This window comes from Prinia subflava, chromosome 2 (genome assembly GCF_021018805.1).
Source record: "Prinia subflava isolate CZ2003 ecotype Zambia chromosome 2, Cam_Psub_1.2, whole genome shotgun sequence".
NCBI lineage: Eukaryota > Metazoa > Chordata > Aves > Passeriformes > Cisticolidae > Prinia > Prinia subflava.
The window spans coordinates 16,984,971-17,057,059 of record NC_086248.1 but is presented as its reverse complement, the minus strand read 5'-3'; the positions used below and the strand labels follow the sequence as shown (position 1 = coordinate 17,057,059).

Genomic DNA, 72,089 nt, shown 5'->3' with positions numbered 1-72,089 from the left:
GCTTCTCCAGGAGCGCTGTGGGATATGGTGTCAAACGCTTAATTGAAGTCTAGACAGACAACAGCCACGACCTTTCCCTCACCAACAAAGTTGGTCACTTTGTCGTAGAATAAGATCATGTTGGTCAAGCAGCACCTGCCTTTTGTAAACATATGTTGGCTTGGCTTGATCCCTGCATGTGCTGTATGGTGGTCCTCAGAAAGATCTGCTCCATGACCCTCCTGGTATTGAGATCAGGCTTGTTATTCCCCAGGACATCCTTTCAACCCTTCTCATAGACGAGTATTACATTTGTTAATTTTCAGTCAAGTAGGATTTCTTCTGTTAACCAGGACTGCTGGTAAATGAGTAAAAGTGGCTTGGTGAGCTCTATTGCCAGCTCCCTCACTACTCTTGGGTGCATCCCATCTGGAAAAAAATTATTAAATTTATTGAATTTAATAAAGAGCAAAGGCCACTTCGGCTGTCTTGTGGAATCCTATAGTATTGGTTTAGGTAACAGGGACTTGTGAACCTAATAACAGTAGAGGTTTCAAGCCTGAACTCTTCACTGGATATGGACATACAGCTTCCCTGTAGGGATTCTGTGCTATTCACAGCCACCTCTGCAACAGAGCATACCTGGAATTCCCCACCACTGAGACAGAGGCAACACACAACGGTGGAAGACAGAGTGATGCTTTTTTTCCCAAACACATACAGTCAGCTTAGAGGTAATAAAATATGGAACTCTGAAATCTTATAAATTAATCTGAAAAACAAGAACATTCAAATGTGAGAAAAAAGTAAATGAAAGCTGATCTGCATACAGCCAGTGTTAAGTAACATTGATGCTAAATCCAGTTTGGGGGACTTACTGTGTTTGCTTGCATTATATATTTCACATCTGGTAATCATATCCTTATGTCTGCAGAGGTGGAATGTCTGATAATTAGTGGAAAATATAACAGTTTTATATAAAACAGGCTTAAAATGAAGTGTTTTGACACTTCCACACAGGTGATAATCCTGATAACTTTATATGAATATAATCCAAGCCTGACAATGAAACAAAAATCCACCAACCAAAAAGAAAAAAAAAAGAAAAAAAAAAAAAAAAAAAAAAAAAAAACCAAAAAAAACCAAAACCAACAACAACCCAAGGAAGGAAAGAAAAAAAGGAAAAAAAAACCCAAAAAGACCCACAAAACTGTTGGAGTTTTCCTTTCTTAGTATTTAGATTATTTTCTATGGCTTTATAAGAGATGTGATTTTATAGCCTTCTTCCAGCTGATTGTCCATGCACTTTTAAGTATTGGCAAACGTTGAACATATGTAGGTAAAAGGCACTCTTTTCAATCATATTTCATTTTTATGTGCAATGGCTGTATTTTAAAGTAGCAGAAAAGAAGCAGTTTCAGCCCATTGCAACAAGAGTGTTCTTGAAGGAGAGCCTTGTGTCCCTCAGCCTTACAGGAGATTGCTGTACCCTGTACAAACTGTGAGCCACTAGATTTAGCAAAGGTTTTTGTTAGGCAGATGTGTACAGAGGTGTGGGGTTTATACTTATATTCTTACGTACATCCAGTCCTGATTCTTGCAGGCCCTCAGTTTCCTATTTGCAAATGAGAAATATTGCAATTATTGAAGCATTTATAATTTGAATTTTAATTAATGTCAACTTTGAGAAAGCATTGTAAGGGGTATGTAACTGTTCATGAAGATAGTCCTGTAAATTACATGTATTCAATACCTTATAGGAATCATTCATTGCTTTCCAAAATCAGGGCATTGATGCCCATTTCATTCCCTACTTTTACCATGCACATATAAACTGCCAGTCTTCTTTTTTCCTTTGGGTTTTTGAGATCCATCCAGGAGCAGTGCTCATGCATGTGGCTAAAAGTGGAAAATTATTTCTGCCAGGAGAAGCCTATCCCAATGTGGGGAGGACATGCCTTGTCATCACATGGGTAGGAGAAAGAGCTACAATCCCCTTTGTACAGCAGAGATACCGAAACAGTGACTTACAACAGTCCTGCCCCAAGGGAACTGATGCAGAACTCACTCAAAACGACTGAGGTGCTCTATGTCTTACTCCATAACTCCAGGCACTTTGCCTCAGCCAAGTTATTGTCTTCTAGGCAGACAGAATTTCAGATGGTCTTCTAACAATGTGGACTTAGAGTCAATCAACAATTTATACATACCAATTTTCTCTTTTCCTTAGAAATGGTCTTTCAAAAGAAAATTATCCACTAAAGTTTCCACAATTCTTTTCTGCAGCATTTGCTTTCAAAATATTTTTTTTTTAAAAAATGGGTTTACCATAAAGAATGTTCAGGGTAACCAACAAATTTTGCAGAATAGTTACCTAAAACATCCAACTTAAAAAATCACAAAGCAAAATACACACACTCCCCTCTCCCCCCAACATGTATGAGCAGTAGGAAACCCTGCGCTTAAAAATATCCACCCTTTAAGATATGCAATGGTTGTCACCTGGTAGATAAATGTACTTGGCCTTTTTGCTATAAGGCTGTTTCTGCTTTCCATTAACCAAAATAGCTCTAATTATATTTTCTTGCTTTTCACAGTAACTAAACTCAATGAATAGGTGTATGAAAATAGACAGCTATAACAGACAAATGTAAAGTCACACTCAAAACCTCATTCACTTCACTAATTGCAGATGATTATTATAAAAATGTGTTAGCGCTTACTGTGACCTGCAAAGGGGAAAACAGTGAATCAATCAAGATTGCAATTATGTTCTGAATACCATTAATAACCAGACTAAGATGAGCATTCAGCAGATAATTAAGTTAAAACATACAAGTTTGTTATGTTGTTTTTAAGAGACCCCACAGCAATTTTCCATCCTGTAGCTCATCACCCTTGTGTGAGCTTCACCCAAGCATTTCTCCAGCAGTGCAATGCCACTCCAGAGAATGATGAAGCCAGTAAGGGGAACATTTTCCAGACACCTCTCCAAAGCAAAGAAGCTGGTAGTGATTTGTTTGTTTGATCATCTTCTCTCCAAATAGCCTTACAAAAAGTAACAACCTGTGAAGAGAACCTTGCCCCTTGCAACAGAGAACAGGTAGTTGTGCAAAATGGCCAGCAATGAGCTAGAAAATGCCCAGAAGCTTCAACCTCTTAATAATCCTTGTGAGGGCTCTAAAGCTAAATTTAAACCTGTCCTCATCAGTGATGCTCTGAACTGAGTGGTGTTTTGCCACAGTCAGCAAAACTGTGCTTGCATCAACATAATGGGCTCTTCTGAGTAGAGCACTGAATAACTGACCTCTGTGGAGCTGCACTTTCCTGATGAATTTGCTCCTTTTCACCACATTGATTTTGAGTTAGAAGAGATTTAAATTGTCATAAACATTTCCCCTTTTATATTTTCCTTAGGTTATTATTCAGAAACTGTATTCAACCCTGTTCTTGTTGAGGATAGATGTTCCTCTCTTGCATCTCATTTTTATTTCCTTTAACCACTCTCAGCTGCTCACAAGCTTTCTTTGCCTAAAAAAAGTTATGGAAAAGAAAAGAAACCCAAAAGCACAACAAAACAAAGCACTGCAAACTGGCCCATCTACCTTTCTGAAAGTTAACAAAAATATTGAAAATTTATTTTCAATTATTTTTATTTTGTTCTTCACTTTATACCCAGCTGCAAGAAAGCAAGAAAATGTAGAATAGATGTTTTAATCCAGAATAAAAATTCACTGTAAGAACAATAATTACTAGTCTGCAAATCTTTTCCCTCAAAAAATTTGTAATCACAGAAGTAAATAAAAAGAAGTGAGGTTGATAAATATCTGCTCTTTAGGTACAAATGAATTTTTCCACTTCTTGTCCAAAGTTCTAAAAGTGTTACTCCAAGGTAAATAGTTGCTACCAATTTAAAACAGACTTTTTTTTTTTTTTTTTCCCCTATGGAATATCTTACCTGGCCTGTGAGGAGTTTTAGATACACACATATCTTATAACCTCGACTGTGAAATTATGGCTATCTACTGCAAGAGCCACCCTTTGTGAGCAGCTCTGTCCTGCTGGCAACAGTGGACGGTGGCAGAGGCTGCTGAGAGCACTGGGTGTGCAGTGGCTGCAGGATGATAGATGCACGTGGAACTGTCAGCATTCAAAGTCACTTGGCTACACCCTACTTAAATCTCACTGCTGCTAAGACAGAAATGCTCTGCTGTCCTATTTTTAGTGCAGAATCACAACCCCTTTTTTGCTTACCCTCATAGTCACTGTAGATGTGTGCTGTGCTAGGGTGCTATTGCTTTACTCAGATATTATAGAAAACCATTGTTAGCATTTTCACTTTTGGACAAAAAGCTCTGGAGCCTCCAATAGTCACAAGTAACCAGTTTTACATCTCATGGAGGTGACAGTTCCAGCAGTACACTGCTATGGTGCTCCAAATTGACTCCATAAACCTTGTGTTCCTCAAGCTCTGACCTGTTCTTTTCACATTCTGAGGAAGTTTAACATAGTCATTATAGTGCGACTTGGAATTACACCAAAACAGAAAGGCTGACTGATTGCTTTCCTTTTTGTTGTTAAGTCTCTTGGTACATAAAGACCTGAATGCTCTAGGCAGCTTCAGGAAGAAAACTGTGCAAGCTACCCAAAGACAATGTTCACTGGAGTATGGGAAACAAGTGGTGAATACTTAGCCGAGATGGTTCAGGACAAATCTTAACATGATACCAGTTTGAATGTGAAATAGTCTCTTAATGGAATTGATTAAATTTCTATCATCACATTTATAATTAATCATCACAAAGCTTCTAGGAGTACATAATCAACAAAACTCCATTGGAAAATGATGAATTTGTTGAGGCAAGAAAATAATGTTTCAGGAGAAAGTGCTTGACTTCTGAAAATACCTTTCAATTATTTCAGAGATTCATAGTATAAATGTACCTATTTAAATAGGTACTGAGGGATTTTTAATAGTCAATAGAAAGAAGTAGATGATTCTAGAATATTATTCATCAAATACTAATGGTTTTGTGCTAAGGTAAACGTCTAAAAGATGTTGGAAGTTTTGTTTCCAATAAGTGACTCTGTCTCTTCTGTGATTACAAATTTTTTGAGGAAAAGATTTGCAGGCTAATTATTGTTCTTAAAATGAATTGTTATTCTGGATTCAAACATACTCTGAAGGACACTAAAGAACATGACAATTTTCATGACAAGTTAAACCCTTTTATATTTAACCCTCTAGTAATTTGCTGTAGCTGTCATGGTGTAAGACCAGTGGTCTTAAAAGAGCTGTATATAGGTGAGATATTTTGCCTTAGATCAGATAAAACACTAAAACTGGCTTTCTGGTACAGGATCTCAGAAAACTGAAGCTGATGAGAGCATTTATTTAAATCCTGAGAGTCAATATAATTTACACAGCTACACTAGATGCAGAATCTATATTGTCTGTTCTGCAACATATTTTTGAGTCTTCTTTCCAATAACAGCACTGGTCAGAATAGCTCTTGTGCAATACTTTGTGCTACAATATCTGTTTGGAATAGTTTTTTGCAGTTTCATCTGTTAACAATCTATTTTGTGTTTGTTGTTTGGTTTGGTTTGGTTTTTTTTTTTTTTTAAATCACTTGGTAAATGCTCTAAATGTTACAAATTTGCCAGAATAAAATAATCTGTATTTTAAAATACACTGCTTATGAAATGAGTTATTCCAATTTAACAACTGTTAACTCATTTATTCCACTCGAGCTATCCCAGTCCACTTCCTTGCAGAGACAAATTCAGTGACAGCAGGAATGAGTTCCAAATACTGTACACAAATGTGTTAAATGTATTTTATAGCTTTAATCAAAATCTCACTTCTGCAATTACATTTTTACAACTTTTTAAATGAAACATAAGACTAGATATTTGTCCTGGGATTGTTTCTTTTGGGATAGCAACTTGTTCTTAAATATTTCATGACATTTCACAAGAACTGGAGTTGATGCCAATTTTTCAGCAAGACTCTAGCTCGTGTAATTACATGCTGCTTTTGTAAACTACTCCTGAAGTTTCAATTTTATGTTATCCATTTCTCTTCCTTATTTTAAGATACTGAGCTTTGTTTCTATATACTGTTATACAGCTGAACTTACCTGTTTCGGATTCTACTAGTGAGTGATTTGGTTTTAATCAGCACAACATGTTCTGAAAAAGCAATATAGACATTAGTTCTTCAATTTTCACTGTAAATTTATCAGATGAAAGATGCAATCATAGTATAATCTATTGTTATGCTGTTCTCCATCACAGCTTTTCTGTTTAAGAAGAGCCTATAAGATTTACTTCTTTCTTGAGAAAAAGTTTTTCTGTCCCAAATATTTCCCAAAATGTTACAGAAATAAGGTTTAGAGAGAAAAGGCCAAATGTAGATTGAAATTTGGCTCTTTTTTTTCTTGCAGAAACATTTTTAATGCAGAATTAGAGATGCCGTAAGTTATGCTGATGGCTGTAGATTGCATTGTGGTTGACTCTTTTTAATTTTTTTAGGTAGTCTTGGACTAATATCTACAGAAAAAGAGAATCTTCCTTATGAATACTAAGAATCTTCTGATCTAAAAGTTAGATTTTTAATTGGAAACTGAGATGTATTTACCTGAAATGCATTCACCTGAGAAAGAAAAAATGGATTGCCTTGATCCTTTTCAAATCAGTTTTTTCCTTATGTGCTGGACCACTGCTTTGTTAATAATTTCAATATTGTCTTCCAAATTCTTTTCATCATCCTTTTCATGACACTTTTGCATTTATATCAATACTGTATATATCAATACAGTAGCTGCAAAAGAAATTTGGAACTGTGTTTCTGATTTTAAAGCTACACCTGAAAAAAACTTGTGGTGGCACAATTCATCATCTCTGTTGTTTGCCTCAATGGAATAAAAATAAAAGAACCTGATGTGACATTTATCCTTCCTAGAAGACTGTATATTTAATTATCATTGAATTCTGGTTTTGATAAGTGGGCCCTCTTTGCACAACAGTGAGTTTTACCTTTAACCAAGACTACATGGTTCCTTAGAGATCCTTTGCAGAGTAGAGTCGGTACCAGAAAGGGATGAAATGTGCACTCTTGTGACCAGCACTGGATCTATTTGGGAAAGATGTCAGCCACCAAATCTTTCAAGATGCCACCTTGCTCAAACACAAAATCAATCAATGAAAATAAGTTCCAGCAATAAATAATGTCTTCTGTGCATGAAGGAGTCAAGGGAATTACAACTGTAACTTGTGTTTCCTCTTGTTTTTAATCTCATATCTGTGCCATCCAAGGGCAAGTAAACAGTCTCCCCAGAGCGGGATCTGTTGCTAAAGAGCCTTGCTCTAGCAAGGTGGGACCAAGTGAATTAACTCTCTGATATTTTCCATTCCAACAACAGCAGGACAGAGATCCTGAAATCATTCCCACTCTTTAAGGTCCCACTGGTTACTCTGTGAACAAAACAGTGATGAGGAGAAGATTTTAATTCAAGATTATGAATTTCATGTATTAACAGACTGGTTCTTCCATTTGCTGTTTAAAACATGTAAATGGAGAACTGAGGGAAAACCAGACCTTTAAATTAGGTCTCAAGGGAAACAAAATTTTAATCCCTGCACATTGTAAATAAAGCAGTCTATTCCAGCCATTATATTTGCTAAACCATGGGAATTATAGCAAACACTTCAAACACAATCAACTCAGACGTTACAAATGATTCTTCAGAGCAAACAGTGATGGTCTGTGCACAGACATTTGATGACTGATAAGGTTTTCTCCTTAGCTATGATACTGGTGAGCTTCACGAACATGAATGAACTTGGAAACAGAATCCCTCAGGTTTGTTTGGGGCTAGACACAACTGCATGCCCCCTTACAGAAAGAATTTTGTATTGTTTGTGCAGTTATCAGCTATAGGATGTCTGCACTGTCATGGTTCATTTTCTAATTACAGTTCAAGATTCATGCATTCAAGAGAATTCAAGAGAATTTGAATTGTACTTCAGAGAAGAGGTATGAAAGGTTCTGATTTTACTCTAAATTTTCTCCAAGTAAAATGATGAGAAAATTACAAAAATTCCAAGCAGTTTGCTTGGTGTGGTTCAAATTATAGTATCTATGCATATCTACACTACAATCCTTTTTGGGATTCTCTCTTTTTTTGCTTTCTGTTCATCTTTTTTCCTCTCAGATTTTCATAATTTTCTGTCATTTTCTGGCTTCATCATGTCATCTTTCTGACAAACCTTCTGTTGTTGCAAGGTGCACAAAACATGCATATGCAAGGACTGAACAGAAAAGGGGCAAATTTGTTCAGAAGTATGATAATTGCCCTACATAATGTATGCATATATGCTTTCACATTAAAAGCATGGTGCCAATCATTTAAATTCAGGTAATCAGTAGAATCGAGTAAAAAAAACCCAAAAAAACCCCAAAACAAACAAACAAACAAACAAAAAACCACCTGGCAAGGTAGTCCATGAACTTTTACATTTTCTATTTTAATATTGTTTTCCAAATCAAGAAGATGAAGGGGAGGAACCCCTTCAAGGACACTAGCTTAGGATAAGCTTATACAATTTGATGACAAAATCCACAAGGAGAAAAGATTAAACACTTAAATACACTAATTCTGTTTCCAGCTTGAAACCTTTTCCCTTTCTTTTGGCTGTTGGTCTCCCTCAGCCAAAACAACTATGTCAAACCTCAGTGTTGACACTGGTACTCCAGAGGTTGGGTTTTCTTTCCACAATGCCATGACAGAATGAATGGCAACTATTCTGTGACTTCTCCTGTGAGAAAATTGAGCTGCTGGCTCACCACATTGTGAATCAACAGTGAACTTCTTACGGTAGCTCTGTTAATTATGCTGAACACCTTTATGGACTGCACAAATAGGAAAAACAAATTTTCTTGGCATGTCTGAATGGGATCAGTTACTGATGCTGTCTCCCCGTTTCTTTCTCTCTCCCTCTGTATGTATATATGTATACATACATGCATGTATATACAATTGCATGCTCTGAAGAGGGCTTCTCAAATTCACAGTTAAAAACTTGAAAGACACAAATGAAATTTTTTCATTGCAAATTTAACTTTGATAGGAAGCTTGACAGGTACTTTCAAAAAACAAATTTTTAAAAGGATTACTAAAGCAAAAAGGTATCTTCCTTTTAGGAAAGGCAGCACAAACAGTTAAGTATTTCCTTCAAGGTTCTGTTATGCATACTTTAATTATAACCTATTTTAATTTGTGTCTACTGAATTTCTTTCTTAAACTCTGCTTTCTTACATGCAGATTTAGTATTCTTAGTTATAGCAGGATTACATCTCTCTAGAACCGGAGTTGTGCAGAAGAACAGGAGAGGGAAATGTATGGAGGAAGAAATACTAAAATGGGATCCTTAAAATCAAATACTAAATATGATTGCATCTTGACAGACTTATCATCCTTAGAATTCACTTACTTCCATCCTTCCAAGATAATCACACAGTAATTTCTTTTTGTCCCCACTGTAGAACAAGTGACATAACAAACCATAGTAGGAAATGATAAAAATAGATACTGACCAAAAATGTGACTTGGTGTGCTTTTTTCGTTTTTCTTGCTTGTCTTTCACAAACACTTTCCTTTCAATTTCTTATTTTTGCATTTTGTTTTTAAGCAACACTGACATCAAAATGTTTTCCTTTACATATATACACGTATACAAACATATATGTCTATATTGTAAATAAATCAATGTTAATATTGCATTACCCTCATCATAGCCTCACAAGAATACATATTCATTCTTTGGGAGGATGATGCTTAGACAAAATAAGAAGACTCTCTAATATTCAACCTGAAGGGCTCAGTTGCTTATTAAAAAGAAAGGCAAGATTAAAACAAACATTACCATTGCAATGGCCTCTTTATATCTACAAATGTCAGCTTGGTCTCTAAAGGATATTTCAGGATCTTAACAGGTTTCACATAAAACTGATGTGCGGGAGTGGGTGTGCAATGGCATTTAACACAAAGAGCACCCTAAATATGCAGCTGCCTGCAGAATCAGGGAGGGGATTGACAGTCAGTATGTGTGAGAAAAATGTCATACATGGCAAAGCTATTATGCTTTTTGGCCACAGAATGAAAATGAGAGGGCTATTGTACTACAGCAAGGAGAAATGTGGCACTTCTTGTGGAGTAAGGGTGGCTCACTCCATTGCAATCATATGTGATTTTGGAATATCTGAAGAGAGTGTAAAGGTTTAGAGTGCTTGTTCTCATTATAGATCAAATTTATGCCAGGTACAGAGCCATGATTTTGGAAGAGCTGATAGGACACCACCATCCATAATGAATTGCTGTTTTCATACCATATAGAGAAACACATTTTAATCTATCTGCCCACAGAAATGACTTCAGGTTGAACCCAGCCCAGCCCTGAGGTGTTGGGCAGCTCCAGTGGGTCCCAGCATTTGCCCCTGCACCTCCCAGCTCTGCTGGCTCACAGCAATGCTGGGTGTCTGTCCCCACCACCACACACCCTGGGCAAGGAGCCACACTTGCACTGACCTCTGAGCAGTGGAGAAAGGCCCATTTCCAGACCAACACAGCTGGTAAGTGGTGAAGGTGACTAATTATCATGGCCAGTATGAGCACTGAAAAGTTTCTGTTGGGTTTTAGGATTGTTCAAGTGGCTTTCTTCAGATTTATGCAGTGTGCATCTTTAACTGCCCTTCCCTTGACAGATGAGTACTTTTAAAACTAAACAAACACACAGTGTGTCCAAGCATGTCATCAAATGACCTCCTGCTACCATTATTGATGAGTTACACCTGTTTGCCAACAAATACCCTCCTTATCACTGTCATGTGAGTAATCAGGTAAATGTTTGAGTAAATAACTCTGCCCAGCATGAGGCCCTGGCAGCTCTCTTCCCCGGGTGCAAAGGAAGACTCTCCAGAGCCAGTGAGGAGGTAAGGCTCCCCAGTGGCAGAGAAGTTCATTGCTGATTGTTTTACCATGTTTCCAAAGAGCCGCTGTGAGGACTAAACTAAATTTAGAAATTAAACTTTGCAGATTACAGTTTGCTCTAATTCAGGTTCTGGCATGGCACAGAAGAAAACACACACACACAGTGCTGGTATTCAGGGCCACCCCATCAAAGCAGCCTCTGATGACCTGAGTCAGGCTGTGAGCAGCTCAAACAGCAAGGTGGGATGCCCCCAAGCCCAGCTGTGAGCAGCAGCATGGATATTGTTATGGCAACAATAAATTAGCCTTCTGTCTGCACAGGAAAAAGGCTCTCATGTCTCATATTAACCCACCTGGGAGGGAACTTGAGACCTGGGGGCTTTCCGGCTGCTGGGGCATTCCCTGGAAAAACAGTGCCCAAGGACTGCAGTATTTGTTAACAGACTGTCTCAGGTAGTGTCAGAATTAACTAAATAATATTTGTGTTAAGATAGAATATGTTTGTCATAAATGGACAGATTAAAACAAGGATTTGAGAGCCCAGCTGAACAAAGCAAGCAGTCAGAATTTGGCAGCTCCAAGAAAACACACTCAGGAAGAAAAAAGGAGTAATGGGACCCCTTCCCCACCCATCCCAAAGCATGTCTAGAGCACACAAAGGAGCAATCTCTGTCATCACAGGCATTTTGTGGAGTCTTTTTTCAAATATCCCAGAGGAAGTGTGGCGCTGCCCTGCCCCTGCTTTAGCCCCTCTCTAAATATCACCACTTAACATAGCCTAAGTGGAGTCAAGGTTGCTCTTTTTTTTCTTTCTTTCTCTGAAAATTATTGCTTTGTTCACTACTGAAAATGATAGAGCCAAGTGTTTGTTTTGCTTACCTACTCAAAGAGTAGGTAAATTATTATCTGAAGTTCATGCCACAAATATATTTAGTTCTTATCTTTAGTAAACATTTAGTAACAGTGAAGCTCTCATTATCAACAAGAGCTGCGTACCTAAATCCCTTCCCTCCCTCCCTGATGTCTTTTACTCCAGAGCTGATAAAATGCTTTCAGTTACAGAGCTCTGCTCACACACAGACATGTGAAAAATGTGTGTGTCAATTGTGTGGCAGACACTGTACATTGCATTGCATTAGAGAGCTCACGATAAAAATTGGTATGAATGATTGGAATACCAGAATAAGAACAGCTTAGAGTATAGTGTTCAGTACTGCAGCATCTTCTAGTGCTGCTATAAATAAAGACTTATTGATATTATGAACTCTAATTTAATTCCATATTATGAACCCTATTTCAGGAAGTTATAACCTGGATGTTAAGAAAAACCGCTCCAGATAACATTTAGAAAAATACTAAGTTTAGATAAAAATTTTACTGAATAAGTGCTTAAATATATCTAAAAAATCTCTATTCGTCAATACATAATTTTCTCTCTCTCATTATTTATCTATCTAAGATATATCATACTGGCTTTAGGAACTTTTTCTAAAGACAGAGAGCATACACTCGAATTGTTAGCCAATGCTTTTAATGGGAAAATTCAGTGTTGGAGATTTGCTTTCTTTACATATTAAATCATGGTGCCATTTTTAAAATAATAAAATTTCTCACACCTGAAATGATGGAATTCCTTGGTATGTGCCTTGCAGGTCACCAGTGAAAATGAACCTGTCCACTGTCTCTGCATTAGCACTGGAAATGAGCTGCACAGCCTGTAACTCTCCTTGAAACAAAGGCTCAGGAGTGCAATTATTCTCTATACTTAGAGATCTGGTGCTAAAGGTATGAATATTAAAACCAAACCACTGGTTTTAAAATATTTGAGTCTCTGGGCTTGTGTATCTTTATGTGTTCTTCTAAATTAGTCAGAATATCAACTATCAGGGACGTGGCTTGTTACCTGTGCTCTGAGTGTGCAGAAGGCGCAGTCTGGCAGCCCGTGCAGAGCCCAGGACAAACCCTCCTCCACAGCCTGTGGCACAGGAGTACCAGCACCCGTGGCAGGTGGTGGAGGAACTGGGCATTCAACATCTGCTCATGTTTCAGAGCTGAAGAAGCCCTTAGTCATTGTGAGGATTGCAGTGAGGTCTCACGGCAGGAGCACACACCCACGGGGATCTCAGGGGATGGTAGCTACCATGCTTACGTATCCTCTGCTCCTGCTTCAGCTCCTGTTTGTGTAACTGAATATTTGCTACTCATTGCAGAGGGACTAGCACTTCATCCTCTCTTTCTACTGTCCTCTCAGCCTAGTAGCTGCACCTTGCTCCATAAATTCAATTTAAATCCAATGGAGAAAAAAGTGCATATTAAAAAGTCACAGAATGACATTTGGATTTGCTAGGTGCAACAAAGGGTGCAAATGATTATAGAATATAGTGGTGCAAAAGACAAATGGAGCTCTGCACTGTTCATTTCCCAAGTACAATGAGATTCTTCTCTGCATATGACTTGACACTTTACTCAAAAACCTGTAGATAAGCAGTAGTAGTAATCTGTAGTTGGGAAAACCTGACCATTGGGAAGAGAATATCAGCAGATGTAGCTAGGTATGAGAATAATTTCTAAAATCAGCAGAGGTGTTCAGACATGCTACATCAAAACAATGTTTTTTCAGACAAATGATATTCTTTGCTTGGAATTTTCTGAGTCTTTTAGGTGGCACGTTTTTAACACATCAATAATTCAGAGCCATTATTTAGTGTAATATACTTTGCTTCATGCAACCTTTTAATAAAGACTAAGCAAAACAGAGAAACATTTGCAGTAAAAAGTAAGAAAATAGGATAGGCTTATTAATTCTCTTTAGACTGTCAAACAGCGACAAATCAGTGGGGAATAAAAGAGTAGACTGATTTGAAAAACAAAAATAAAAATAATGTTGTATCAATACAACTTCACTGATGAAATTCACTGGGGAAGAAAATGTGATTTAGTTACTAGAAGTACCCTTCAGGTCCTGTGTGGACAGAAATAACTGTGACCCATCAGGATGTGGAGGGTCAGGCACTCCTATTGCAGGTAAGGTTGAATGAGCCAGCACTGGATGCACAGGGTGAAAAGAGAGAGGCACACTTAGCTCTGCACTCTGGCTTAAAGAGCTGCTTGTGAAGCTGGTGATGTAAATAGTCACTTGCTTTTCACACAGTCTTCATATCCTGCATCAGTGCTGGGAGTAGTACAATAAATGATTTTGCGAGAGGGTAAAAAATTTCAGATTACTGAAACTCTTTCTATTAAAGTCCATTAAACAGTGTAAAGATGTTTAGTAATAACAACAAAACCAGCAAACAAACCCCCAAAAAACCCCTGTGTATTGTATCCACAGATGTACAACTACAGCTTTAGTAACACAGTCAAGGAATATAAAAAATGAACAGTCACCTATCCCAGTGCCTCTGAACAGTATGAAAATCAGCCAGGAATGCCACAGAAGGAAAAAAAATGGAGATAAGTGAAATGTTTCCTGGCTCAAACACAAAGTCTTCAAAACATTTATCCAGTATTTGGTTCAGAATATACTATTGCTTGACAATTCCACTTTTCATGCTTAGTTTTTAGAATTTTAAAACACTGAAAGACACTTCCAAAAGACAGCTAGTTTCCAATGCCTCTAGCAGGGTCTATCCCTGTTTTGAGCATATGTTTTCCCAGATAACACACACAGAAATATCCTCAATACATTCAAATCACTGTATTATCCTGAGAAATGGTTTCAATTAGGAACATTTCTGCAGAAATTAACACAGCTCCAGAGACAGGTCACATCCTTGTATTCATCCTATATTGCTAATTGCATTAAACAGTTCTATCTTCTTCCACTTCCTACTAAGAGAAGGCTCAAACTGGACATAACTCTATGAATTTTATATGATAAAGGTGGAAAACTTAGGGGAACAGATCATAAACTGAAGAATTTTTTTAGTGGGGGTTTTGATAGCTTCAATTTCATAAGCAAAAAGGTACAGATCCTATCAAATATTTATTCCTGCTCCTTGTAAGTGCTCTTCATCTTCTAAGGAGACAACTTGCAAGAGCAGAGTATTTGGTCCAATGATCATGAATTTTGTATCAAAGTTATTAGTTCATAGCTTTAATGCTCACACAGTTGTTCTTAGTGCTCTCAGCTAACTGGAGAAATATTTTCCATTTAATTTACAAAACTTGTGATTTCTGTGACAGCATCAGAAATATTCTTTTGAGAAACAGGGCTCTTTCTTGGCATCAGAGGTACAGGAAACCCTATGGTCCAGCAGCTGCAGAAGCAATTTCAGCCTGGATAACATTCTCATTATTTGGCAGTTTTCTGTGTGCTTTGAAACAGGGAATCCCTAAAAAAACCCCACATGTGTACATTCAAAGAGGAGACAAGTTGAGGGAAAAAAAGAAGATAAGGAAATTCAGACTAATGGTGGTAACTCCCTCTCCATTAAGAGGAGCAAAGTTACTACAACCACAGAGGAACGTTACTGCGATACCGCAAAAGAGCTATTGCAGGAGTGCCAGACGATGCCGTCATGTGGTACCACCTTGTGACTCCAGCCAAATGGGAATGTGGATTACGAAGGCCTTGGCTTGAGATGGGGATAATGGGAGCTCAGTCTGAACCAAACACCTCATCCTCCTGCCATGGCTGGGTTGGTGTCTCTGGGGATGCTGGAGAGGCTGTGCCTGAGTGAGACCTGGAGCTGCAAGGGATTTGGCAATGTACGTGTACCCTGTGATAGCCTGAATTTGGTCACTTGGCTGGCAGGGTGATTGTTATTGCAAAAGAAGGCTGCGTTAGAAAAAGGGTGTGAAAATTGATGACTATTGGTTTGGTAAAGGCAAGTGAGAATATTGGTAAAATACATACTCCAGCATGCATACTTTTGTGATAACAGTCATATTTATCCCTCAGACATTTATGGTTTCTTTAGAAATTTTATGGTTGTATAAATTTGTACTTAGGCACCTTATAAAAGTAGAGTTGTGACAGCATATTAGTCCATAAAGAAAACACAGTTTCAAGAACTGGACTAGAGATTTTGTGGTTTACCATCTTAATGCAGTGCCACTCAAAAATACCAAAACCAGATTTTGAGACCTTGAACAGCTTTTCATGAGATGCAACCAGACCTTCTTCTGTTCTAAAAGCACTCAACAAAAGTGAATCATTAGTTTGATATCAGGTGAATCCAGCTGCTTCCTCTCCATACAGACATTCAGAGAATATGAAAGCCTTTCCAAAACATTACCAATAGAAAATGCACTGGGAAATTCTAAGGTCTCCAGCACACAGTTTTAGCTCTGTAATTTTTTTCGCTCAAAGTACTACAAGAGATAATGTATTAATTATTTGTCAAATTATTATTTTCAAATCCAAGCTGTTTATTATTTTTAGTCATTTAGTTGCATGAGGACAGAAAATATCTTTTATGACTCCCTAAAATATTTCCTACCTATTTCAGATAAAAAGTAGATCAGGCCAAATGTTTAGCAAGTTAGAGGAAAACCACTCACTTTCAAGTTGTTTGCAAGGTGAATTTCAAACATACAAAAATATTTTAGGGTAAAACTATTGTGATTCCTTTACATCTAGAGAACAGACCTGGCAGACTGCTATAACAGAATGGCTGCACATAATTTTCAATATTGTATTAATAAAGCAAATTATAAATTGGAATGGTGGCTGTGATGGATAATTATGAATATCAGGCACTAACACAAATAGTATTAAAAGGAGATGTGGCTTCAAAAATTTACTCCTGTAGTTCTAGTTTGTAGGTAGAATCTATAACGAAATAATAATAACCTGAACTGCAAATCCACAGAAGTCTTTGTACTTAATCAAATTATGCTCCACTAATTCTGTTTGCCACAAAAAGTAAATTCCTTAGGAAAGCCATACAATGTTTGTAGAAAAAGCATTATGAAGACAACTCCTTAAACTTATAGCGATGTAGTCACCACTAATTTTTGAATTGTGAATGAAACAAGTATTGGATATTTATCGGAATTCCTTTTGTCTTTTCCACAGTGCTGTAAAGTGAAATTGTTGCTGGATAAGTAAGTTCCTATTAAGTTTCTGAAATACAGTAATACAAGCAAAAAAAAAAAAAAGTTTCTAAGTTTTTAGGTATGTGTAGTTGTTGTGTTAGGATCATTAGAAGAATTCTTTTTTTTTTTTTCCGCTTATGCTCCATTTACAAAGGGGCAAATGATTGAATTTGCTTCACTGAATTGAACTTATCCAGCTTCCTGCTGGGTTCTGGGGAGCATTTATGGAACACCACCTGGAGGGCAGCTGCTCTTTTCTCCTAGGCCTGAATATCATTAAATTTCAGCAGCAACATGACACACTGTAGAAAATTTTGTTTTAAGACTGTACTCTTCTGTGCTGTTGTTGTCAAGAGCAAAGAGAAGTGGGGGCAGGGGGCATTTCTGGAAAGCAAGAGTGATAGATTTCATTGCCTTGTCAGCAAATGCCCACAACCAGGAAAAGCAGAAGGACTGGAATTATAAAAGGGAGATTTTTTTTTTTTGACAGGTGAAAAATAGCAACCTGGAAGAAATGTATTTCAAAACAGTGCATTGTCTTTTTGTAAATATAGGCAATTATTGCTTGTGTTGAAGCATTCACAATTTAACTTCACATTTGAGCAGCAGAATATCTTCACTTAAAAAAGAAGAGCAATTGCTAACCTTATATTGTACCTTTGGGTGACACTGGAGCTCATTTTCTATTTGCTTAAGCATTTCTCTACCATATTAAGCTGAAGACAAGATTGCAGTGAAATGCTGTGAAGCACTGCATAATGCCCATGACTTCCAAAGGGACCAAGTGACTGCAGCTGAGACCCTTTATGGGTTTTACAATTTTGAACAAGCTTTTTTCATTACTGTTGAGAAACCTTTTGTACAAGGAGGAGAGGTAAGATGGGATCAGCTTGCAGCAGCTCACATCTATTGCTGTGCCTCAGGCTTTTTCCCTCCTCTACTTTCCAGCCTTTAAGCATCGAAGCCAATGGGAAGAAAGGACTGCATTCCCCTGGGAATTACAATGCACGGTCCAGCTCTCTGTGCTTCGTACATTCCCTCGAGTCTACAGAGGTCATCTTGCCAGTGTTAGCAGGAAATCTGGCACAATGATCAGAGAGAACAATCTATATACAGCAAATGTTATCAACGTGATTTACCTGCTCAGTGCCTTGCTGTAAAGTTCTAGTATTTTTCAGTGGACTATGAGACTTAACTCCCATTTTTGCATGTTGTGACCTCTACATTTCCCTCCTTCTTTCCATGTTGCACCTTTTCTCCTCCTTCTTTGCCAATTGCATCAGCTCTCAATTCCCCTCGCATCCCTCCTTAGTTCACCACTAAAATGCCTAATAACAACACAAGATGGTCTCCAAAATGATCTGGAGTATTGTAGAATTGACCACCAAATAATAGTGCTGTGCCATATAAATGATTGACAATTTCTTCTCAAAGCAAAATTCAGAAATAGTGATTTGGCCAAAATCATATTGTTACTGAAAATGCATTACTTTCAACAGCAGTGAGAAATTACTGTTACAGATGAGAAAATCTCAATAAACTTGAAATTCACATTTCTTGTTCATGTAATTTGAAAGTTTGTTTCAAATAGAACAGTTGACAGAAAGTTATATTACTTTCTTTCAAATTGAAATATCTCCACTTTCATGCAACATTTCTAAATCAGAAGTTTTTATAGCATTCTTCATGAGCAGCATTTCAACCAGCAGTTCCAGTTTTGTCTGGGTAGTCTTTCAAAATTCATGGTGACTGCAAGAATTGGCACACACTGGGAACAACAAAGGACCCTGAATCTGGACTACAGAATCACTGTGCTAGGCAGAGTGCCAGATAGAGGCACCAGGTAAATAAATGGATAAATATTTTGGGTTCCTGAGAGAAACAGTGGAATGATGACTACTTGACTTGGACCTGATGGCTTAAGAGTGTAGTCAGAACTGGTTTTCCCACATGGCCACCAGAACTGACTAATGCTAAATATTTTGCAGGAAGAGAAACATTATTTGAAACAACTTTAACTCTTGAGTATTAGTTGAAGAAATCAAAATGTTGGTAAAGCTTCTCCTATCAGTGAGATTTCACTGAGTAGGAGCCTCAGGACCAGCACTTTCAGCTGATCCAGAATCCTAGATTTAAAGACAAAATTATTTTGTTTCTTGAGGGAAACAGTATTTGCTATTCTGAAAGCCAGAAGGGCCCAGGTGGGAGAGAGGCAGATTCCAAGTGGGAGGTGAGGATGTTAAATTGTCTTCCAAAAGGAAACAAGAATCAGGCCCACATTTTCCAAGCTCAGTGCCCAGGGAAATTAGAAAGGCTTTTTCTATACTGCAGGAAAACTTATACTTAGTAAAGTTTGACATTGAGTTTGTTTATATTTTTTCTGCCACAGCAATCTTGCTGGAAATAAAAACCTGCGTACAATGAACACCAAATAATGGATTTTCGAACCAGCATTGAAATGAAAAAGATCTCTCTGGGTAAGACTGGTGTCTAGATAAAATGTAAATTCAATCCCTCTGTGAAGCACTTGTGAATAATCAGAAATGCATATAGTCACTAAAATACATTACCAGAATAACACAGAAATGGAACAACATGACAATATTTTTTTTCCTGCTGGAGAATAGAATAGAATTTGGGTTCTCCCAAATAATTATCTATTTCAAGAGAAAACTGTTCACATACAAAAACCTCAAGTTTCCTTTTCACGTATCTCACTCCTTGGGCTGGCTCCAGCTTTGATCTCTACCCTGTCCCCAGATGGGAGCAATTGAATGGTACAAGCTGTCTTTCCAAACGTGACGCCTCAGCGTACTCATTCATTTAGTCTCAGGACAGTGGAGGAGAGTCCATAGGACTCTAATGGGGAGAATTCCAGGGCTGTTCCTGTCCTGCCAGGCTCATTGTGTAGCCTTAGATAAATCATCTTAGCACTAGTTCAGACCTTTCTTTCCTGCTTTGTGTTGTTTATCTGTAAATTGCCAAATGAAGAGCTTGGAGAGCTCTGAATTTGTGTGTAGCTACCCACTTGCTTCTCTTGAAGTTTGGGATGTGAAGGACAAAGATTCAAGGCATTCTCTCAAGAGATAGGATTCTTTACTGTGAATTTACCCTGCAAGGTGATGCATATACTGGACTGTTGCACCTGAATGAAGGGTTTGGGCATGTACTCAGTATTTGGGGCAAGTCTGTGCTTGATAAATGGTTTCCCTACAAACTACTTAGCTGGCAGCACAGATATTCCCCTGGGTCACATAGCCAGGCCCTTCCAGGCAAAGCAGAAAACAGAAATCAGGAAGAGGTTTCTGTTTCCCTGTACCATCTTTTTTCTGACCAGTACTGATGGTGCAGGGAGAACCCCAAAACTGCAGCTCCCTTCTATAAATCACTGATAATAATTTCTTACCTCAGACTTCACAGTGTCATGAAATATCAACTGCTGTGCAGATAGCGAGTACAATTAATTATTAATTTTTGGTTTATTATTGACTGACCACTTTATCAAACAAACTGTATGATAACCTGTAATAAACTCTTTCTATTTGCTTCTGTCTTAACAATTCCTAGTACAGCAAAACTAAAAAATAAGACCAAGTCTCATCTGACTTACAAAGATCATTAGTAACCATGTCTTGTATGCAAGAACTGGATCTGAGCCATGCTGACACGAGACAATCAGTTTTCTCTACTTGCAGGATGCTGTAATGAAATGCCTGGTTTGATGAAGTTAGAGGCGTTATGATATTTTCATCATTGTGTAATAAAGCACCAGGAAACCTTCAAGCCTGTAACGTTATTGAGTATCTTGGTGGTGCTCATATTAACAGCGCACAGTTTGCAATGGAAGGGAAGGAGGGAGGAGGACAGACAGTTTGGGTTTTTGGTTTAAGGTGAGCAATCTTCCCTAAATTATTTTATTCTCCGCCCTTAAGTGATTGGTACAGCCAGGGTTTTGCATCCACTTCAAATCTCCTAGCATACCCATAAATAAGGTATAGTGGATAGAATAAGTAAATGTTTCTCATTTTCACTATAAAGCAAAGGCTATCAGGGGGAGCAGTATGCTTGAATTTTTTCAGTTACTTGGTTCTGGTGAATATTTAGTAACATTCTTAGGAACTGAAAGAACACAAACTGATTTTCATAGTAATTTGTAATGTGCTTTAATACGCATATACATTTCTAATAGATTAATAACAAAACTCATAACAAATTAATAAAAATATAAAATTAACCCCAGTATTAACAGAAGTGCTACTTGCCTGGAGTCACATTCAGCATGTTTAATTAATTCCTGTGAATTCAGTTGGGCTTTGGGTAGAAATAAAATAAACAGCATTTCTATGAGCCTTCATTGTTTAGCTACTGTACAATTTCTTTTGACTGCTGATATTATTTATAACCAGGAGGTTTGTTTGTTTGTTTTCCATTTGGAAAAAAAAATAGGCAATGAAATTTTGTTAAATTTATTTCTTTTTAAAACAATGGCAATAGAAAGATTTACATGGACATAACAAAACAAGGATATAAAGAGCTTTATAAAGAACTTCATATAACCTTTTCTTTCTCTAAATTTATACAACCAATAGGAATATTATGTGGTTTGCTTCTTTCTGCAATAATGAACCTCGAATTTCCATTTCCCATGTACAGCTGTTGTACTTCTCTCACTTGGATTTAGCCTGCACAAGCCCAGGCTCAGGGTTACCAGCAGGGTATACTCAACTTTCTGATTAGGAAATGGCATGGGACTTAGGTGGCATTTAGGACAAGGCCCTTCCAAGCAAAACCCCTGCAGATTTTTGCAGAACCCTGCTCACTGTGTGAGTCCTGTAAAATAAAATCTCTCAGGCATATGGCTCAGAGTGGCTTTTCACTCACTCTGTAATGGTGTATCCAAAAGGCAGGGATGAGCGGATCCAAATCCAGTGAGCACATGGGGCAGGAGGCTTGCTAAGTGTCTTTCTTGCAGGAGGTCATGATGCTGCCTCCCTCACGATAGCAGACCCAAAGAAAACACCCTGTGTCCATTTTATAGATTCCAATGTTATCTGGCTGTCAGTGAGGGCTAGGCCAGCTGCAGCTCTCCACTGCTCCTTGGGAGGAAGGAAAAGCTAAATGATAAATCTCTGTGTCCGTGTGTATTCAACTGCGCACATGCTTTATATCTCTAATGGGTATATTGGTGTGATGCCTAATACATTGTTACACATTTTTGTCACATCCTTGCTAAATTTCCACATTCTAAAGAGTCTGAGGGACTAAAAAGGCTTCCTTCCCTTCTCCCACCCAAAAAAGTAAGCAAATCCATTACAATAACTATGATTATCATTTTAGATTTAGAAGAGAAGCTTTAAGCATATTGCATAAATTAAGTACATGATGTAATAAATCCTATACGAGTTGTAAATAGTCTGCAACTAAGCGGGTTAACTGGCACACAAGTGTGAAATATTACACAGTGAAACCTGTGTGCCCTAAGAAACTACCCTAGGGTACTGAAAAATACTTTACAACATCAAATTACCCATATTAAGCAAACTGGCTCTGCAATTTAGCCAGAAAGGGACTATAATTGGTTCAGGGTACAACACTTTCTCCTAAGAGACCTGTTAAAACACTGTGGATTTCAATGTCTATAGGCCAGCAATAGAAATGTATAGTATTATGAATAAACTCTGTCACTTTGAATTGTTCTGATTTTTGTGGAAGATTTCATATCAATCAAAATAAAAGACGTTAAAAATAAGTGTTTACCATTTAATTTTGTGTGACTGGTAGCTGAATAATTAATATTAAAATAAAATTGTTTTAAATTCACACATTGAACTTACATCAATTTTTTCAGCAGGAACAAGTAAACATTTCCATTTAAACAAGCCTAGGAACAGTAATTTCTGATATCAAATATCTGCAATATAATCTCTTATGGGATTCCCTCCATGTTTTTTCAAGTATGATTTTCAGACGCTTTTATTAAGAGACACTTCTCTTCTAAATTGTTCTTCTGCCCTAAAGTGATTTGGTAAAAATGGCATGGGGGGCTCTGGATTCATTATCACACTGATTTTTCTACCCAATGAGCTCAGTTTGCAAGTAAATTTCTAACTGCCAGCTGCACAAACTCAGCCTGAGTCCTGGACCCCTTCCATCTCATGCATCACCACCAGTAATAAACGTGCTGTATGCCAGAATATGCCCTCCATGGCATCTGTGCAATCCCAGTGCCATCCGTGAATTTGCACAGGTGTTGCTGGGGGCAGACGTTCAAATCAATAGGGTTACACACAAGTGGCTGAGGAAATCATCTCCCAAACAAAACTACCAGTACTACAGTGAGCTGTGGGATGGAAGGGACCCTGCCTGACTCACAGAGCCTGGCTTTAATCTCAGAACCAATAAGAAAAGTATTTATCTCAAAAACAAAAATCTGAGAGGGGGGCGATGTACACAGAACATCTCAACACTATTTTATGCTGCTCCTTAGAGCACAAAATGGTTTTGAATGTAAATGTTGCTCAAATAATATATTTGGAATAATTTTTAATATGAACTTTCCAATCAGGATATTATGAAAAATCAGTAAGTGATGTATCTTGGTGTCTTAAAACATCTTGTTGTGTAAGATCAGTATGTCAGGGCTGAGAGGAAGTCCGTGTTGTCCCAGTGAGAGAGCATTGTCATCCAGCAATGCCTTAGGGGAGGGTGTTGGAGCTATTACATGCTCCAGGATGCCAGACTTGGACTCACCACATGGCTGCAACAATAAAGTTACTTTCTGCTCCAGTTTGAAGTCCTGGGTTATTAAAACCCATGTACACAATCACTTTGTCTCTAGATGTCTTTGCTGATCATGTGTTTACAAACAGGAAGCACTGCTTCTAGGGCTACATACAGGCAGCAGGCAGTTCAAAATCAGTTCTTGTGTCACAGCTCTGTTGTGGGGCCAGGAGCAGAGCTGGGCACTGGATGATAAGTGGAATACTTAGGTCTGGCAGGAGGTGAGTTAGGAGGAGCTGCTCCTGCTCCCACTAAGCTTCTCTGGGTTCCAGCTGGACCCCTCCAGCAGCAGAGAGCCACGTTGCTTGGGAAGATGCCACACTTTGTGCTGAGAAGCCAGAAAACCACCATCAGATTGCTCTCACCAGAGTGGTATCTGATGCACACACTTTTTTTTTTGCAGCTTATTTTATTTTGACAAAATAAATTTTTTTGCAAACAAAATTAAGGTGAAATAAATTGGATACCCTTGTTTGTACATAGTTTCAAACTGGAGGTAATTTTTACTAGATTATGATTAAATTAGTTTATCCTCTCAAATGATTACTCTTTTTCACTTTACCTCGTCATCTGAAGTTCAGTTGTGTCAGCTCTGGGCACTTTCATTTTCAAAACGTAGATTTTGTGTAAACCAGTCTTACACAATCCAAGACCATGGGTACCATGCTGAAAAGAGAGGAGAGGATGTCATTTTCCTAGCGATGACAAGAAAATTGGCTTTTTCATGCCAATTAGCAAATTACAAAAAAACGCTAAGGCAGGGAAGATTTACCAAATCTTAAAAAGCACAGCCCATGTGCCTTTTCACTATTTTACCCTCTGTTAGCTAACATGAAGTAAGACTGCAGCTTATTTTTTCCTCGTGAATGCAAGAGTCAAGGAATTTATGTTTATTCCAGAGAAGACCTCTAGGAAATGTGTCTGTGAACTAACCTTGGGTGTGACCCCTCCGATCAGAATTCATCGTATGTTTCCTATTAAGACAAAATCCTCTTGACACTGTAATTCCTCCTCCTTCCATTCTGAATCCACAGCTTGTGACTGAAACCACTTCCCACACCTTGCAGAAGGTGCGTAACTCCAGCTTTCCCACACATTCCCCAGGCAAAGTCATTTTGGGCTCTCCAGGCAAAAATTTGCAGCACAATTCAGAACAAGCAAGAAATAAATAGCCAAAAGAACACTGTACTTATAGTACTATTTATCATCAGTTAGCACAGTACAAATCTTGGCTTTCAGTTTACTCAAATTTAACACAGAGAACAGGCACTGTAAGGAGAGGGAATATCCTCCACTTTTCTAAAACACTATTTCTTGAACAACGAACCTTTTTTTGCTCGTATTTAATTCCTCTTTGGTAGTCAAAATCCTGTAAGGAATGTGAAAGGTCAGTCTCTTAAAAACATGCCTCACTTCACCTTTCCCAGCACTGATGGGGGTAGATGTAGGCACCCTGGGCACATGCAAAGGGCCCATATTCCTGCACCAAGTGTTTCCTGCTGGCTTCAGGCCTTTGGAGGCACCTCAGCAGCTTCTTGCCCAGCACACCTCAGTGCTTCCATTCTCATGCTGCAGGTCACTCAATAACACACCCCCAGACCAGAGTACTGAGAAACCGCGTGTAGATGCAGACCCACAGAAACAGACTCCATCCAAGGAGAAAAGCATTAAGCTCTTTAGTGAATCCTGTTGCACCTGTTTTTTTCCCACTTTCTGGGGTAGCCCAGCCCCCTATTGACCTAGATAATGGCAAGATGATTATTCATTTGAATTTCAAAAGAACGAGTAGTGGGCTGTTAGCTCTGCGGTGCTCTAATAGGAATATACATGCACACATACAATTATTGAACCGCTTTTAGAACATAAAATTATTTAATTTTAGCAGTAATTTCTACTTATTCATGTACATGTTCTAATCAGATTTCTAAAATCCTCGAGATTTTTTTGTTTTATAGTGTGGCTATTATTGGTCAGTCTGTTTTCCACTTCATTATCTTCCTAGCACTCCCCTTAAAATACAGCAAAAAACAACCAAAACATAACATGAACAAGCATGAGAAAACAGTAATGCTCTGTGTATTTAAAAGATCACTTTTGAGGAAAAATCGAAATGCGGCCAAGACACTCAGAAAATGGGATATAACACAAAAATAGAAAAATGAGATTTTATGAAAATTATGTGATGCCCACAGTATTAATACACATCTTCACAGCACACACACGGAGTGGAGAAATCCCAGACATCTGGTGTAATGACAGTGGATTCAAATTACAGCAAAGCTTTATTAAAAATGATCTCTCTTGATCTTAATGTGTTCAATGTCAGATTCTGTCACCCTGGTGTATAGAGTCCCAGTCTTATCAATATTTATTATATTGCTTCCATTGCAATTTAGTGAAAATTTTCTAAAAAAATTTGTGGCTTTTGTAAAATGATTTGAGAAAAAAAAAAAAGCCAAAAAAAAAAAAAAAAAAAAAAAACAAAAAAAAAACCAAAAAAAACCAAAACCCACAGTACTTTGTGAAAATTCATTGATTTTATTCACTTCACAGGAAACAAAGATTCAATTTTCATTTCATAAGCTTGAATTTTATGCAACTATATGACATAATGAAATCTCCCATAAATGCCAGCTACAAGTTAAAACATTTAGACACTTTTCATTTTGCAAAATCACACCATTACTTCTATCTGGACTCAAAATGCATGTAAAAACTGCAGAATCTCTTACTAGGTATCTGAATACTTAGTATTCCAGAAGAATACTAAGAAATAGGGTTAGATGAGACTTTGGTATTCTGCTGTCATCCTAGTAAAGGTCCCAGCAGCATCGAAGCTGCCTTTCCCCAAGGCACTCAGGCACTTCCACACTCCTGAGACTCCTGTCCACATCATCATTACAAGACACATACTCCCAATTTTTACAAGATCCTGGTGACACAGAAGGCTCTAGAGTGTGCCCAGTCTGAGTGAATCCTCAGCCGGCTGGAGCAGGAAGCGCCAAGCTCAGAGTCCTCTCGGCAGGAATGCCCTGTCCTGCCAGCAGCCCTCCCCGGAGAGCCCACAGCTGACCACAGCTGCGACAGGAACTCAGGCACTCCCTCCCAGAGCTACTGCACCCTCTTCTCATGTGGTTTCTCTAAATTTTAACCTTTTATGACAGGTTGAGAAACCTGCCAGTCAAATTTTCCATTTTATCTCTCGTTTCTTAAAGGGTAGAGATTACTATTATGGAGCTTGATTGTACCACGAAGCGCAGTCAGAGGAGGGGAGAGAGGTGGCAACAAGCCTCAGAGCAGAAATCGCGGCCGGGGGCAGTCATGGAGAGGCAGAACACTACTATTCAAACCCCGTCTTTACAATGAAGTAACTCGAACGTTCTTCAGCTATGCCCTTTTCCTTGCCTCTGCTCTGTACACCCAGCTGGGGTTGGGCAAGGAAAGTGATGTAACACTGTATGTGCCTCAAATGTTCCCTCAAGCCCCACCTGACTCCTGATGTGCAGCTGAGACCAGGTAGTCCTAACCTACTCATACAGCTAAAAGAGGTGTGTGATGTTTGTGGGTTTTTTTGTATTTGTTCCTGTAACAGCACTGGCCACTCTGCAGCCCTATGATATCAGAGTCACATCACCCAAACACAGTAATTTTGCTGCAGTCTGAGGAAAATGAACCACTGGGATAATTAGAGGATGATGTACCAGAGAACCTACTGCCCCATTATCGCCAGTTCATAGGATGTGCTCTGGCAGAGGAGAGGCTGTGCTCATTCCTCTCACTGCCATTATGTCCGTATACAGCCAGCAACCATCACAAAACTTATTAAACTTTTCCTGATAACTGTGAACGGTAGCTGGAAAAGCACAAAGGAACACATAAAACAGTATGCAAACTCATTTCCAGCATACATTTTTCCAATTAAAATGACTACAGGTGCATAGCACACTGTCACGTTTGGATTTCAGACATTCTGCGATAAAATCAAACATGGGTTATCCTGATAGGTGGATCCGCTACAGCGTCCTGAATAACTTGATGCTTCCGAGAAAACAAACAAACACACAGACAAACAAACAGAAAACCAGAACTGTTTGATGCTTTCTGTCTATTTCCACGCTGCACTTTGGGGAAGGCGCCTTTATCCTCTGCCTACACCACGCGGTGCGTGCCTCCAGGTGGGTGCGGCGATTCTCACGTCCCTCCAGCGGACAGCCCGGGCCACCCCGAGGGACAGGGGGACCTCCCTCGCCCCGGACACCGCCGACCAGCAGGCCGGGGCCGCCGAGGCACCGTCCGCATCCGCAGGGAACCGGGAGCGCACGGGGCTCTACCCTGCGCTCCCCCAGCCCCGTTCTCCACGGACCGGATACCGACACAAGCCCTGGGAGGACAGGGAACCGAAGCGCCTGGAGCGCTCCTCCGGGGGTCCAGCCCGTGTGCGGAGCGGGGCCCGCCGTGCCCGCCGCGATCCGCCCGCACCCCGCGGCGGGGCGGGGCCGGGCCCGGCGGTGCCCGCGGGGGCTGAGGCCGCGCCGCTGCGGCGGCCGCGGAGCGCCAGCGCCCCCTGCCGCCCGCGCCCGGCCACGCGGGGTCCCGCGGCCTCTGGAGAGAGCGAGACTCGGGGGAGCCACCGCCGCCCCGCCGGCCCGGCCCGGCCCGGCCCGGCCCCGCCCCGCTCCGCTCCGCACCGCTCCGCGCCCGGCGGCGGGGCCGGCAGCAAAGCCCCCACGGCGGCACTGCCGACCCCCGGGCCGGGCCGGGCCGGGCCGGGCCCGCCGAGAGCCGCGGAGCGCCGGCAGCGCCCCCGCCCGCGGCCGCCCCGCGCGGGGGTGTGTCAGCGCGCGCGGGTGGGCGTGGCGGCGGGCGGCGCCGCGCCGCCCCATTGGCCGGCGGCGGCAGTGATGTCACCCATATGAGGCGCTGATAACGCGCGCGGCGCGGAGCCGGGAGTTTCGCAGAACGGGCAGCGCGCGCAGGGCGGGCGGCGGCGCGAGGCCGGGCACGGGCACAGCGCGCGCCCAGCGCACCAGCCCAGCCGCGCCCGACCCGGCCCGGGCCGGCCCCACCGCCGGCGCTGCGAGCGGCGCCTCGGCCACAGCGCCCGCCCGGCCCGCCCGCTCCGCCTCGGCGCTCCGAGCGGCTCGGCGCGGCTCGCAGCAGGGGCAAGGTGCGGCGGTGGGAGGGGGCGGCGGCGGAGCGGCTTTGTTGGCTCGGAGGGGAGCGGCGCCTCGGCGAGAGCCCACCATGGTGCAGCAGGCGGAGAGTACGGAGGCGGAGAGCAACCTGCCCCGGGAAGCGATGGACACCGAAGAGGGCGAGTTCATGGCTTGCAGCCCCGTCGCTTTAGACGAGAGCGACCCGGACTGGTGCAAAACGGCGTCGGGGCACATAAAGAGACCGATGAACGCGTTCATGGTGTGGTCCAAGATCGAGCGGAGAAAAATCATGGAGCAGTCCCCGGACATGCACAACGCGGAGATCTCCAAGCGCTTGGGCAAGCGGTGGAAAATGCTGAAGGACAGCGAGAAGATCCCTTTTATCCGGGAGGCGGAGAGGCTGCGGCTCAAGCACATGGCCGATTACCCCGACTACAAGTACCGTCCCAGGAAAAAGCCCAAAATGGACCCGTCGGCCAAGCCCAACGCCAGCCAAAGTCCCGAGAAAAACGCGCCCGCCGGCAGCGGTGGCAGCAAGAGCGCCAAGAGCTCCAGCAAGAAGTGCAGCAAGCTGAAAGCCTCCTCCGGCTCCTCGCCTCCCAAGCCCGGAGCCAAAACCGCCCACCACGGGGACTACGCGGGAGACGAGTACGTCTTCGGCACCCTAAAAGTGAGCAGCAAGACGGTCAAGTGCGTCTTCATGGACGAGGAGGAGGATGAGGAGGAGGACGAGGACGAGCTGCAGCTGCGGATCAAGCAGGAGGCGGAGGAGGAGGACGAGGACGAGGAGCCGGGGCCGCAGCAGCTGCGGCGGTACAACGTGGCCAAAGTGCCGGCCAGCCCCACCTTGAGCTCCTCGGCGGAGTCCACCGAGGGGGCCAGCCTGTACGAGGAGGTGCGGGGCGGCGCCGCGGCGGCGGGCGGCGGCAGCAGACTCTACTACAGCTTCAAGAACATCACCAAGCAGGGCCCGCCGCCGCCGCAGCAGCCGCCCGGCCTCTCCCCGGCCTCCTCCCGGTCCATCTCCACCTCGTCGGCCGGCAGCGAGGAGGCGGACGACCTGCTCTTCGACCTCAGCCTCAACTTCTCCCAGCACGGCCACGCCGCCGCCGAGCTGGGGGCGGGCGCCGCCGCCGGCAACCTCTCCCTGTCGCTGGTGGACAAGGACCTGGACTCCTTCAGCGAGGGCAGCCTCGGCTCCCACTTCGAATTCCCCGACTACTGTACCCCGGAGCTGAGCGAGATGATCGCGGGCGACTGGCTGGAAGCGAACTTCTCCGACCTGGTGTTCACGTACTGAGCGGGGGCGGCGGCCAGGGCGGGCGGCGAGAGCGGCGGAGCTGGAGCGGCGCGACGCCGGCGGTGATGATTATGATGATGATCATGATAATGATTAAAAAAATAATCTTGTTTTCTTAAAAAAAAAAAAATCTCGAAGTTAGTTCCGAGCCCGGGAGTTGTGGTTTTATTTTTTTTTTAATTTTATTTTTGTGTTTTTTAATTTTTATTACGTTTGGTGATCACAACAGCAACAGCAAAGGCAAATGGGACTGGGGGAAAAATGATACAGAAGGCGCTGTTTGAAGCTTGTCGGTCTCTGATTGAAGTCTGGAAGATGGTCTGCAAAGAAGTCTTTTGGCAGCACAACTGTTACTCAAGGGGGTTTGTGGATTTTTATTTTTTTTTCCCGTGAGAGATCTTAACGAACTGTTACGATTTTTTTTAATTTGTTTGTATGTTTCCGAAAGGGACCATTGCAACTTTTTTTAGAGGGAGAAAACTGATGTCTTCTATGCATCCGATTCTTAACAAAGCTGCAGGGAGCTTGAAAAAATGCAGACTGTACAAACGCTTACAAATAACTGAACTGACTTAAGATCAGAGTTTACTTTTCAGATCAAATTGTTTATGGTTTTACAAATGTGATTTCTACTTGCCAACTTTTTTTTTTTTTGTAACTTGTTCCCTTATACCTCCTTGATTGAATACCAGACAGCCTAGACCTCAGTACAAAAAGGTATTGAAACATTTTTGATACATAACAGACCTCAGTCTTTTTTAAAAATTAATATATTTTCAGGCGTATTTTTGTACAGTGAAAAGGGAACATTCTTGCTGTGTTTTTTCAGTAAGACTTTTCAGGCACTTCTTCCCTTTTATTTTCTTTGTTTTTCTCTGTTTTTAGCATGCAAGTTTGTTGGTACGTTACGTCCTGGTTTTAAAAGGATTAAAATTTTAAAAAATAATCCTTGCATCTAAAGGCCTTGTGGTTTAAAAAGAAAGAAACAAACACTTTTTTTGTACAGCTATAGTTCAGATTTGTTCAATATTTGTAGGTAAAGATTTATTGAAAATGGTGATATAGACCTCAGAGCTGTTATCTTAGTTTAAAAGATTGTATATGTACTGTACTATAGTAGGATTTTATGTATCTCATACGCTGTGATATGTGGATGGGGCCCCAGATGGAAGGTATGAAACTGGATTCTCGATTTTAGCAAAAAAAAAAAAAAAAAAGAAAGAAAAAAGGCACATAGTTTAAAAGTTTCTCATGTTGTGCAATATAATCTAAAGTACAGACCATCTGCATATTTTGTAGCAAATGATGGCAAAAGCAGACTTGTGCACTGTCAACATCATAGCCTGTTTTTTTTTTTTTTTTTTTTTTTTTTTTTAATGCTGAAAGTCTGTATCTTTACAATTTTAATAAATCAGCTGGAACTGATAGAAACTCGTATCGCAATTAGTGTCTGTAGCAGTAACGCTGGAGATGCCGTGTTGTCACCCTCGCCGCGGAGCAGCGGTAGCTGTAGGCTGTTGTGCATGATCGGAGCTCGGGGGGAGGAGATCAGGACTGCTTCTTTTCCTTTTTCCCTCCTCTGGTGCTTTTTTCCCACCGGCTGCGCTCCGCGGGCGGGGTTGCTGCGGCCGCTCCGGGCAGCGGAGGCTGGCTCGCCCCGGCTGTTGCGGGCCCTGCCGCCTTTCCCCGCTCCCGGGGCGGCCCCGGCCCCCGGCCGCGCTCGGGGCGGGGGCTCCGGGCGGGGCCGGGAAGGACACTCGCCCCCTGCGTGCTCCCGGTCTCCTGCCCGCCGGGCTTTTCCTCCCCCTCTCCCGCTGCTGATGGATAGCCAGGGCCAGACTGGAGGTGGGGATGCTGAGGGTAGCGGTGCTGCATCTCCTCCGCCCCGCGCAGCGCTCGGCCCGCCGGGGTGGCCCCGGCCTCTCCGGAGAGCCGCCCGGCGCTCCGGGCAGGCAGGCAGGGCAAGGGGGGATACGAGCTTCTGCTGTAGGTAGGCAGACTTTGTCAGTGTGCTTTTTCTTTTTCTTTTCTTTTTTTTAAAACTTTTATTTCTTTTTTTGGACTTTAGAAGCCATCGGATTTCAGTTGCGTGCTCTGAAATAGCTGCTGATGGCAATAAACAGACTCACGAGGTGGAAGTTTGTTTCTCAACAAGTTTACTTTTTTATCTGATAGGCATTGGTAAATTATTACTACTTTTTTTTTTTTTTTTTTCTCCGCTAATTAATGATCCAGCTGTTTACAGGGACAATTCACTGTGCTGGTATTTTGGTGGCAACCACTGCTACAGGCTTTCAGACTTGCTGAAATGAAAATCCTGCATACGCATTTGTAAGGCATAATAAAACATAACATTAAAACCTGCATGCATGTTATGTTTAATCAAAGACAACTCTTAGGCATTTAAGTGGTGAGATATCTTACTTTAGGTTAGTTAAACTGGTAGTAAAATGATTAATATAATCTGATCTCTTTCTAATAATAATAATAATAAAACACTCATGATTCTAAATAAAAGTTGTTTGGCCTAAATCTTTGCTATCAGAAAAGAGATATAGCATATCTGGGAACTCAAATTTATGTCTTGCATTGTGATAATTCTTTATGAGAAACTGTGTTTTAAAACAAACTTAATTACGATATACAAGATATCCTTGGCAATGGATAGTCCTCAATAAAACAGAGTTTCTTGAATTTTCAGTTTTTGGTCTCAAATGATTAGTGTGTTCTCCATGTAATAACTTAGAAATCAGATTGAAAACAAATGACATTTATCTCTTCTAAGGCAAAAGACTGAAAGAAAATAGATACACTGAAGTGCTCTAGCCTAGCCATTCACTATCCTGCTATCAAAAATCCCGGTTTGGGCTAGGGTGATGGAGTAAGTTGATCAGGTTCTAAGTCTTAAAACTGAGCCAAAATTCTCTTAGTAATTCTTCAAGCTATCATGAGAGTAGGGTGACTTGTTCTTTCTGTCCCTTTCTTCTGATATGCATCCTTGTTTATTAAAGTGATAATAGGCAGTGTCATTAAACATTTGTGCTTTACAGATGTTCAATGAGTTATGAATGATTATGGTCAAATACAGGCTGCATTTAGTTTGCATTGTAATAAGGTCTGTGTCTCAGCCTATAAAAGTTTTAACTTGCATATATTTTTGAAAGCTGTTTTTAAAATTACCATTTAAAATATTACTCAAGGATAGCTGATTTAAATGATCCACTTAAAGATCAGTCAGGCATATTTTAAAAGAGCAACAGGTCTACTTTAGTCAAAGAATATAATACCCACTCAGAAGTATATCTTTTCTTTCTTCTAAATGGGAATTATGCTGTACTATATCAGAGGAATATTTTGAGTGAAGGTATATGGTGCAGGGAAACAATTTTTTTGGCCAAACACTTAAATTACTTTTAGTTTAGAGTTTATTATTGCATATTGTTCAAGGAAAAATTAGGTAGTGTTCTGTTTAAGCCACTGCATAGTTAGGGCTGAAGTCTGATGCTGTTGAATGCCTAAGCTCCTACTGATCTCAGTGAGAGTAAAAAACAATCTTCTACTCACGAAAAATAGCATCTGCTAAGCTGCTCTTTCTTATTTTGTCATTAATAATATGCATACCTTCTGTTTCTCCTTCCTTTTTTGTTTTTATGTGCATAGGAATCTTTGTTGACATGCTAGAGCAGTCCTGTTGCAGGCCTGGTATCTCCTGTGGCCTTTTTCCCCACATTCCTTGCATTTGTCTCTGTACAATACTATTCTATTCTACCTGTAATAGGACTCAGTGATAGGAGGGAGAAAAATGAGCTTTTCTATGTTGAAAGACAATTTCTTTACTAACACTGAGGATGTCAACTCAATGTAAAACCTAATCAAACATACTGATTCTCTTTATCTTTAAAGTGAACATTTTTGCAACCTTTTTTCCCCTTTTGATGTTTTTACTCTGTTTTTTCCCTTCCTTTTAAAAGAACCACAATTAAGAAATAATTTTCTTTCTTTAGGTGCAGTCTTTACCAAATGTGGTAGAAAGGCTCATTCCAAGCCTCCTGTAAGTGCTACATGCTTTTTAGGCATTCACTGACATTCAGATGGAACTTCAAGTCTATTGAATGTGATTTGCATGCGTGCAGTATGATCCTTCACTCCTGCCTTTTCCAGGAAAGTGCAACTCTGTTGTTACGCCAGGGGGAAACTGGTGTGGGGTCAAAGTCAGGGCCATAGAAGTTTTAGGTGTTTGATAATCAAAACAGTTCATGAATTCCGTTTTACATCTTCATAATTGTTGCCTAGTAAGGCCTTAAACCTGCTCTGGTTAAAAAAATAAAATTAAAAAATTCTCATTGAGCTCAATGGGAGTTTTTGCCTCAAGGGCTGCTGGCAGGATAGGTGTCTTAGCTCCTCCTAACCTTCACTTGTAAGAAAGGCCAGGAAAAAATAAAGAACAAAAACTTAATACAATGAGTTGCCTTACATTTCCCCTACTATACAGTTGTATTTCTTTGATTAATTTCCTTTCCCCTCATTCACATCCAAGGCTGTGATTGTTTTCATTTTTAATTTTTTTGCACACTACCTATACCAATTAACTGCCTAATTAGTTTTATCTTCTCTACATGGATGCAGTGAATTTGTAAGAGAATTTCACAAGCAAGTAGTTTTTTAGTGAGTTTAAAGTAAATAGAGTTTTAAAGACCTATTTTTATATTCAATATAAAGCACAAATGTGCAGAAAATGTAGAATGACTTACAAAAAGGGAAGCAAAAGTTCGTAATGTTTCATGTATAAAAGTAATACCTTCTTTGGGGTGAGATTCTCTTAGAAAACCCAATACTTATGCCAGTGCAAAGATAGGAATATTTTAAAAACTCTTAGAAAAAATGTGATTGACAGCAATTTAAAAGGAATGACTTCTGTAGATACAAGGAAACCCCTAAAGCAATATGGATAAGAAGGGGTGAATGGTTTTCAATGATGAACAACAACCTGGAAGTGTGAGAATGGAGGTTTCAATCCTTATTAATTAATCAAATTTCTTCTTTTGTGGTTAGTTAGATCTGGATTTTCTGTGAAGTGCAATCTTGCAGGATGAAAAAGTGCAAGGGTGCCAAAATTCTAAGACTTGTGAAAGTTCAGAAGTAGGTTTGATTTAGAATTATTGACTAAGGCTTTAGATTTTGGTAATTCACACTTCCAGTAAAATCAAGACATTGATTTACTGCTTGAAGAAATTTGATCAAATAATAATGATTAATCCGGGAACTCCCATTGTCACAATTTGTTTTTGTTTCCATCGTCCTGCTTATCTCCAAAACCAACTTGCCTCAACTCCTGGCAAAGCCAGGGAGAAGAGTTATATGCCATTGTTAGTTCATTTACAATTTGTATCTGGTTTTGCTCTTGTACATATGTTGGCGTTTTGGAGTCTTTACATAAATGCTGTGATACTTTTTTTCTTATTCCTTTTTATTTTTTGGTGGGCTGTTTTAAAATGGAGGCCTGTTTTCCAATGTGGGACTTTTGATGGTTACAACATTTCAATGATGTTGCATGATGGCCACAGGTGGGGGAAATTGAATGTTTTAGAGCAGTTTTTCAAGCATGACACTTTTAAAATATGTAATTTCAAAGACTTTTCAAGGCCACATGAAATTAGTTTTCATAGCCACTCCAGGTCTTGGGGGGAAAAGCTGAAAAGTACTTTTGTTTAGAAGTCTGAGTGATGGTGGGGGGGAAACCTTTTCTTGAGGTTTTTGCATGCCAGTGCACGGCCTATTGCTGTGAGAGAGGGAAGATGGTAAGGCTGCTTGAGGCAATGCACTGGAGGACAAAGTGTTTTCTAGCACTAGAAAAAGAAAATGCATGGCAAAGTTTTGTCTTCTAGTAGACTATATAGCATGCAGAGTTTAGTATGTGTCAAAACAGTGTATGACATTGCTGTATCAAAGTTGTAAAATTAAGCATTATTTATTGAAAACTATGTATTTTTTTTGTAAAAACCTGATCACCTAGAGGATTAATATCAGTGACTTGTGCTAGTGCTACAAACTTAACCAGCTTCTTTACTACAGTACTTGATATGCAGTGTTAATGCTCAGGGTTGAAACCAGTCCACTCCAATGTCTTTTTTTTGCAAGAGTTTTTAAATAAAGGAACAACATAATGCAATTGTTCAAAAGACTCTAATAAAAATGTGTGATCAATCTTCCTATGTGGTTTTATGTGGATTTTTCTTTTTCTGGTGTTGCATTTGGTAAATGCAATTCAGCTATTACAGTGAATCCACTCCTCGTTCTGTGGGCACCTAAAGCTGAAAGTTAATGGGAATGTTATATCTTTCAAAAAAAAAAACCCTCGACAGGTAGTTATGGTCCACGTAGTGTGTACTAAGTGCTGTTCTGGGCATGCCTGAGAGACACTGAAACAGAATAAGTCAATTAGCTTCCTTATTTTCTGGTTAAGACTCTGGATAAAACAATAAAATATTTTATGACAGACATTTTTAAACTTTGCTTTAAAGTTGACCATGAAAGAATGAAATAAAATGGATCACATGCCAGCAAACCCCATTTCTCTCTGTATCTTTTTCTACAAACAATTTACCATCTAAATGTATTTTGGCATAGAAAAAATCATTCTGTATTAAGATTCTAGTTATGAAAATGTTTTTATGAGAAACCTGTAATCAATTCTTGAAACTATAAAAAGGTGTTTTTAATGTGTTTATGTGGTGAAAGTTTGTTGTATATTAAATATTGTTTTATAGAAATGATGGAATTATATTGTTACAAATTCAAAATTTGTAATTAATACAAACCATCTATTGCAGAAATTAACCTTCTAGAGCTCCTGCCAGTAGACATATTCCCATATCCCAGGAAATATACAAGACACGTCTCTCAATTGTCTTTAATGTCTGTACTTCTGCAAGCTTACACAGGGTTGAAGGTATCAACTGCTAATACCTTCCTTTCTGCTGGGATGGGGGGGATGGGTGTTGGTTACCCTTAATACCCAGGAAATAATAGAAAAATTCTAATCAACTTCAGCTGTAGCTGATAGAAACCTTTAGACCTGGGCAGAGTCAACTCAATAAATAAAGAAGTTCCAGAGAATTTTGTATGACTCTTAAGCACAGCTTTTCCCATTTTGCCCGTTTCTTCCCTATCCCAACAGCTGAATAGCTCATTTCTTCAAAAAGCAATTCTTGGATAACAAGTGATTTCTGTTTGACTTATCAGCCCTATTGAGAACACTGAAGGAAATCTATATCATTTCAGGAGTCTGTTGTAGTAGTATATTTTTGTGTGAATGGAGATGTGTAACTGATGTGAAATAAGGGTTTGAATGTGACATGTCATAGTAAACATAGGAAGTTTAAGCTGATCTGTAAATCAATGAAATAAAATCTTTATATACAGCCACCATACCACTATCCTTTCTGTACATAACAAGTTTCAAAAAGCATTTTTAAGGTATTTTAGAAGATATTGAAACAATGGTCTGAGAGTATTCGATGATACTTTGGTCTTTTGTCCAGGGGTTGGGAGGTGGAGGTTGGTTGTTTTAAAGCCTATAGAGTTTTTTAATTCAAGTTCTGTCACAGTTAACCAAAGACAAACTAGAAATCTTCTAGAACAGACTAAGGTCACCTCCATGCTGTCTCAAATGTGTCTAACTGAAGTCTTCTCTTTGGTTCCCCCTGAGTGAGAAGAGTTATTACTGCTTTGGAAAGTCAAGCTTCAGTTCTATATCAGGTCTTAATGCCAGAGGGAATTTCTGCGTGACACACTGAGAATGTCCCATATCTAGTGTTTGAAAGTGTTTTTGGATTGCTAACCCAAAAGTTACCACATCTTAAAACTATCACTGTAGAGGTACTGCAGCCTGGGTGTTGGCTCAGTTTTTCATGGAAGAAATCATAGAAGCACATTTGGGGAAAAAATACTTGGCATTTCAGTTTGTATACTATATTCTCAAGTCTGAATGTTAGATCTAACCCTAGAAGAAATGTGTGAAAACTGTAGATAACATAGACCCACACAGATACCTACACACATTTGCATAATTGCAGACTTAATACAGGCACATACATATGTATTTCGATTTTCATTAAAATTACTTGCTGGCTGGACCACTCCAAATGACTAAAATGTAGTGTCCATTAAAATCTGTAACTTTAAGTCCTGAGAATTTCATGACATTTTCATCTGTTGGACTTAAAGTGTTGTCCCTGGAGTTTTGTAAGTTTTAAGACAATCTTTTTATAGTCTATTAACATTTTGATAGAATAGTAAAAATTCCCTCAAGATCCCCCCACCCAAATATAGGGCAAAACCAAACCAGAAAGAAATCACACAAAACCAAACAAGCAAACCACCCTTAACAAATATCTCCAGCTCTAGAATTAATTCCCACAACAGCCAGAATAAAAAGATCTTGGCCCTTTCCCTTAAAGTCTCACATTTATTGGCATTACTCTGATTTTTGCATATCTATGATAGATCAGACTGTACAAATTCAATTAAAAGATCATGACCATCTTCAAGCAAAATCAACTCACATATATACTTTAAAATACAGGTCATACTTTCTCAAAATATAGTGTTAACAAATACTGAAGTGTACACAGAGAATGAAGGAGGACTCATCTGCACAAGAGAACAGGATAGTCCAAGAAAGGCACAGTGAAAAAGAAAATCTAGATCTCAGTTATAATTTTCCTGCTGAGTTTGATACCAATGTGGCATTCTGGCATTTCACATGTACAACTAGGTGGGTTTTTTCCTTTCTCTAAGACACCAAATATGCATAAATAAATATGCAAAAATTAGTCTTGAGATTTGCTTTCTCAAGTCAATACTATAAGAACTTCGATTTTGTGTCTGTAAAGTAGCTTACACTTGAGCCTAGCCTTTACTTGATGAGACTTCCTTTGTCTGCATAATCTTATTGTAATAATATTCCCTAAATCTCTTTAAAGCCTGCCTTTCATTCACCTAATTTCATTCACCTTGTTCTTTGAATTTTAGTGCTCGTACTCTTCAGGAGTCAGAAGCAAACTGCTCCTCTGACAGTAGCACTCTTTTTAACGAGTAGAAAAAGGGTAGCAAAACAATGAGGAATGCCTACCTGTTTTTGCCCTTAGGAACTTCGACTACTATCTCTTTTTTTTGGGCTATGGGCTGCCATAACTTGAAAACAGCTTTGTTTTCCTCATCTATTTGTGGTCATTCATCAATTGTGGGTTATCAAAGTCAATACTGTTGCAAAATTGAATTCAACTAGATTTCTGAAAACCACCTACTTAAACTGCTAAAACTATCCATCCTCATTTTGCCAGCAGTTGATGTGAATTGTTCCACAAACAGAATGGTTGTTAATGTCTGTAAAAGGGAAAATAGCAGCAAAAATACCATCATCACCTCCCCCAGATAACTGCCTTTTTGAAATATGAATCCTGTGTATCTGTGATGACCTGAGACTTTTCCAGTCCCAAAGAAAAGCTTTTTGTGAGTAGACATTTTTGTATATTTCCACTATATTAGTCAGTCAGATATAAAATATCAAGTTTTCACAAATGTATTTTGCATTTGGAAAACAAGCAAATATATACAAAGTCACATACAAATGGAAAATATTTACAATAATGCTTAAGATATTTGAGCAACTGTGGCAGTAGTTTTTCAAAAATATTTTTCTTTGCTTTCCTCATATCAATCTCTTGCACACAAGTTCTCCCACTAGCATTTTCCTGAGCATGTATTTTTTTTTTTTCATAAATGAACAGATATAAATATTTATAGGAATCACAGTCTTTCATGCACAAATGCAATTGAGCAAACATTACTAAAGTTGCTGTATCAGTCATGCAAAGTTAAGGAACAATGTGGGAAAACCTGCAACTTTACTCAAATCCTTTTAAGTACATATACTACCATGAGAGTAAGTGTCCAAGTAGTACTGTACTGATAAGTTAGACACCTGGTATCAATTTGCCATCCATGGTAGATTTCTGAATCCATCCGTGGCAGATTTTTCTCCCCCTTTGTGCTGGGTGAGGAGCTGCCTGCAGCCTCACTGAAAAATAAGGTGTTTGGTGTTCCCAGCATCCAGCTCAGGATTTCACATTGGATATCTCTGTCCACTCAAGGACTCAAAGAGTTAACAGTTTTATTCTGATGACAGATCACAAACAATTTCCATTGATATGTTATCCTGCAGGTAGAGCATGTGCTCAGGAAATAAAAAGCACCAGGAATAGATAGAAAGCACATCTAAACAGAAAAATTAAAGCAGAGTCAGCACATAGTCCAGGCACTGGAACTCAGCTGTCTGTATTGTTGAATTGCTAGAAGACAAAATCCCTGACATGGTTTTGGCTGGTGAATGCTAGCACTCTTCCAAAAAATCACTGGAACAATTTGGAAATTAACATGGGCCAAAGATCATTCCCAATAGGCAGTTTGGATTCAGACACTCTGTTTTGGAAAGAGAGTTTAATAGCATAGATGTGGGCAGATCATGCCAGCTGGCTTCCGAGCCAGGGAACAGACCTTGGTTAAATTTACTACAGCTACAGGTTACAAACCCTGTTTCTGCAGGATTTTGATCATAAATCCCCTACAATTTTGGAGAATACCTAAACCTCAATCTATGGAATAGTCCCAGAGAGAAGCTGTCACCACTATGTATGACTGGAATGCAAAAATCATGAGATTAAAGATAAGGCAAGAAGGAATTTGCCTTAAAACCTCTTCTGCTCTATTACTGACATGTACTACTTCTCATTATATACAGTGTCAGTTCTACAGCTGTGGCATTCCTGTTTACATGGGTGCTCATTATTAACAGGGGAGCAAAGAATGAGACTATGGATGCAAATTCTTTAAAACTCAGGAATTTCTTAGAGAATTTCAGATAGGATGAGTACACCAGCTCATAAAAATGGTAACAATTTACACTGTAGTGCCTTCACTCCCAAGAATCCAAAATCACTTTACAAATATTGTTGGCCAATTTTGTTCCTCCCTTGTAGTCAAAACACCTACTGAAATCAATTGTAAAATCACTTCTATTGAATCTCCTCCAACTGCAGAGCTGAGTGAGAATTTTATATGTTGAACAGATATAGAGCTGGAGCCTTGAAATTGCTTTTTAAATTATACATAAGAATCATATAGTTTATGTTCTTCTAGCATGCTCACAGTTAGTTTAGACAATATTTTCATCAACTGCACTCTTAGGAAAAGAAATCAATCCATCTGGACTAGATAAGAGAGAATCATTAAGTATTTTCTATTCGCAAATATTAACATAAATTAGTAAAATTGATTTAGTATCCTGAGAAAGGAATGCTCCCTTGGTCAGTACATCAGTGTTACAGTCTACCCTCAGCGATCACTGAATTATAAAAAGTCTTGTCTTCAAACATGAAAGTGTTTGCAGTTTTTCTCTTTTTTAAATAGTTAAGAATAAGGGATGAAACCAAAGATAGAAAAGCATAAATTATGATAGAAATTTCAGACTCATTTGAGTTGTTTTACTGGTATTGAATCAAAATGGTGCATCTGCACTGCAACAGATTTAATGCTTTTTTTTTTTTTTAATGTTCAGTGGTTTCTTAATCTAAAAATGTTCCACTGGTGTTAATGGTGGTTTTGAAGGAACAAATACCATTTGAATTTGAACTTAAACACAGGCAGGAAAAACAGTGTAGAGTAGGTTTGCATTGGAAACAACAGGAAGAAAACTACCAAAATTAAGACAAAGGCAAGACAAGACAGCTGCCATCAGCTGCCCACTGAGCTCCGTATTTTCTGGTTTTTAGCACCATTATGAGAGGGCTGCCTCAACAGGATAGTTTCCAGTGTGTCCTGCAAACTGAGAAGCTGCTTCTGCTGCTTGATCCATCGAGATCTGTCCTAGTTAAACAATTTCTGAGAAATGTCTGTGCCCAGAGCACTAGGCAGCAAGATGTACCATGGCTGCTCGTGTGACCCCCAGCTTCATATGGGGCACATGGCAACTCCCACCTCCACCAGTTTCTCATGGGGAGAGACTTAACTCCAAGGGGAAGACAAAAAGGAAACAGTAAAACTTGGATTTACAAATGATGAGGGTAGGGACACGCAATCCCACATCTGTGCTAATCCCACATCCGTGCTGGCTTTCACAAACAACTCCTCTCCATACTGAATGGAGGTGCTTGCAGGGCTGGATCTCCACACTGCACTTGTGGAAAATGAGATCCTGAGCTAAGGAATGTTTCTACTGCCTCACACCAGCCTTTTCATAATTTACTATTTCAAGAGACAATTCAGTTATGAAAATTTATTGCAATTAAAAGTGACTTTTTTTCTAATGTATCTTTGTACAGCTCTGTTTGATTCCCCCAATCATTTAATCACAAAGAAAGTTAGAACAGCAGCAGATTTCATCCATTGTAGCCTAAAGTATCCAATGAATGTGAAAATGCCTTTCTCCAGTCATGCTCAGAAAGTCACTTTGTATGAAACTGGAGACAATATGTATTGAAAAATGACCTGATATTGAACAAAGATTCCCACTAGTGTGGGATTAGTAGCCTTAACCATTAGCAAGTTTCACAAAATGCTAATAAAATATTTATTTGGCTATTACTTTTCTTGACCTATTAGTTCAGTTCATTAATGGATTCAGCCTTTCCAGACAGAACCTTATACATTTATCTGAAGCTTAGCTAGCTATTTTCCTCAGTGACTATACATGATTTTTTTGGCCAGATATATTTTTAGTCTATAAAATGTGAAGTGTGTCTATACATATATATGCACACATATATATAAGATGAATATATATATGAATATATAAGAAATAAAACTTGAATCAATTTTAACTCAAGTATTTTCAGGTACAGATGATTTAAAAGAGATATTCACTACTCGATCCAACAGCCACTGGTTTAGAATATTGCATTAAGAGTCAGAAAATTCTTACTGTGTATTTTATATTAGGATAGACTACTCAAATCATACTCATTAAATAATTCCAGGATTTTTTCCCTCTATCTAAAATCCTCCTCAAAGAACCTTTTAATGCATCTTGATTCTGAGAGTCTCCTTGCCATACAAATCACTCTCATTCATATTAATGTCCTTTTTGCATGTAAAAGAACTGGGATGTTGGAGGCGATATATATCAAAAAGGCTTTTCGAGAAAAGATTCCCAGAATTCAGAATTTTGGTCTTTTGTGTGATACATAAAGCAAGTACTCGAAATACCACGTATAAATACATTATTATAAAAGTTATTTTCAATTTAATTTATATGGCTTGTGGTTTAAAGCAGGCACTTAGCTCTATCTATATAAGATGCCTTGAATATTACAGTTGCAGAAAAAAAGAAGTTTGATTCCATCATAAGTTTTGACAAGCTTTTAAACAGAGGGAGTATCTGGTAGAATAGAAATGTTTTCTTCAAGGGAAGCCACAGCTTTTTACTAAAGGGTAGCCATGAAATCCCAGCTCATAAAAGTTGTCCAGGACTGGAAATTTCATTGCCTCCTGAGAGTGACTTATATTATGCTCAGCTGGGAGGTTGATGGGGGATGGATTTCCCAGTGCAGTGTAGAGAAATAGGTTGCCTCCAAAATACAGAAAGTTATTCTAATCAGTTTTTTGTCATCCTCCTTTCCAGTAACTTTTTGATGTGATTCAAAGATTTATATATTTCATATATGTAACAAATACAAACAAATCTAAATCAAATAAACTTAAAAATAACCTCTTACTGAGAGAATATCAATATTTGAGAACTTTTTTTTTTTTTTTTTTTTCATTTGAGGAAATAGCAGGTTGAGGGTTTTTTTCAGTTTGATTGATTTTGTTTGTTTGTTTGTTTATTGTTTAGGGGTGGTTGCTGCACTTGTTTCTCTTCACTAACATTTTGCTACTATTTCACTCAATCAGCATTTCACCTTGGCTTCACTAATCTCTCCAAAGCTAAGTGTTAGCCATCAGACATGTTAAGTACTATGGGAATTCTTTACAAACAACGCTTAAGTGAATGACACAGGCAGAACAGTTTACCTGCTATCTGAAATGTCAGTAACAGAGAAAATGAACTTGAACAGACATCTGTAATTTTTTTTCTTCTCTTTCTATAAATGTGTATTTTTAAATAGGTGCTTCAGTGATATTTGAAACTAATGTGTATAGAAAGTAAATATACCAAGAGGAAGGAGAAATAGTAAAATGTTGAATCATGTTGCTGCCTTTTTCCCTGGGGTGCAGCATGTGTAATACATGAGAAAGATGACATCACCCACAAGAAGGGGCTGGATTCACAGACATGTTATAAATAAACCATTCAACAAAATGGAGGAAAAATGAAGGACCAGAAAAAGACACAGTCAGAGTCATATTCTTAAACATGCATTATTGACCCAATAATCTGAATCAATAATCATCTCCTATGGTCTTTCCAGTTTCATAGGTAAATGCAATAAGCATTGTCATCTGAAAAACAAGCACACACCCTGTGCCCCCATTTGTATTTGTTTCTTTATGTTTACAGCTAATGTGTATAGAATGAATTAAAATAAATCCAACTCTACACAGTCAATTTCTTGTCATTTTTATACCACCATCCATGACTACGGTTTTGGGTTTGTTTTCAAGAGCAAGAGAGAAACACTCCTCAGTCCCAGCAGCTGTGGGATGAGGAGGCTGTAAGGACTCAGTGCACAGAGGCTGTGTGTGGCTGGGCTCCAGCAGTCTGTCAGGGAGACAAGGCCACCACTCCCAAGCCCCCAGGCCATAGAGTGAGCCCCAGGGAACCTTCCTGCTGAGTGAAAACTCTCCTGATGCAAGTCTCACAAATTATTTTGGGATTTAGGTTCCTGGATCTCTTGGACTTTCCAGTTTCAGGTTTTATTCAGAGTATCTACACACACCCAGATTCCCATTGAGGAGGTAAGGTGCTTTTGGTGTCAGGAAGCTCATCACTGCTTAGCAGTGCAAGTGATTAAAGTCCTGTGCTGGGACAGGAGGTTCCCCCAGCACTGGTGGGGCTGGCTGCACAACCCACCCAGCTGTGGCTAAATGAGCACCATGGAGAGCAGATGTTTTGGTTTTCTGGTGCTTCGGAAAGGTTACAGGAGACGGGCCCTGCATCAGTTGCATCACCGTGTTCAGCACAAAGTTACACAATTTGTATCTTTTCTTCCCAGCAAATTTGCTTTTCTATGGGAGATCTGTCTCTGGCACCCTTCTGAGGCTGCAGCTCTTGGGCCTTTGGAGACCTGCCTAGGGCTTGGGCAGATCCATCTCTCTGCTGCTGGAGTTGGCCCAGGGGCACTCAGCACAAGATTCATGGAGGCAGACAAAGCAAAAATACTCTCAGCAATATTTACTGTCCCACAGTTATTTGTATAAATCATGGCAGCATCAAAGAAATGTGTCTTCCTCTTGGGGCAGAGGGTGATGGGATTCCTGTTTAAATTTAGTGCCTGGGGAAATGAGTTTGCAGCAGGGACCTCTGAGAATGCTCTGTCTCCTTCACAAATGAGCTTCACTGCTATTTACAGCCTCCAACCAAGTGCCAGACACTGCAACCTGGTAAATGTACAGATAAATATGGATATGCATTTTTCTGAACTGGGACCTTGTAGAATGCTTTTGGGTTGATCCACGGATCTTAGTCATAAGGGAGAATGCATTTATTAAGAAAATACATTAATAATAAATGGAAATTATATCTTATTTTGTATTGTACCAAATTACACAATTGTCTTTGCATAGCTTCAAATCTGAGTTTTAGTTTTTCTTTGTCCTATGTTTTTGCCCCAAAGTTTCCCCATTCTATAAGACATGCACTAAAAACTGTGACCTCTATTCCTTATTTTTTACATTTTCATTTTAGCACTTTTGTAAATTTAAAAACCTTTTTAGCTCTGGAAAGGTGTAAAGCAACAGAAAACTGAAACTCTGTAATTCTGTCTTTCTGTTACATTTTAAATATCTTTTCAATTTTTTTGAAAAGTTATAAGCTGACAAAGTTACAGAGTTTCATTTTTCTTCTTTGGGCTCTACTTCTTCCAAAGTTGTAGAAGTTTTGAAAAGTTACAAAGTATCAGTAACCAAACTCAAAAAGTGAGAAAACGTCCCAAATGGCTTTCAGTTGCTCATTTTCCCGAAGGGAGGGGCAGGGTGGAATCGAGGAAAAAAAAAAAAAAAAAAAAAAAAAAAAAAAAAAAAAAAAAAAAAAAAAAAAAAAGTCGTTAAAGTACATGCACAAATAGAAACAGTACAAAAGCTTTATTTTAAAAACAAATAGTTCTTTTCATTGTGAAATGTTTAAATTAAAGTATTTGTCAAACTTTAACTGATCTATGTTGTGCTGGGCAATGCTCATAGGAAACACAGATCTCTCTGGCAAAGAAATGGTATCCTTTGGGTTTTAAAGATACCAGTATCTTTATCAATTGTCTGGGCAAGGGAACTGAGTTCATTCAAGTTCATCCTCAGTCAGTTCTAGATGACACCACACTGGGCAGAAGCACAGATCTGCCAGAGGCCAGGAAGGCTCTGCAGGGGGATCTGGACAGGCTGGATCGATGGGCTGAGGCTGAGATGTCAAGTTCCACAAATCCTGCCCTTGGCTCACAACAAGCCCTTGCAAGGACAGGCTGGGGCAGGGTGGCTGGAAAGCTGCCCTGTGCAAAAGACCAGGGGGTGGTGGTGACAGCAGCTGAACACGAGCCAGCTGTGCCCAGGTGGCCACAAAGTCCAGTGGCATCCTGGCCTGGATCAGCAATGGTGTGGCCAGCAAGAGCAGGGCAGGGATTGTCCCTGTACTCAGCACTGGTGAGGTGTGCTGCGTCCTCCAGTGCTGTGTCCAGCTCTGGGCCCCTCACTGCAAGAAAGGCCTTGAGTTAGTCCAGAGATGGGCATCAGAGCCGGTGAAGAACCTGGAGCATGGGTCATGTGAGGTGACTCAGGAAGCCGGAATTGTTTAGTGTGGAGCAAAGGAGGCTCAGGAGAGACCTGAAGAGGTTGTAGTCAAGCAGGGGTCAGCCTATCCAGGTAAAAAGTGATAGGACAAGAGGAATGGCCTCAAGTTGTGCCATGGGAGATTTAGGTTGCGTATTAGGAAAAATTTCTTGGTCAAAAGCATTGCCAAGCACTGGAACAGGCTGCCCAGGGAAGTGGTGGAGTCACCATCCCTGGAAGTATTAAAAAGACAGTGGGTATGGCACTTAGGGATATGGTTTAGTGGTTGACTTGGCAGTTCTGGGTAATTGTTAGACTCAGTGATTTTAGAGCTATTTTCTTACTTAAAAAATTCTATGGTTCTATTATTTGATTATATTATTTGATTCTTCTCATCCAGCCTTTTCCAGGTGCTCTTAATTTCACTTAAAATGTGCCAGTTTTTCTTTCCTTCTTAATCATAGCTAGAGCTAAGCAGAAGGATGTATATGTGGCAGACTCACATGTAAATTTAAGAGTAGTAAAAAGAAACACGAACTCAACATATAAGAGGACTGGGAAGTGAACTATTATATTATAAAAGAAAAAAATCAAGTGAATAATATCATTTATTTAAAGACAAGATGAATTGCATGTGTAACAACAAAGCAAGGCTGCAAGAGTTAGCATGAGAGGAACAAAGACATGGGCCAGGATTGTAGCAAAGCCCTGCACAAGGACTGAAGAAAGAGAAAAGAGATTCTTAGAGTTTTTGGTTCTTCTCCAACCTTTTCCAAGTGCTCCTGATTCCACTTAAAAAGTACTAGTCTTTTTAAAAGCATGGCTAGAACAATTAACAGAAGGTTTAGTGATTCTAAAACAACATTCTTGAACAGTCAGGAATTAGGATATTTGGAGAAAGAGTCTGATAGCCAGAGAAGATGAAAGATAAGGAGTTTGTGTTCTTGCCTTGTGGTCTTTCTAGAGAAATCATGGTTATATGAACTCGTGTAAGGCTGTGATATGCTGTGTGGGGACAGGAGCTCAATTTCCCCAAAGGCAAAGGATCCTTCCTATAGATGATCCCTCTTATTTTTCAAAGAAAATTAAAACATCAAAGGTTTTGGTAGATTTCAGAGCTCGTGTGAATCACAAGGATAGAAAAATAAAAGAGAATGCATGTTGCCACTTGCTTGGGCAGGACATGAAGAGCCACGATACAGGCAAAAAAATTAACATAGTTAACAGAGCCTGTTCCCCAAGGGATATAATGAAAAGTGATGTAAATGCCCTGCAGATTTTTTTCTGTGTACCTAGAAATGACTAGGATGAGGCACACCAAGACTTAATGTCCTTCCTGTGTGTCACACATATATTTATCCTGTTGTCCTTCTCTGAATTGAGTAGAGCAGACACCAAATAGGTTGCTCCTAAATAATCAGTGCCCTGTCCTTCAGTGGAAAGGAAATGTCTGAGGAAAAGGGTTAGAAAGGAATAGATGAAGGCACGTGAGAAGTGGAGGAAGATTGATGTGATCCTCATGCTCTTTCTATTCTCCAAGTAAACAGATACCAGGAGTGAGCTGGACCAGACTCAGCTGTCTGAACTCGGGCTGGGGTTTGATGGGGAACAGGGAACCATCAGAAGCACTCCCTGCTCATGGCAGTGCTCCTTTGAGTTCTGGAAGGCATGGTAGGCATAGGTTACATCAATGATTGCTAAAACTGTTTTTTTTTTCCCTTGACCCACCCCCTCTCTATTGCCTGCTGCATATCTGTGGGGCTCCTGAACCCACCAACCTCAATTACTCACAGCTGTGACCTAGAGTTTGGGAATCTCTGACTTGGGCAGACATAAACATTTTTCTTGTATCATACTCAAGAAACAGGGCTTATCTGTGTATTCTGGGATAAATAATTTAGCTAGGATAAAATTGAGTTCTTTTCTGTGATGGTTTGTACTGTACACGTCTTCCTCATATAAACAGTTCCCACTGCATTAATAAAAACTGTGGAAAAACTGGGATAAAATGAATATTGGCATGGTGATGATTAATTGTAAATAATACAGAAAAATATAATGTAGAGGGAAAAGACACTGGAAAAGTTGCTTTACAAGGAAAGAGGGAAAGAATTCTACATGTTTTTAGATTGACCAAATGAGACTTAAAATGGGTGTGGTAACATCATAATTATTTGCAAACCAGAAATACCATGACTGAAAGGAATGGCTTATTTTGGCACCAGGATTATAAGTAAGCATGACAGGATGAAACTTAACACCAGACCTGTCAGCCTAGTAGATGAAGGGAGCTCTACAACCACTTCTATTAAAAGCTGGATTTGACAAAGGACTATTCTAGGAGAGCATTCTCTACTGGCATAAAACCTGCCCAAATACACCTCTCTTTGCTTTAATTTCAACAGTTCAAGTTGAAAACCTGCTAGCATATTTGTGCAATGGTATGTGTGTTAACACAGTGCTATCAAGTGGTATGAATAAAATTGAGAGTCTGCTTAAGAATTTTATATGTCTACTTTTATTCTGAGCTGTAGCAAACTAAAGAGCAGTAACGAATCCGTCAAGCTTATCAGAAAGACAGAGAAACATTTGCTGCCAATTTTTTTAGAGCAGGGGAAGAGGTGGTGGAGGTCAGCAGGATTGCTAGTAGAATACCCTGTGGTTTCCAGTGATCTCACAGTAACATGTAAGTAGTATTTAAAACCTAAATGGAGTACTGGTGGATGTGAGTGGGAATGTAGAGTTCATTCTGCACTCCAGCTTCCTTAATTCTTCACAGTGTGAGCTGATGAAACCACACTATTGCTGTCAAAGGCCAGGTTAACTTTTAATAGCCTGTAAAACTTTAAACTTACTTTCAGAAAGTCTTAAAACATTCTTATAGCTTTGATTAAAATTCAGTGGAACTATTAGGCTTAACCACTACCTTTCATTTAAGATAACTTTGAAAAGTCATTAACCTCTGTTAAAGGAGAAGGAAGCTGAGGTAATAGAAATCTCAAACAACAAAACATAAACACGAAACACTGTTCAATCTGGAGACAAATGTGAGGTGGCTCAGGGATCATCTTTACCTGAACAGATGTGTTTGGATTTTGAAAAGCAAAGAGAGGAGCCCAGACAGAGGAAGGGAACAGAGTTGGCACAGCTGGAAGGGAAACTGCTCTGTGGCTCTAGTGCCATGCTGGCAGTGCCAGGATGTAGGATAAGGGGTTTTAAGTAGAAAGCTATCTAAAAACCATGATGACTGTAAATGGTGAAATTTGTGTTCAGATTTGTCATGCTTCTGGAAACAGATTATGTACAGCTTTTAAACTGTTGTTTTCCTCTTAATTTATTTCTCTTTCTACATAAAACCAACTTCAAGATATGAATTTTTGTCTAATGAATAAACTCAAAAATAGTGATGAAAATGGTATAATCCTTCCTTCCTTTTGATCATTTTGTCCTTCTGTCTTAGCTGAGCATTAATCTATTCAGAATTTGATATACTGTACCTGAATAAAAATTAATTAAAATAATTTAAGCAAATATCAATAAACCACATGTAAGACCATAACTATGCTTTAGACCTCAGATTAACTAACTTGGTGCCAGTAATTGTGCTTACTTTTTTTCCTAGACCACAAAACTGCTGGTAAAAAACTCCTGACACAAGTGAATGACAGAGGCAAATTTTAAATATCAAATTTCAGATTTTCTCATTCATTTTCATAAAAGGAATCTTATATACAATTTTCTTCATAAAGGAATAATTTCCCTAGACATAAGAGCAAAACACCTTTTTCTAGGTGTTGAGTGTTCCACAGAGCAGAGCCAAAATGAGAGGTTCCTGTTCATATGGCTTTTAAATCTTTCACTCAAGACTTCCCAGGAAAACAAGTCCTGAGTGTGTAATATTTCCAGGACCTGTTCACATGACAGTTGAAAATCTCCTCTGGGAATCCAAGTAATGAAGAAAGTACCACTGTGGATCTGTTTGCAACTGTTAAAAAATTGACCTGGCTGCTGCTTACTGTAAGTCACCTGAAGATTACCAACTTCACTACAATATTGCCATAGATAATTTTAGTATTCATAAAAAAACCTCATTAATTCTTTTGATTTGTCACTGAAAGAGATCCCGTTCCAGCAGAGGGACTATGCGCATACACCAGAGTCATTTTGAGCCTCTCACCTTGCAGTATTGACCATGTGAAAACAATTTTATTATTTCAGAAGCACACAACACTGCTTTCAAAGCTATAAAAAGAAAACTTAAAAAATGTAATTCCAATATACAGGACATAATTCCTTATATATCTCAATTATGAGTTCATGTGGCATCATTTTCACTCTTCACCATGCCACCACCTCACACAATTGAAGTCTAAATCAAGTCCAGCATGAAACTTGATGTCGTCTACTAACTCTGCTGCAAGAACTTATGTTCTTCTCTCATTGTCTTCCAGTAATGCAGTGTTCAGCATACTTTCTGGGTGGCTTTAAATTCCAATAATGTAGTTTTGTCTTGTAGATGCATTGCACATGAGAGCAGTTAGGCTCAGGGAGGTCTCAGTCCTTACCAATGCTAATTCCACCATTCAGTCCAGCTTCCATATTCATTGTTGTTTGTTGTTGCCAAAAAGGGATCAAACATTTGATTCCATGATAATGCAGTGGATACAATAGTCACAGTTCTCTTCACATCTGATGTTGCTGACAGGAGAGATGGCAGTGTGTGATGGCCTTTCATACCAAGGCTCAGGGTGACCTCCTGGCTCCAGTGAGGATGATACTGAAACTCTCAGTGGTTTTGAAGGTACCACTATTTATTTTATCCTTATTCTATAAACCTGAGTTTAAATGAGCTCTTTTTCTAGGGGTCATCTCATCTTCACCTTCAAAGGATGAAAGGGTTGTCCCTATGGGTAGCATTCATCTCACTTTATCCATTTAAAAGTTAGAGGTCCATCAAAGTGCATCATTCAGGTTGCTTCACCTGAGAAATGGTACCTAAAGCAGAGTCTGAATTGTCCTCCAGAGAGTGATAATGAACTCTGAGGTGACACAAGTGGATATCCAGATATTACATCATTAAAGAAGGTGAAATTATTCCCATCTATATCATGATTAACTCATAATTAATATTAAAACCAAGAAAAATATAGTGAGTAATAAGATCTGTATTGTGAGATATCAAACAAAGGCTGATAAATAACTAACACTACAGTAATCAAAGAAAGAGAAGCTATTTGAACTTACCTTCTCAATTTAAACTCACTGATTAACCTAATCAGATAGAATTTTAATACAACTGTACCATTTATTCTGTAGAAATCTTATCATTACTCCATGCTTCTGTTTGTTGAAGACTGTCTCTGACACACACCTTGCCATTCATTGCATGATAAGACAGCTGTCAATTATGCTTAAATGTCTTATTGCTGTTGGCATGTGTTTAAATAATACACACAGTGTATTTCTAAAACAAACTAATGGCTCAGCTGAACTAAAACAAGCTCGCAATGCAACCCTTGGAAAGTTGACAGGCTCTCTTAAGTGTGTTGGACATGATATGTTACTGTAACGAGATTTTAAGTTTGTGCATTTTCTAAACACACTATCACACATGGTGGTTGAAAATCTGGTAACATCCATGTGTGGTAGGTACAGCAAATAAATGCTTTGGTCATCAATAAACTTTTGGTAGTTTCCATTTAAAAAGGAAGTGTTCCTTTGGCATTTCTACCTTTCACTTATCTATGAACGATTAGCACAAGATCTCAAGTTAGACTTCCTTGACCTCTAAATAATTATTCTGGTTGTGATCAAAAAGCTTTTCAGATACTTCAAAGTCAGATAATATCATTTCAGAATCCATTATATGCCCAGTCTTTTTATAAGCCAAGTATAATTTCACATATTTATCTTCTTTAATTTGGGTAGGGTTTTTTGTTTTGTTTTGTTTTGTTTTGTTTTTTTCAAATTTCTCTGGATTTGTTTTCCAAGGACAGCAGGAGTTTGAGATGTTGTGGTGGCTCTGATCTGCATGAACTTTTCAATCAAAAAGCTACAGAAAATGGAATATGGGTACAAGTGACTTATAGATAGATACATGCAGATGGATAGATAGATAGATAGATAGATAGATAGATAGATAGATAGATAGATAGATAGATAGATAGAAATGTCATATCCATAAAATCGCATTCTTTTCTCAATTTTCATTAATTTATAATCTGATTTTCCCACCTCCTCTATGGTAATTAATTTCTTTTATTGCCCTATGATATCTACTTGACTTCATGAGCCGTACATCTTCAGAAGTCTCATAATATGTAGACTTTTTTCTTCCTGTTTCAGCTAAGGAAAATATACAGTATAACTAATGGTATTGGAAAACTCATCTCACAATAGGAACCTAGAGGTAAACAACTGCATTTACAGTATATAATCTCCTCTGCAAGATTTCTAATTATTGTTATGCTTGTGTAGTCAGGAAATCATGGTCTATAAAGCAAGCCTAATTTCCTGTGGCTTGCACCTGAACACGATAAAAGCTCTTGATCTCCTTTCCTTCTCCAGAGGCAAATCACAAAACTGTGACATTGCTGTTTAATCCTACAGTGAGTACCTATTTCCACCCATGTAATCCTGAAAGTGTTACCTTGATGTATGCTTGACCAAGGTCTCTCTGGACTTGCTGTGACTGCCTTAACATTTCCCTCTAGTAAAATGAAGATATGTAGCATTGATACTTTTTTTTCTACTCTCAGTAATTGAATGAGTTTGGCAAAAGACACTGATTAGGTTTAGGCAAAATGTTTTTTGGTTTTTTTTTCAGAATTCTATGCCAGCTTGGGAGGGTGCTTGTGTTAGACAGAAAGTTAATTACTACTTCTTTCTACAACAAAGAGAAGACTATATTGATTAGATGTAGCTGTGAAAACATTTAAGAAGAAACAAAGCCCCAGGTCTGTCCTATGTAATGTGAGCTTTAGTGCTTGTGACAGGTGCCAGATTTACAGCACTAGAGACTAAAATCCTCTCTTCCCAAAGCAGGTATGGCTTTCCCCTGCCTGTCACTCAGCCATGCTCCAGTGGGAGAAGCACCAGATGTGCAAAAGCATTTCATTGCTGTTTAATCCTTTGGTGCTGACTTAGTGCGATTGAATCAGGGACATCAACTTATTTCACAAGGGCCAACAAATAACATTGACTTTGCAGCCTCTGTCTAACAAAGCTGTTAAGCACACACATAACTTTAGGATCAGCCATAGCACCAACTCCATCAACTCCAGTGCTTTAGGTCTTTATTCACTTCTGCCTTGGAGAGGATTTGAATTAGTGACTTACAGCTAATATGTTTCATATCCTTTCACTAATCCCCCCCAGTCACTTCCTAACAAACTGCGTTTGGAGACATATAAACCAAACCTCACACTGAACTCCTTGGCAGTACATTCATGTTTCACAATGTCTAGCATCTAACATTTCCCTGTACCAGAGGAATCACTTCTATTTTGCTGGTGTTTGTCAATCTTCACATCATTACTTTAAGTCTCCTGCTCTGAACAGTACTTCTTTATACATTTAATCCCATGAAAACTCATTACTTATTCAAGTGTATTAGGTCCGCATACTCATGTCCAATGAATATTTATTACTTTGCAAAAAAATAAATATTTTGAGCAACATATCTAATTTTATACACTAACAACTTTTCAAATGAGCTGCATATGGTAAATATGAAGAAGGAATGGAATCTGAAAATTGTACTAAAGCGTTGCTCTAAAAATAATTTTATCAGGGACCAAAATCCTATAAATATAAAATTATAATTGTTTTGATGCTATAAATTACTTGGAAACTATGTATATATGTAAAGTGGCCTTCAGAGATGTCTGATTCACATCTTTGCAAGCACTTTGCAAAAGAGAATACGATTTCCAGCTGTGGGGGATGTCTCTCCATCTGCATCCTAGATGCAGAGGATTCCTCCTGCATTAGGACCCTTCCCTCCCTGTCACCCGGGGCGTCTGTGCCCCTGTGGCACTGAGCCTCCTGGCTGCAGCTGCCAGAGAGAACTGGTGGGATTGTCCTGGGAGAGAGCTGGGCACAGAGCCATGGAGCTCTGCATCGTGTTACACCACTGAGCCCTTCTGGGGAGCACGGCAAGGGAAGCAGCTACTGCAGCTCTCATGAGGGCAGAAAAAGAAATCCTTCTGAGCTGAAGGCTGCAATAGGCTTGCTGGGCTATCAGGTCTAGTTCCTTGTATTAAAAATGACTTTATATGTACGTACTATGTAAGTTTTTTCATTATTTGGTCAATTTCCATGTGAGCAGATCCTGCTACTGACTGAATTTTTTTGACTACTTCACTGCTCTACTGATTTCAAGTATATTTGAAATTTAAACTAAAGTTATGCATGCCACTGTTTTTTTATATTGGCACTGTCTCCGAGCTGGAGCCAGTTTCCTACTGCATGAACCTGTTTCCTAATCCACACCAGAAATACTGCTCCTGTCAACATTGTTTTTTTGCAAGTACATTACTTTGATAGTTAATAGTTATCCTGTGACTTGTTAATATGCCCACGTTTTCCTCTTCCTCACTCATTTCTAACAAATGGGCTCTTAGTCTGTAGCAGAGGCTTTTGTTATTAGTCCGTAAGTGCATGACCTTGCATTTTGCAGTATTGAATTTCAATTACTCCAGCCTACAACGTCACATGGTTCTTCCTGTGTGTTCCATCCCAGCCATCCTTTAGAGTCATATTCCCTCCCAGCCTGGTATCACTAGGACATATCAGCACCACATCAACTATTTTTCACCAAGTGCATTAAAAAATGCTCACTAAATCAGCACCAAGAACCCATGCCTGGGAAGAGGAGTAGGAACCTCCCTGATGTAAAACACTTTACACCAACGCTTAGTTCTTATGTCAGCACGAAAAGTTGGTTAGTCCTCTTTCATGCCCTTGTCCTGTTGTGATCCCTATTTTTTCCAGTTTAACTAAAAATGTCTCTTAGTATGACACAGTCAATTACAGTGTCACATGCATAACTGAGATCTAGAAGAAGTAGCTGTGACCCATACAGTTTTCTAAGAAGAAAGCTGTATTTCCAAAAGCAGAACACATACACAAAATTAACAGATATTTCAATCTAAATGTATACAGCTATTTACCTAGCAATTATCTATCACCTATCTCTACATAGCCATAGAAAATTTAATTTTTTCCTTTCTCTCTCAATGCTTGTTTTCTTAAACCTGCCTATCAGTTGGGTGGCTAACAAGTCCCGTAGTCACGTCACTTTTTCCTGTTCCTTAATACAACAGACATATGGCACCCCTTCTGCTTTAACTAGATAATTCACCAAAAAGATTGGAATTGCTTTGTGATTGTGCTCTCAGTGAATCCAGTAGTCTTCCAGAATTACCCATTTCCTTCAATTGGGCAGTCCTATTTTCTGCAGGGGCATGTTTTTACAAACCACCCATTTCACTTAACAGCTTCTTGCATGCTCATCACTGCACCGAGTCCAGCTACAAAGAATCCCTAAAATAAATTCACCAAGACAACCATCAGACCTGGGCATGCTCCCACTGGAACAGCCTCAATAGAGCATAGTGAGAGTTTTGCTTCTAGAATAGACTCTAGTCTGGTGCCTGTACTTTGCTCACAGATTTGTAGGCAGGATTATACGAGAATTCCTAAGAGTCTGCACTTCAAATGGCAGATAAAGGAATGAGTAGATATCTAAGTCTCTTTGGAAATCTAAAAATCCTGTATTCCTAAACACAATTTTTAAAACTTAAAATTTAGCATCTAAAATTGTTCCAGCTGTGGAACTCCGGTGCTATTAAACTCATCAGTCTTTATTTTCTGTGTATGTGTGTGCATATCCAGCCCTTGCTAGATGGTATACAACAAGGGAAGAAATCCAGTTCACCTTTCTCTACCCAGCCTTGCCTCCATGAACTGTGCCCTGTGCAGTGTGCTTTAAGCCAGAAATGAAGAAATGCTTATTTTTCTTACTTGTTGAGGGTAGACTTGTGTCACAGGATTACTGCCTGGAGCCCTTTTTCATGCCCATGCATGCATTGCACATTGCTCAGACACCTGCCCAGGAAAATAGAATGGAAAGAGTAAGCTAAAAAGCTAAGTTTTGAGCAGGTGCACAGAGGTTATCTATGCTGCCAGATGGATATACTTAAAAGGAATGAATAGATGAAGTAATCTGCATATTTCAAGGAGTGTTTGGGACACAGTTCAATAGTTTAACAGAAGCTTTATTTATTTTTTTAAAATTATATATAGAATAAGAATGCATCATTTATGATTTTTTTAAAATTTGTTTTATTCATAGCAAACTGACATTTCAAGAAAGATAAGTATATTATCTTACTCTTTGCCCAAACCAGTCCTTCCTAAGGCTTCAGTGGTTCAGATCAAGCCTTTATAAAGGCAGAGGAGATGACACATAGGCTGTGGTGTAGATTATCATAGATCTGTGGTGCCAGCTTTGCATTTTCATTGTCTCTGCCTAATTAGATCAACTGGCAGTTCTATGACAAGGGAAAGGTTATAACTGACTTGTATGAAATACTTATTTTGCTTTCACTGATGCTCACCAGCACACCACCCTCTGATCTCTGAATAGCAATTGTCTTCTAAACACTGCTGTGCAGTGATTGGGTGAAACCTTTAAATCGAGTCCAACTTGAAATAATTCTCTAGACAGCTCCTCCTCTCAGCCACGAGTGAGCAGGCACAGATCACTTTGCTGTTTTCACAGTTTTATTTCCCAAATGCTGCTGCATTGATGTGGTGCCTGGTATTGTCCTGAAGGAAATGAGTGTGTGGAAGCTGAGCTTTGGGATGCAACGAATGCTGATGCTGTGGAGCAGCAGGCATGAGTCCTTTTCCAGGCATCTCTGCTGCATGTGGACCTTGCTGTGCAGCAGAGCACATGCAAAGGTCCAGGCAGCAGGCTGGCAGCTGGGTGGAATTTATAAGAAAAAAGTCGCGGAAATAACTAAGCTGGCAGCATTTAAGTGAGGAAATAAGAGAGATCATATTTAACAAAGCTCTAAAAAAAACACTTGTGAAAAAAAATAATCTGTCAGACTTAATATAGCTACTTCTTAAATTTGCACTCTATGCCCCTTGGACAAGAGTCCCAAAGGACTCTTTGGCCTTTCTGTTTCGGCTTTTGTTGTTGGTGGTGGTTCGGTTTTTTCCTTATTTTTATTGAAGTCAAAATTTACAAAATAGGAAAAAATATTTAAGGTACAATTAAAATATTTTGCAGGACTTTAAGAAGACTGTTAAAAAGACAGTGGCTTGTTTATAATAAAATAACTTGATTTATATTAATGAATTTTACTAAGAGACTCCTGCAGAAACAAAGTACTTCTATCCAAGCATGTCCTAAGAGATGAGTGAGACAGTCATGGCATATCTATTCCTTTCAAACATCACATGACAAACGACATGGTAAAATGAATAAATGAAAATTATACACAGTCTCCATTAGACTGAGTTCTGTTATAAAAGAATCATAGAATCCTGGTAAATATTTTTTAATGTTCCAAATCTCAACGCAGGATGTTAAGATCAAATAATTAAACATCTCCACCTTCAATAAGAAAGTAATAATTCAATCATGTCAGAAGAGGTAAGACAAAACATCCGAGTTCCATACCTGATGGGAGTCTTTTTGTTTCTCTATATTGATTCAAGTTATTTCACCTTGTTCAGGACTGGTGACTACAAAAATGTGGATATGACAATCCATCTTTACAAGATTTTTTTAGGAGTTTAGTTAATACTTTCAAAACTGCTTGAAGCATGAAAATTGCTGAGTGTTGTGATGTTGCATGACAAGAGTGGGTCACAGTGAGTGACATGCACTCCAGCTCTGAGAATGAAACTGTGACCAAATTATTATCTGGAGAGGGAATACTGCTGATATATTCTCAAAGCTTTGGACACTTTTTCTTTACTCAGAGAAAAATAATGGTTAAATCAATAATTTTGTGAGAAATTCAGTATGAGAAATTATGGCTTCTTTGCTTCCTGAGGACATAAAATGCAACATAAATAATGGCAGACTAGGTCAATTATCCTTGTAATATATCTTAAATATGTATGTATCTCTGGATAGCACTACATTTCTAACTTTCAAGGCATTTTGTTTCTCAGTTTGATCTGAATTTTCATAATTATTCTATCTACTTTGATTTCCCCAAACCCTTTTATTGCTTTCTTCACAGAGGTAGGATCATCCATACTCTCTGCTCCTGCAAGCTGGCACGCTTCCTTTGAAGTCATGAATCTGTGCCAATTTACACCACTGCAGACTTATTTGATATTGTGTTATAACTACAGATGGGTCCCAGCTGCAAATCTTGGTTTGGATCCAAGATCACCCCAAACTAGGGACTGTTTGGATTCATGATTGTGGCTTAGACCCCTCTCTATGGGTATGTTTTAACAGAAAGAGAAAATAACTTTCTGAATAGGGTAGAGGGCCAGGCCTGTCAGGGAGGCTCCTTCACTGTGGTTAATCTGCATGAAACTGGAGAAAACACAGTTTTTGTAGAACCTCCTGCATAGCACAGCTAAGAAGTGAAGAGCCATTCAAAATGAAGAAAATGTACGAGAAGCTAAAATTCATGATCTGATCTAATGCAATTGTAAGATAAATCTTAATCATAATGAATCATTGGCTTACTGAATGAGGTTATATGCTGCATATCGCTGTCCAGTACAAGAGGCAAGGAAAGAGAATCCCTATTAAAGTCCAGCAGAGCAATAAAAAATGCATAAGAGCTCAGAGAAATTAGCATATATTTCATTCTCTCCAATGAACACTATTAAATCCCATATTGTCTTAGTTTTTCTCCTACTGCCAAAACAGAAATGAGATTTTTTTTCTATTTCATGTGGCAGATCTATATCAAATTTAAATAAATTAATAATATTTAATTAATGCTTGTTGAAGCTTTGTTCTACCTCAGTTTTGACCTTGGAAGTTGATTAAAAGTATGTGGGATGTCACTGCAAATAAAGCAGGGAATTCCTGGAAAGCAGCTTTGATTCTAGGGATGACCAGGGTAAAATGGACTTTCTTAAAATGCTGAAACAATTTTGAGGGGTTTCAAATATAAGTTGTCTTTTGACAGTTAAATTCCCTCCCTCTCCCCATCATGACTAATATTGTGTGTGACCACTATTTTCATAAATCAGATGAAATAATCATCAAAGACCAAATACAAATTCTGCATAAGACCCTCAGTGGGGTTGCCCAGTTGACATGAATGTTCTCTACAGACAGGAAGAGAAGCAGGGCAGACTTTGTCACATTATTTTCCCGACAGGTTTCTGTCCTGCTGAAAGATGACCAGAATGAGGGCCTGAGTATTTCATGTCCTTTCAATTTGCTGCTGCTCTGCCAAAGGTATTAGCTCCAGTTGTGAAGCAACACCAGTTTCCTAGCACAGAGGATGTGGACTCAGAGCTCAGGCTCCTAAATAAGTTGCTGATATTTAACACATGCTAGTACTGTACCTTAACCCTTTTATTTTATTTTTACAATAAACCTCTGCTCCCAGGATTCGCAGTCTGTTAAAGACCCATTTGAGCAAGCAGCAGAGATACAGATATAGTGAAGAAGGAGGCTTAGGTGAGCTTCAGAGTGGCACATTTACTGGATTGCCTGGGACAGAGCATTTGCCAGGCAGTCCTGACTTCCTCTCATTCACAGGAGAGTTGCATTTACCTCTGGGAGAAGGAAATGTCACCACTGCATATCTGGATGGTGTCTGAAGTAATAACTGTTATAAACTGCACTCTATGAACACACAGATGCACTTATAATACAAATGAATCTTTTGTATCTTTGCAAAAGCACATTGAAGTTAGTGAATAATTTGCTGTACTGAAAAAGAAATGTACTGTTTTCAGTCCTCTTTTTGATCCTGTGTCTGCATATATATATATATATGACATTTCTTACACCACTATAATTAAAACTAAACTTCTGTTAATAAATTAAAAATTAGACTGTTGTGTGATGTTATTCTTTCAGCTTCAGAGACTTCCAATACAATTGTATTGTAAAGAATAAGCATTATGCACTAACACTGTTAACTTTTCATGAACAAGTAGAACAAATGGGGAATCCTATCAGTCCAAAACACACTGAGGAGACTTGGCTCAAAAAAGTGCTTATAAATTTATAAGCAAAATAATTTTATATATACTTCATGGTTTATAAAAAGCTTACAGTCAATATTTGCATAAATTTATCTTCCTAAACTTTAAGATATGTTACTGCCTTAGTTATATTAACCTTTTCTAAAAATAAACATTATTTCCTTAAGTTATTGCCATTCCATTCGTGTCCCTTAATTAATGTATTATTAGTCAAACATCCCTCCCTCAACTGAAAAAAAGCAGTTTAAATATTTTACAGAATATTCCATTTTGACTAGAAGTTGAGCATACTAAGAGGAGGATATTTGTTAAGATTGTAATATTCTTTTTCTTCAGTAATCATTCAAACCCCAAAGGCATTTCCTCTGCATTTTTCTTGTCACATGGGCCTTCCCACCAAGAGAGTCTGATATTCATGCCTCAGGTGGAGCCTAAGTTGAGCTCTTCTTCCACCAACAGAATGAATGGCTTGTACTACCCACTACAGCACCAAAGGCAATCTCCCTACCTTTGTCCATATAAAACAGCCTTAAGTTTGCAGATTGCATTAGGGGAATATATACATGAAAGAATGTGTTGCTTGAAGCTCAAACACCCTGTTCCTCAGGGTCCAGATCTGAAACCTTAGATTTAATTGTCCCATTATTTATGCATAATTTACACAGCATTGCCAATGGATGTAATTCCCAAAACATATAGAGGTAGTGGCTGGATATACCTGACATGGCTAAATGTTTGAGAATGACACTTAATCTATCTGATATGTCCTGGATATCTCTGAGGAGCACATGTAGGTCAGTCCTGTGGTGTATCAGACTTACTGGTGACTGTACACCACAGGCAGAAGCTCACACAGGGCTGCCAGACCCTCAAAAATTATTTAGAAAATACAAGGTAATACCTGTTAGGTTGTGGATAATTGATACATTTTTAATTTACTGCCAAAACAAGCACAGTAAGATAATCTAAGGAAAACATTCAATAAGATATTAGCCTAAAAATTTATTTTACCCAGAAAATTTTTAAATTATTAATTTCAGTACTTTTTGCACAGTTTTTCTTCATTTTTACATCACTATGCCTTGCTTCTTCCTCTAAGTGCTCAAATACATTGTCTTTTGTGTTTGTGAGATATTTAGTGGTAACACAGAGGGTTGTGTTCACTTGGAGATAGATTCTCCAGTCTCACTGACCTTTGAGTCCTGAAATATCTGTAGGTCCAGTCTCAAATGTTGCACACAGCAAGAAGTCAAATGTTCTTGTCACAGGAGAGCTCCTACTCACCTGTGCCGAGCTGCAGAGCTGTCAATGTGCTGAAAGATGCAAGTCTGGTCCTGAAAACACCGTTCACGTGAGAAAGATGTATTCACAAGGGGCCTGACATGGCAAGGACCCAAGCAACTCTGGCATCTCTCCAAAAAAGCACTTAATGCACACGCTTAGAGCTCCAATTCAGCTGCAAGTATGCGAGCAGTAGCATTGCCTGTGATTGACACTGAATCAACGAGATGTGAGAGGTGATTAACAAATTTATCAAGCAAAGGCAATATTTGGCCCAGGACCGGACTTCTGTTGTTCAGTTCCTGAATAAGGAAATAGAAACTGTTTGTAGGGGCTGCACAGAACTTTCTTGACACAGGGATTTTTCAAACAGACACGGTGACATTAGACACAAAAGTATCAGAGCTTTCCTAATGTCTGAACAAACTAGAAATGTGAATAGATATGTTAACACTAATAAATTAATCTAGAAGCTCTGTTCATTGACTACCATAGGAAAAGTCTTAATGAAGAAAACTGAATACATTCTGTTTACTTGCAAAATACCATTCCCTTATGTGGATAAATTTAGCAGAATCTGGTCTTTTCTTAAGCAGCAACCACTTTATAATATGTACTGTTGTATTACAGATGGATCAAAAGACCAAGACAGAAGACTTTTTAGAAGATTTTAAAAAAATACAACCTCCCAAGTTTATTCAGGTTCATAAGCAAGAAATGTTGCAACTAATTTAAGGTTGAAATTGATAGAAAATGAGCCCATTTATTAATAAGTTACATTTTCTGATGTGGTGGACATGATTATTGCATATTTTTGCTCACAGTTCTGGAAGCACAGAAGTGTGAAGATAATAATCAGGAGTGGAAGTCTCAAAAAGGCAATTTATTTTGGGCAGGAGGCATAAAGCAAACTTGTTTGGGATATATTAGCCCACAAGAATGATTTTCAAAGGCAAGAAGAGAAGTTAGTGTAGTCTAAGAACTTGCATCAATCTCTTCCAATCTGGGGGGCTTCTGAGCCTTCCTGTCAGTGGCAGATATTTCTTTCTGTTCTTGCCTGCAAATTTGAGTTCAGATTCACTAAAGGAAAGTTTTCAGTTGCGTTTTTCTTAAATTAGGATTTAGCCTTTTCTAAAATAAACCTTTTCTTAAATTAGGATTTAGCAATTTTATTTTAGGTTCCTAATTTGTGGGGGAGGGGGTATGAGGACACACAGAGGAAATTGTTAGGATGGAAACATGCTTAAAAGCACTCTGTCTATGTCAAATAGAACTATGTAATACCCAAATTTCCAGAATCCATGGACTTTCAATTGTTTATACTAGCATCAGCTTTTTTTTTTTTACTCAGTTCAGTGTTTTTAGCTTTTGAACAAATTATATTGAGTATGCACTTGAGGTTTCAAAGGAAATTTTTAGTCTATTGGGTAATCAGTTCCTTATGTTTACATCCAAGCCACAAAATATGTATTTGTGTCAAATTTTGCCTTGCTGCATGAAGTTGTTGAAAAATCTGCTCAAGATGCAGTTGGCCAGGTTTGCAGCTAAATTACATACATTAAACCTCATCATTTCATGAATAGTTTGGGTTCAACATCTTTACTGTCTTGAGCATCAGCTTTAACTTTATAGACAGCTCTTTGCAAGAGAAAGTACATTTAATTCCACAACAGTTGACAATGAGAGCATATTGTTGATACAGGCTTCAATGATAACCTTGTGTTTTCAATTGTTTCTGTCCTAGTTTAACAGCACAGTTTATTGTTAACCAGTTTCCTTTTTATCCCTTCTAGCTGCAGATTTATTAGCAGAAACACATCGTACAAATGATGATTTATAATAGAATCATGTTGCCTGAGAAAACGTATTGATTTAGAATGAAATTGCAGTCTTTACTACAAAGGGAGAATGAAAGAGTCGAGAGTGATCTGCCTTGAGTTAAACTCAATTTCTCTGACTGCCCTCTACCCCTGTTTTCTTTCTTTTGTAATATTTTACATGAAAGAAAATGTTGCATTAGGCATTTTTTGTATTCAGTTCTTGGGATCTACATTCCTCAACATATCACAGTTACTGTGATTGTCTTTGTTCAATTCTTTCATCAGTTCAAAGTAGTGTGACATTTACCTTGGTAGCACTTAAAATGAGCCGATCAATAGCTAGATGTTTGCTATTAAGAATGATGAAGAAAGGCTGAGTGGGAGGCAAACAAGGTTATCTACTTTTAATATATTACCTAATTATTTTCTCTGTTGGAAGGAAAGCATGCCTTCATTTAATTGATTTTTATACACACACATGCAATTAGTGCAGATGGCCAAAAGTGGACACTACAAATCCTGCTCATTTTTATTGCTTTCATTTCTTTTTTAAGTTTCATGTCTTTTCTAAAGAAAATACATTGCTCTGTCATTTAAACTACTGTTGAAACCAGAATTTTAAAACAGGCAGGCAGCTTCAGTATATAAAAAGGAGGGGCAAAGTTGTGTTTATTGCTTAAGCCAAGGCATAGCAAAGTTATCCTGCTGTTGGAAGTGTTAGCTTTCTTTTTACAGCATTTTTTAGACACCTGTGAATTTTTTAAGTTCTATTGCAGTTTCTGTATAGGATTCCTTTCACTTGATGCCTCTGTTGCAATACAAATTCAAACAGTGATTTTATTCTTCTTTCTGAGATTGCAAAAAGCCTGATTTTTGTTTCAGAAGTATTTTGGGCTAACTTATTCTCGTAATTGTTTCATGAAAGGACCTCTTTGCTACTATTTCTTCCTTTTGTTTTACTAATCAACTTCTTTGGTACAACACCAACAACATGTATGCATAAGTTTTCAACAGCATCAAAACTAGAGCACTATCACTAGCCATGGCCCCGCATCTTGTCAGACCTCTTTATGACAGATCATCTCCTGAGCTTGTTTTCCATCCACAAAACCACATCCTTTGACTGCCTCCAGCTTGCCCAGAAACCACATTCCCTGCCCTCGGGCTTCTTCTGTTTCTGAACCTCCACAGCTTCCAGAGGCTCCTTCAGCTCCTCAGAGGCCAAAATGAAGTCTGAGCATCTCTGAAATGACAGGCTGAATGAAACAGCAAAAACATCCTGAAACAGCATCTGGGGAGCAAATTAACAGATGGGTGCCCTCAAATTGCAAAGTGATGAGGAAACATTCAGTAAGCACATGATGGAAGCTGCAAATGAAAGAGGAAATTTGGTGCTAATAACACATGGGCTGATACAGTTTTCATTGATTTGTGTTATCTTAAATAGAAGCTGAATCTAGATCAAAGAGGAAGAAAATAACAGTATACAGTGTTGGAGAGTGACCCAACAGCAACATTCAAAACAACAAAGGGAGTTAATTCTCCTCTTGTTATTCATATGAGTCTAATGTTTTGCATTAAATCAAGACAAACATGTACCTTGAATCCTGTGCTGTAACCTCTGTCAATACTTGTGATCACAATGAGAAATGCATTCTGCTCTTATTTCTGAAGTTGAGTATTGTTCTGGCTTCAAGCGAAGTTGTAAAGGTCTTCTGAGTTTTCTTATAGAACCTTTGCTTCTGTCTCTTCTAAATAATATTTTGGCCACCCAAGCAAAATTTTTAGCACTGCATTTTCCATGCTTGCTGTATCCGTGCTGATATATCACAAATTCGGGCACCTCAACTGTTACCTCATTTGATTTGGAAGTAGTTAAAAATGTCTTTGTACAAAGACAGAAATATTTTTCTGTCTTTAATACATTGTCAAGAGGTAGTACCCCACAGTTCTGGTCAGTCACTTACCACATTTTATTGTTTGATGTCAGGATCTCCCTTGAAAAAAACAGATTTATTTTTAATATTCCTGCCAAGATGCAACGATTCTGTAGTAACTCTGTTAAATGTTCATATCACAACAGGAGCTGCTAAGATAAGTTTTGATAAGACTGGAGCTCTAATTCAATGTACATCAATTATAGTCATGAGGGTGGGAAAAAAGCACATATTTCAAATGTCCACTCCTCTTTGAATTATATTCCTAAAAAACAAATCTCACTAGATAAAATAATACAAATGAAATTTCAGCTCATTTATCTAGCAGAGTGACATCCACTGCAAATGTGATTTTGGCTGTAATATGTAAAGATAAAGTTTCAGCATTTGGTATGCGACTCAAGACTGATAAGAAAGATGGGTGTTAATGTCTTTACAAACAGCTCGATGGGAGGTCTTTAGGAGAAATGGGTGTTAATGTTTTTGGGTCTTAATGTCTCTACCAACCTCAAGCTGCACAAATTTGTCACAGAACCCGGAGTCTGACTCCTGAACTTTAGGGGAATAGACAAATGTGTCTGCACAAAGTCTATTGCAGAACTCAGCCTGAACTTCTGAACTTCGGAGGAAAAGGACAGGTTCAGGGGAGGAATACATCGTAAGCAGTTCAGAAATCTGTACTTTCCTAGTACCTCAGCCGATGACGAAAGGAAGAAGACAACATGCAGCCAGGAGTTTAGATAAAAGGAGGCAGCATCCTCCAGAATCTCGAGGGAGAAACCCCACGGGGGTATGGACTCTCTCTCCCTTTATTCATATAAAATTGCAGGACTTCTCTGTCTCCTTTATGGACACTGGCTTTTCCAAGAGTGGTTTTCTGCACAAGATTGACTGAAGTATTTCCTCAAGTATTTATTCCTTGCTGTTAAATTCCTTAGTGATAACTGCATTTCAAATTTCTCCTGCCAGCTTGAACAGTAAAATGCCAGTTCCAATTATTATGCATGATTTTGATGGTTCTTCACCATCTACAGAAAATCCTTATAGTAGTATGGGAAATTTGTATTTTATCAATAACAGATAATAAATGAAAGAACAACTCATTTAGTCTCAGAGATATATGTTTCTTATCAGATTTGCTTCTGCTCAATAGAACAGGGGATTAATCATATGTTATTGATTTAATTTACCATACTGAGTAAGGTACACATTACACAAACATATAATATGTTATATACATAGAATCTTAGCTCTCCTTAAAGGAACAGAGACCTACAGAATGTCCAGGGTTAGAAGTGACCTGAAAGACCACCTAAAGCCAACCTGCTCTGCCATGGGCATGGACACGTCCCACTAGACTCGGTTGCTCAAGGCCTTATCCAACACGACTTTGAATGCTGCCAGAGCTGGGCCATCCACAGCCTCCCTGGGTAACCTGTTTCAGTATCTCACAACCCTCAGAGTAGAGAATTTCTTCCATATATCTAACATAAATTTCCCTTCATTCAGTTTGCACTTATTACTCACTGTCTTATGACTACAGCTCCTGATGAGTACTACAATGCTTGGAACTAATGAGCCTAAAGTTAGGTGAGGTTTTAAACACTCTCCTAAATCTAACACTAAATTTCATAGTTCTTACGGAATTGGATCCTTATGCCAATATGTAACACATAAAGACACAAGGCTTAACATGAAAGCAAAAGCAATTCAGTGCTAGTAGATAACATCAGAAAACATCACACAGCCTCAATGAGGAACTGGTTGCCAACAGTTGGCCTGGAAATGTTTCCCAGTTAAATAGGATGAGGGCAGAAGTAAAAGGCACACATGTATAAACACTAGGTAGCAGCATTTGTTGTGGACATCAGGAAAACCAGTGCAAGGTATTCAAACAGAAACTTGTGATGTAGATGGTCCCTTAATGCAAAAGGTAAGTTTCAGAATTGTGCTGTCAAGGTGACTCTGTTGTCACTTTTGAAGATTGTACTGTTTAGTGTATTTAATCCTTGATATGGTACATTTCTTATACTGACAGAAAATGATGGTTGGGGATCTTTTCCTATCTGTCTCTCCTTTTGAGCTGAAGCAGGTCATGGAAGGAAAATTAGGAAGCAAGAGACTGTGGAGTTTATCAAGTTGCTTAGGTATTTGCTGGGATTAGTATTCAGATTGAATACATACAGAATGTATTCAATGAGTCACAAGGTGCTCATTAAACAAAAACAAAAAAGAACTATGACCACAACATTTTTTATTTAATACACAAGCCTCAAAAATGGCAAATGTGTTCCCTAGGCTTTTTCCTAGATGTTTTTGAAGAATCACTAAAGGCTGAGAAGAAACACTGCTTAGTTGTTAGCAACAATTATTATTCCACACAGCAATATTCAACAAGCACAAAAATATAGTCCTGAAGACATTAGCATCTTTTGGGACTTTATTCTTCTTTGGAAAACTGGCTCTAATAACATCTGAAATGGTAAGTATTGTCCTAATTTCATGACTTGTTTACTCAGAGACAGAATATTTTCTATAGCAAAACCCAACAACATGTAAGGGCAAAAATTAGTAAGTTGTGTATGGACATGTAGGGACTAACATTCCTCTTGTAGCTTGTAAGATTATAGAACACTTGTGGTTTACAGTGCATGTAACACTAACTCTTTGGAAAACCCTGAAATATTGCTGAAATACTGAAAATTCAGAAAATGAGTGTAGAATTGCTGGTATATTCAGCAGTAAGGCAGTTGCATTATATAGCAGCACCTCAGTGGACTAAAATACTTCTGTCAACAGGGAGAACAGACTGTGCAACTGCGATGATCTATCAATTTGCTGTCAAACTCTTCTCTCAGTCTGACAGTGGTCCTCACTCTTGAAACTAAAGTGCTGGCATCCCGTAAAACTATGCAGAGGATTAAGATTATTTAGGATATCTCTGCCTTGGTCTTGATGGTTACTTAATTATTCCTTATAAGACCACTGGAAACAGTTCCCACTGACAAAAGTGCCTTGACACATTCAATATATCAAAGTGACTACAAAGAATAAAATGTTTTATGTAGTCTTTTAATTTTTGTTAATGGAAAATGTTACAAAACAAGGGCAGATCTTCACTTGGAGTTGGATAAATAATTGACATTCTCATCTTTGAAAATCTTTCTTTCGACCCACAAAGAGAACTTTACTTTTATATTGACATGGAAAAAATTATGCCTCTGGGGATCCCCAGCCCAAATTTGAAACTAATCTCTGACATGAGAAGAATGTGCCCCAACGAGGCACCCTCAATGCAGATTTAATTCATTTGGAAGAACTGTGTGTGTCAGAAAGGTAAGAGAGCTCTCATGTGAAGCAAAGATTACTGGAATGAATGCCTTGACATTATCCTGTGGTAGTGTGTATCAGGCAGCATCATAGGACTATCACATCCTGTGTAGGGAGAAGATACTTGAATTCAGTATGAACCAAATTCGAGTAACTGATTTAACATCTTGGCAGGAGATGCAAACTTTCTCCTTTTTTCTATTTTAGCCCTGACTTTCACATTTCAGATTGGATAATGAGTGGATAATAGGATCAATTGGCTTGAACTGGAAAGGACATTTGCAGATCCTCTCTAACTCCCTGCCATAGACAGGAACATGCCATAACATCCGTAGGATGGAAGTGATTTCTGCCCCATTCCGAACTGAAGGTGCATAATTGCTGTAGTCCTGGAAAGGGAGCTTGAACCCAGTACATCTAGATCAGGCACAGAACACAGCTGAGCACTGTTGGGATGCTTTCCAGCCAGATTATCAGAGGTAATTAGTGCTGCCTCCTATAAGATATATAGAGATAGATATCTGTGTGTGTGTGTGTACAAAAGTGTGTATCTATGTATATATAAACACACACAAGCACATCCACATCTGTATCTATATGAGCTACTCCTATATGACTTTCCTGGTGTTGCTACAAACCATCAGAACTAAACCACTCACTTGGGACAGTCTGCAATATTCCCAAGGCAGGACAGACAGCCTGGGTCATCTCTGAGGATTTTATGACTACACTTATTCTGCCACTAAAACAATTGTAAGAAATACTTGGATATCTCTGAGCAACAGGAAAACAATCTGGTTTCTGTTTGGTTTTAGAGCCTTTGGCAATAAGCAACTAAACCCCATCACTTATGCTCAGATTGAAACAAGGAGATGGACTGGCCCTTCCAGCTCCAGTGTTTAAAACACCTACCTGGAGACTCACATTCAAATCTTCAGTAGAGAAATGATTTAAGCCATATTTTTTGTTTTCTAAGAGACTGTTGCAATTGCTGGACTATGGGAGAAAGTTTGACAGTTCTATTTTGTGACAAACAATAATAAATTCAGAAAATGTACAAATAACTGCAGGCTTCTCTGGAATTTGCATTTGTCATGGAGCTTTGGATTATAATTCTAATTGATAACAACAGCAACACAGTAACAGGCACAACAATAGCTGCAGCCACTACACTAAAGAGCATATCTATACAGATGGGCTGCTTGAACATCAGATCTAACATCAGATACAGTTGTCATCAGGAAATGAAATAAACAGTGACCATTTAGTCCTTAAGGTTTCTTCGGTGATGTTTGTTTTTATTTTTTTTCAGTTCAATTGGGGGTATTTTGTGATTTATTTTTCCTACAGGTACAATATCCTCTATTTTAAAAAAACTACAATAGCCCTCAAAGTTATGTTACATGGGTGGCACTTGCTGAAGATCCCTTCTTCAGAATATAGTAACATTCCACCACTCAGAGCATCTGGAGGCAAAGACAAAACAGCCAAATAATGACAGCATTTCCTAGACAGCAGCCAGGAAGCCCAGGATATATATGAACACTTGCAAACATTCTGTGCAGCTAGATTTGCTAGCCAATTTTTTCACTTGAAAACAGATTTCAAATTCAGCCCCTAAATTTGGCCATTAGATAAGGAGAAGCTGCTGGAAATAATAAAATGAGATCACAGTGTTTTTATGAAATGGTGAAACTTTTTTGATAATGATGAAAGCAAAATGTAATTAAATCCATTTGTCCACCTTGGTGCAGTTAAAGTCACTGATCTGCTTCTTAGATACCAAAAAGATATTTGACCAGGTCAGATAGACCTTCCTTTCCTATACATTGTGAAAGCCTGGATCTGACTTTTGTTGGGTTTGTTTTTTTTTTTTTCTCCACTAAGGATATGTAGTTTGCTCAATGATGAGCCATCATCATAATTTTTTCTTCAGAGGATCATTGGACAAAACATTCAGCCTTATCTTGCTCTTTAATTGCATGCATTTTTAAGAGGGTTCAACTAATATGAAAGTACTTAAATTTGAAACATCATTGATGTTAACAGAAAAAAATCAGTCATGTACACAGATACTTTTATTTTTAATCTGTAATTTGTACCGCCTAATTTTGCTTTTATGTTCAGGGAATTTCAATGCAATCTTCATACACTAAAGCTATGTATAAATTCCAGTGCTATTCAAACTAATTAAACCCATTCTTTCTCATTAGGTCTATTCCTCTGAAGTTAGGAAGGAGTCAAAACCAAAAAGATTATATAATTTTGAGACATGAAATTTTAAA

The 72,089-nt window shown here is 38.9% G+C and overlaps 1 protein-coding gene across 1 annotated transcript; it reads left to right on the top strand.

The window, feature by feature from the left end:
- Positions 1–28,895: 28,895 nt before the first annotated feature.
- SOX11 (SRY-box transcription factor 11) lies at positions 28,896–30,468 on the top strand. Its single transcript, XM_063389175.1, has one exon. The coding sequence runs from the start codon at positions 29,040–29,042 to the stop codon at positions 30,249–30,251; it is 1,212 nt and encodes a 403-aa protein (XP_063245245.1). The 5' UTR covers positions 28,896–29,039; the 3' UTR covers positions 30,252–30,468.
- Positions 30,469–72,089: the final 41,621 nt, after the last annotated feature.

Coding starts and splice junctions, on each gene's coding strand:
- SOX11 (XM_063389175.1), top strand. CDS start 29,040: ATGGTGCAGCAGGCGGAGAGTACGGAGGCGGAGAGCAACCTGCCCCGG.